We start from the raw sequence: 72,089 nt of genomic DNA, 5'->3' as shown, positions 1-72,089 counted from the left end.
CTGAGCCGAAGTCGGCCGCTTAACCAACTGAGCCACCCAGGCGCCCCTGAATTGTATTTCTTGAAAAATTCTTCAGTGCAAGGCTATTTGGATTGGTGAGTTTCTATCTTATGAGTTCTACTAGCTCCTGAGGGCAATGCCTATTTCCGCATTGTGCAATAATTGATGTCTAGATCACTGAACCACAGTCCGTGAGAAAATGCTAACAAGAAGGGATATTGTCCAAATGGCTATCTAAAATATTATATATCTGCATGTGTCATCATAAATGATAGCTATTATAACATAAAATATACTTTTAAAGTTTTTTTATGTTAAGGGTTTGGTTTTAGTAACTTGGAAATTTTACTTATGTGGTATGTTCCTCATTTACTCATGGTTCCATACAAATAAGATTTTGAGAAATGTTATTTCTATTGGTAGTATAAAAAGAAATGTTTGCTTTAGAAATCTTAATGCCATCATTTAAATTTTATGACGTGTGCTTTTCTTTTTTTTAAAAAAAATTTTTTTTCAACGTTTATTTATTTTTGGGACAGAGAGAGACAGAGCATGAACGGGGGAGGGGCAGAGAGAGAGGGAGACACAGAATCGGAAACAGGCTCCAGGCTCCGAGCCATCAGCCCAGAGCCTGACGCGGGGCTCGAACTCACGGACCGCGAGATCGTGACCTGGCTTAAGTCGGTCGCTTAACCGACTGCGCCACCCAGGCGCCCCTGATGTGTGCTTTTCTTAAATAATAGTTCACATTATCCTGAATCTTATTGTATTACGAAATTGAAAACCAAATGTATTCCAAAACGCTCTATATTAAATACGCTCATTAAAAAAAAAAAAGTTCACTTAGACTAAGCATTACAACGGATACATGTATGTTAGATAAATCCTAGGAAATGAGTGGTGATTCTTCAAGTTGACTATTTTTCCCTCACTCTTATGCTTTTGCCCTCTGATAAACCTTTGTCAGTAATTTCTTCCCAATAATAACACAAATGGCTAACATTTATTTATTAAATACCTGCCATATGCCCAACACCACGGTGTACTTAACATACGTTTCCTTATTTGATCCTTACCACAGACCTACCTCTTGTTAGGTAGGTCCTGAATCCTTACCTACAGACCTCTTGTTAACGCTGGAGAAAACAGAAACTTAGAAATGTTAAATAGCTTGCCTCAAGCCTCACAAATCTGTGGTGCACAAGGATTCAAACCCAGGTCTGTTGGAAGCCAAGACCTCTTAGTAAATTCGTAGGAGGCAGAAATAAATAGGAGATGTAAGGGAAATGCCGTCCAAGTTCTCCTGGGACAAATTCTTACTCCTACACTGATTCCTCCCATCCCCATCTTCCCTACTTGATTTACGTAAGGGAGTATTTCTTCAAGTGAAGAACACTTTCTTCTGACCTATGAAAAAGAAAAAGAATGGAAAGACAACTCATGCTTTCCTTCAGTTTTAGTGAATATTTTCCAATGACTTTTGCCGGGAGCCGATCCATCCAGCCTTCCTGATGGCACAGCCCGGGTGGTTGGCACAAGGGCAAAGCACAGCGACCCTCCAAATGGGAAGCTACTGGTATCCCTCCTGTTACTCATCATGGCCATCCCCATGGTCTAACTGGCACTGATGATTCAAAATAAACCCATGGGGGCAAACTTGGGGATATATTCTGGGGATGAGGGAAAAACCATGAGACTCCGAAGATGAATAATGAAACCTTATATCCAGACGGTGCCACCCCTGCCTGCCCGTCCCCTACCTAAAGGAAGGATAGCCCCATATATTTCCCAGCCAAGGAGGGGGACAAATGGGTTCGAAATCCCCACTCCTGCAACAAAGGAATGTATCTATGGATACAAGTTGCTCCAACTCCTAGGCTCACTTGGCCCCCAGGAGGCATTCCAGATGGTAACTGGACCTGGTGGGTTAGGCTACAGAATGGTTCATTAGTTCCTAGATATACATTGTCTCTCTGGGAACACATAAGGCGTGGGTTCCCAGGGCCCTCTTGGCTCCCTCCGGGCACCCCAGACCAAAGAGAATACTTTTGTTCCTTATGCCACAAACGGTTCAAAGGAACAATTAAGAAGTCATGTCCCTGTAACTGTTCCACTTGAGGTGTTGAGAGCTAGATGACCTTTCATGACAATAGCGAAGCAAACTCTTTATAAACTATAAATAAATGTAGATGCATAATGAAAGTAGTAAGAAGAAATTTATCAACAAACAAAAAGGCAGGAGGGAACGTTACAAAGAAATAACCATGATGTTCCTTAATGGGTGATTACACAAAGGAACATTTTTAGAATTAGGTAATGCGGAGAAACATAGATGACGCCCGCTACAAGGAAATGGCTAACAAATACAATGCCACGTTTGCCACAATAAAGCGGCCAGTCTAACACACTGCTGTTGTCTGTGTCTGTTTGCACTCTCACCCGCGCCGTTCATCCTTCGGGAACCCCTGGACCCGCTGGGGCTGGACCTCGGCAGACTTCTATCAGTAATTGCAACAAATGACGCCACGGTAGTCTGGTCTGATATGTGCTGAACACTCAGATATGTCCATCTGACATGACCACTCAGAGAACGATGTCTACCTTTCTACTCTGGAGTGATTCCTGTTCTGTGTGGGTGCTGGTGTCACACAATTGACATTGTCATTATACAGATGTACTGTGTTTTCCAGAGGCTGATATTAGATGTGGAAATAACGATCTTGAGCTTCATTGAGGCCCCCCACCCCCACTACGAGCACCGCACTGTAATTTTGCCGGTCAAATTTGCAAACGAAGGTGATCTTAACACCGTGTGGCTTGGTTATCACTGGGGGTGGTTATGCACCTCTTATCATACCGATGAGAAGCTTGCTTATCTGCCTCTGCTCACCAAGTCCTCCTGCTGAAGAGGAGACTGGGAAAGGCACTGGAAATTAACGGATGGAACAGTTAAGGAAGAGGACCACAGGATCCAGGGCACTCAGCTTAGAACTGTCTCCACTCCCTTGCTTCTTGAGCAACTTAACCATCGACTTCTCTTAACAGCAAAAACAAGAGTCGTCTTTATCACAGTGCCTTACAGATGACAAAGCACTTTCACAAACATTATCTTATTTCATCTAATAAGCACAATGCCCCATGAGACAGGCTTTATTATTCTCAATTTCTATGCTGGAAAAACGGAGTCCTATTGAGTGGGAGCTATTTAATTCAAGCAAAGTTTTCCAACAGGGAATTCCGTGTAATTTCATCGGGCAGGTCTCCCGTCACCCGCGTGAAAGAATGTGATACAAACAGATACTCGGTGCCTCCAGCATTCCTGTGTTCCTCCCCTACCTCCTGACTTGCTGCTTGTCTAACCTCATCAGCTCTTGCATTCCCTTCTCTTCTTCTGCTTCAGCCACCCGGCTTCTCGCTGTTTCTTCAACACACCAGCCACATGCTGGCCTGGGAACATTGGTGCTGGCTGGAATCCTCCTCCCCAGAGAGTGGGTGGCTCCTTCTCTCACTTGCCTCAGGTCTCTGCGCCAACGGTACCTTACGAGAGAGATGGTTCCTGGGAGCCCTATACGTAATAGCGGGCCTCATTACTCCTTACCTCCTTTAACCATCGTGCGCCCAGGGTGGGGCAGAGTGTGCCCTGGGCACAGACCAACAATAAAACTGCCCTGCGCTCACTCTCTACAGGCCCAGGGAAAATTATCCCAGATCCTGAGGGTGGCGAAATACCAGGCCATTTGCCTTTTTTATCCTTTCCATTACTGCAAGGATGGGATCTCCTCTATAGACCGACAGGCTCAACGATAAATGTTCTAGTCCCTTCTCTTGACAAAATGAGAGTGAGGTACCGTGCGCAGACCCTGTAGAGTACTTGGATCTATATTTCACGTCAAGAAGACTCGGAGAGAATTTTATTCATTCCAATATATGGAAGGCATGTTATAACTGAAGTGCTCCCCTATGGTGGAATGCAGTGATCAAGGGCCTGGCTGAAACCCTATTGCTGGATTCAACTCCCAGTTCTATCACCAACCGGCTGTGCGGTCTGGGGCACAACACTCCACATCGCTCAGCCTCAGTTTCCTCATCTGTAAGATGAGGAGTGTGATAGTCCCCACATCACAGAGATGTCCTGAGGAATAAAAGGTAATTGGTACCTACTTAGTGCCCAGTAAATGGTTGATATCATTACTTTACTATGTAATTTACATACTTTACATAATTACTTTACCATGGTTTTTTTTCTGTAGTTTACAAACTTTTTCAAAGCAAGGATGTGTCTTACTTATTTTCATGCCCTTCTCCCCCATCAAAGAGGAAGGCGGGTGACATAGTAATATAGTAAATCTTTAGCACATGTTGATGTTGGATTGAATAATCTCCTTGATTTTATTGTTTAATAAATTCTTTTTGTTTTGTTTTGTTTTTAACTTTTCTTTTAATAATGAGCTCTATGCCCAACCTGGAGATCGAATTCATTCCCCTGAGATCGAGTCACATGCTCTACCAACTGAGCCAGCCAGGCACCCTGGTTGTCTAAAAAATTCTTGATTAGATTAGAAAGATGGCTGTTGAAAAACACATTTTGGGACAGAGATCATATTTATCTGTTTAGAGTAAGAACATTTTACAAAAATCTATATGTATATGAAAAGAAAGCCATCAAAACGTTAACAGTAGTAGACAACTTTTATAAGTAAGAAACTAGTTAATCTTTTTAAAAAGTCTACTTGGAGAGCAGTGATTACAGTAGAAGAAAAGGCAATGAGATGCATTTTAGTATCATTTCCCAATAATTTTTGTTGTTCACTTTGTCTTCCAAAAAACACAGTGACCTCATAAAATTGAGTTTGAAAGTTCTCAATACATTAATACATTCTGATAAGTCTATAGGAAGGAATGGAGGCACAATCTTTGATCTAGAAAGTACATATCCAATGCTCATCTGAGCCAGAAACACCATTTTTCATGAAGTAAACGAATGCAGCTGTTTCTATCATGCTGACTATAAGAAGATTATCATACTCAGAATGGAAATTCCAGGAACCTGAATTCTAATTAACATGGAAATGAAATCCACAAAATAAATATGTATTCAAAGTTTATGCAGTCCCAGGGTACAATGAAGACAGATGCAGATTGATCTAATCTGGTTGCATTAGGAACATGAGTGTATGTTGGGGAACATCGCGTGGAAAGTTGACATTCAATCCAATTAGGAAGGGCAAAACAAAAATGATGAAAGCAATTTCCTTTGTCCAATTAAATTAGGCATCCAAAAAACAAGCTGCTCTTTGACCTTCCTGGGAAGGGTCAGGATGGCTTCTCATGGTCATTAAGTAAATAGCCAGCCTACTCTTGCAGTTGCTTACTAAATAGGACTTAGGAAAATATATTTAGACTGAGAATCTGCAAAAATTTCTCTAATGTATTCGTATTGTTTCTATTGATCAATTTTTAATTTGGAGAAACAGGACTGGAAAGAGCATCAGACCAAACTGAATATGGGGCCTATGAAACAAAATTAAGAGGTCACTTTCTGCTTCTTGCCAATTTGTGTTGCAACTTCTAAAGAAAGGAGGTTTTTAAAAAATAGTTCGTTTAGGTGCTTCTCCGAGGTCCCGCTTGAAATAGCTGAGGAACATTGTTGGAATTTGTAAAGATACGTGATTTCTTAATTCAATTGGTGACTTAGTGAACTAAAGTTTAAGGACCCTCTTCATTCTGCCCTTCGTTATAATTCCCAACTATTACGTACAGCAATGGACATGCTGCTGTTCCATCCAACAGCCCATACTGCAAGTATGGAAGTTAAATCAAATCTTTTTTCTCACCTGTTAAATTCCAAGTTTCCATGATAAAAGTTGATCATAAACACAGAATTAATGGGATAGGTTTTCAGGCTAATTTCCTCTGATTTACATAGCATTTTTGCTCCCATCTTTTCATTCAGATTCAACAAACATTTGCTAAGCATTTATGTGCTGAGCCCCATGCTGAAGATTTCATAATACTTGCCATTACTTGGCCTTACATATAGTTAAAAGAGGTCTGGAGACATACCCTGAATTAGGTGTTTTGACTCAAAATCATGAATCCTCCAACATGTCAGGAGATTATATTCTGGTGTGTAACTTAAGTAATACATAAAATGTTTGGGACAAGAAGTGCCTGGGTGGTTCAGTCAGTTGAACATCCAACTCTTGGTTTCAGCTCAGGTCATGATTGCAGGGTCATAGGATTGAGCCCTGCATCAGGCTCTGTGTTGAGCATGGAGAAATGATAGTCTCTTTAACAAATGGTGTTAGGAAAACTAGATATTCTCATGTAACAAAATGAAACCAGACCCCTATCTCACACTGCTCACAAGACACCTTGTGCTCACAGACTGCTCACACTGCTCACAAGACAAGGTGCTCACAGACACCTTGAAACTCCTAAAAGAAAACAAACAAAACTCTTTGACATGGGCCTTGGTAGTGAGTTTTTGGAAACCACACCTAAAGCACAAGCAACAAAATCAAAAATAAATTGAGACCGCATCAAAAGCTTCTGCACAGCAAAAGAAACCATCAACAAAGTGAAAAGATAACCTACAGAATGGGGGAAATATTTGCAAACTACCTAAGGGGCTAATGTCCAAAATACACAAAGAACTCATACGACTCAATAGTTAAAAATACAAATAATCCAACTTAAAAAAAATGATCAAAGGACCTGAAGAGGCATTTTTCCATAGAAAAACTACAAAAAGCCAACAGGTACATAAAAAGATGCTCAATATCACTGGTCATTAGGGAAATGCAAATTAAAACCACACTGAGTCATTACCTCATGCCTGCTGGAATGACCATCATCAAAAAGACAAGAGATAGCAAGTGCTGGTGAGGGTGTGGAGAAAAGGGAACCCTTGTGCACTGTTGGTGGAATTGGAAATTGGTGCAACTACTATGGAAACCAGTATGGAGTTTCCTCAAAAAATTAAAAATAGACCTACTGTATGATCCAGCAATTCCACTTCTGGGAATATATCCAAAGGAAATGAAAACACTAACTTGAAACTATATCTGCATCGACATGTTCCTAGCAGCATTATTTGCAATAGCCAAGACTTGGAAATAACCTAAGTGTCCATTGATGGATGAATGGATAAAGAAGAGGTGGCCCACACGCATACGTGTGTGTGTGTGTGTGTGTGTGTGTGTGTGTGTGTGTGTGTGTAAAATGGAAGGTTAGTAAGCCATAAAAAAAGGAAGTCTTATCATCTACAACACACGGATGGACTTTGAAGAAATTATGCTAAGTGAAATAAGTCAGAGATAGACAAATCCTGTATGATCTCACTTATACGTAGACTCTAATGAAAAATTTTAAAAAATCAAACTCGTAAGAAAAGAGATATGGAAAAAGCCTTGTAGCTGCTTGAGGCAAGAGGGAAGGGAGAGGGAATTGGTGGTCAGAAGGTACAAACCTCCAGTAGTAAGATAGATAAGCACTAGGGATGTAATGTACATGATGACTTTAGCTACGCTGCTGGATGATATCTAGGAAAATCGTTAAGACGGTAAATCCTAAGAACACTCGTTGTAAGAATTTTTTTCTTTTTATTGTATCTATATGAGAAGATGGATATTAACTAAACCTATTGTGGTGCTCATTTCGTAACATATGTAAATTAAACTATCATGTGCTACACCTTGAACTTATATAATGATATATGCCAATTATTTCTCAACAAAACTAGGGGTGGGGGGAAGAGGCCTTGCAACTTCCGACGTTTTGTTCTTGGAAAACTGCAGTCACCAGGTGACCATTCTGGGATAGCCTGCTGGAAGATGAGAAACTGCAAAGTAGAGATAAGCCATTTCAACTGAGGCCCTTCAACCAGCGAATCCCCAGCCAGAACTATCTACATGCACTCAGTCCAAATGGCCAAACGGCAGAGCTGTGAGCTAAAAACTGGTTGTTATTTTAAGCCATCAAGGGGCAATGTGTTATGTAGTAAACACTAACTGGTAGAAGTGACCATTGGAACAGTTTCTGGTGTCCTCAGGCTAGCAGGGCACAGGAACACCTAAAACCTATGGAACAATGAAATGCTAATGGGAAGAAGTAGAAATCTTTGCCTAACAGCACCCTGGAGTAGGTACTATTGAATCCACCATCATGAAAGAGATTCAAGGGAAATGAGGGAGCGCAGAGACAGAACAAAGGAAGGAGGGGGGGTTGATCTTATACAAATATATAAATTCAAGCCTGCATCCTTAAGCCTTAATAGTACTTGCTTCTAGGGCACGGTGCCTACCCACCCACGCGTCGGCTGTCAGCATAAGCAGATTCTCGCTGCCTCAGCTTGCCTGCCTGATGGTAATGCTGTGTGGACGGGTCCGTGGTGTGGGAAGAGGCCGAGAGGATTCTCATGATGGTGTGATGGTGTTTGCAGACTGTATCTGCTTCCAGCAGCAGAAGAAGAGGTGTTGTCAACATGTCGGCGTGCCAAGAGCAGGTTGGGGTCGGTCTCCACAGATAACGCTGCTGTCTGAGGTCAGCTGGCCTGGGCTAAGAAAATCCACACTTGCCACTGTCCAGGACAGAGGATGACTGTAGAGATGGCTCCTTAACCAAGAGGAGGCGGATCCAGGCCAGTGCACACTTGTGTCAGATCTGGAAATGGGTCAAAGGGAGAAGAGGTCACATTGAATATTTGATAGAAACTTGTAGCAATATTTTCAACGGGGGCGGGGAATAAGAAGGACTGTCAGAGAAGCAATCAGAGGTAAAACTTAGAAGACAGGTCTTTAGGAGCACGGTATCAGCTCAAGTGGAAGAAAAGCTCTCTGTGAGTAGCGAGATTTATAAGCTACAAACAATGCCACTCTTATAACCAAGGCTGTGTATGTACATTGATTTTCTCTTTCTCTATCTGGAAGTTCTGGGGATCTTCTCTCCATCCCTGGGGATTCGAACTTTCAGTGTCGTAGCTTTACGGTGGACATATTTTTTATTCACTGAGCTAAACAATCAGTCCGACCTTTCAGGCTGGAGACATGCCCTTTATTTGGGGGAACTTTTCTTCTGTTTCTTTAATAAGCTTTCCCCATTATTTTCTCTGTTCTCTCTCTCTCTCTCTCCCTCTGGAACTCTCCTTTTTTCTTCCTCCTCTCTCCACTTTCAACTTCTATCAGCCATAGCATCAATTTGCAGTTTTCGATGATTAGATTAAAACACATTCTGTTCTTTGAACATATTTTGCCTATTGGTTGATTCTGAAAACAGAACACAACACTCGTGATAAATGAATATACGAACTTTTTTCACGGAAGTGTTCACTGAACATTTTTTTCATCGCTTCGCTGAAGTAATATGATTTGATTCATATTAGAAAGGAAATAGAATATTCAGAGGCTCTGCTTTTCCTACATCCCATGGCTGCTCAGAATATTACCACATTTCAGTTTGGTTCGCATTTGAACTGACACTTTCTTAGAAACTTTGTGTTTTTTTAAAAAACATATTTATTTATTTTGAGAGAGACAGAGAGAGAGAGAGAGACAGCAGGGGAGGGGCAGAGGGAGAGGGAGAGAAAGAATCTCAAGCAGGCTCCGTGTTGTCAACACAGAGCCCAACACAGGACCCGAACTCACAAACTGTGAGATCGCGACTTCAGGAAATCAAGAGTCGGACATGACCAACTGAGGCACTTAGGTGCCCCTCTTAGAGTTTCTACAGTTGAGGTTGCTGGAGCATGGAGAGAGAGGGAATGTTTATTAGAACATGGGAATTGAAATATTAGTAACTTTTTAAAACCCTGAGAATAAATAGCCTCAAAGATTTTTCAAGAATTTTCCCTATTTGCCCATCTTGCTTCTCCTTGCAGTTAGATGACTATCTGGGTAGAAATTTGACCTGATATCCTCAACCTAATACCCAAATCTGTATGTAACTCTGGGAAACGTACACTGTCAAGTTCAGATCGCCTTTGAAATTCATGAAGAGTGCTGTGAGGCAGCATGTCTTTCAGAATCAATCTCTTCTTTGATATGAAGCATGCAAAGTATTGAAAACATAAAAGGGACAGTGTTGGGGCACGCTTCACGAATGTATTTTTCCGTGAGCCTCTCTCTTGTACATATATTGTAGACATTACCCTAAGACATTGCCAGTAATGTCGTGACGTCAACTCAGTTGGTGTTCGTCTTTAGAGAAGTCTAACTAGAAGGCTTTCGTTAACACTTCAACTGTCGATGTGATTAAGGAGGAGCGGGGAAACTAGCCTACTCTATACCATACAGTGCCCCGGTGCTTTTACAGATGAATATTAATTGACATAACATATGAGTACATATTATTACTTATATTATCATATTACATTAAGATATTATTTTCTATTGGGGCGCCTGGGTGGCTCAGTCAGTTAAGCATCTGACTTTGGCTCAGGTCATGATCTCACAGTTTGTGAATTCAAGCCCCGCGTGGGGCTCTGTGCTGACAGCTCAGAGCCTGGAGCCTGCTTCGGATTTTGCGTCTCCCTCTCTCCCTGCCCCTCCCCGACTCATGCTGTTTCTCGCTGTCTCTCAAAAATAAACATTGAAAACAAAAAATATATTATTTTATATTTAATATACTAATATATAATATATTCACTTAAGGCCGGAAGAGTTAATCCACCTTGCCTTGGGGGTGAGATTGCCTCTCCTCTGCCTCTTTCTGTTAGTGATCATGGCATCTGACCCTCTTCCTGGCATGAGCCACATTCTGGAACCTTGTTCGCCATCATGTCACCCCACTCCCACTGCGACTAGTATTGATTCTTCCTCCCATCTTCTCAGCTCAGATTTGTACACCCTGAAATCTGCCTCAATTCACCTCTCTCAAAAACCCGTGCTTTTCTCAGATCTGGTAGTATTGAATGTTAGCTTTCCTCTTGAATAAATGAATGTTTTTCTAAGGAGCCCATATTTGCTTGGCTTGAATACGAGAATATCAGAGCCTGGAGGGACCTCAAACTCAGCTAAACCGGGGGTTCCAGGCTGTGGAACCCCAGAGATTTGGACTCCCAAAGGTTCTGGAATTATTACAAGTATTGGAACCAGGGTTTACAGGTTGTTTGTTTGTTTGTTTGTTTTAATTTCTTTCACTGGGCAACAAAATCAACACCATATCACGTGCTATCCATAACTTTTTGATATTAAGAAAAGTTTTCATACTCCAAAAATTTGAGAATCACTGATTAACACAAGCCCCATCATTTTATAAATGAAAAAAGAAAGAAAGAAAGAAAGAAAGAAAGAAAGAAAGAAAGAAAGAAAGAGAGGCCCAGAAAATGACTTGATTTGTATTTAGTATTTTAGTAATACTAAACATAAATTGTATTTACAAATATAAATTTGTAATTTAGTAATCTAATAAATTAGTATTATGTTGGGACCCGGGCATAATCTTTGGGCTCTCAATTATCAACCCATTGCTCTCTCCAGTAGTCCAATCCCCCAAATGCCATAATCCTCTCAATTACATAGCAGCTCCCACAGACTCTACTGCAAGAGAGAATAAAGGGTCCTCGTCTGGCTCAGACTGAATTGTAAGAAACTTCTCCCTGTACAGCGAATATTAAGCCTTATTGAAAGGTATTACCAAAATATAACAAACAAGTATCCTTAGTGGGGCGCCTGGGTGGCTCTGTCGGTTAAGCACCTGACTCTTGATTTCAGCTCAGGTCATGATCTCCTGTTTCGTGAGATCGAGCCCGAAGTCGGGCTCACACTGCGAGTGTTGAGCCTGCTTGGGATTTTCTGCATCCCTCTCTCTCTGCCCCTCCCTCATTGCATGCATGATCTATCTCTCTCTCTCAAAATAAATAAACAAACCTAAAAAAAAAAAAATGTAAGTGTCCTTAGAGAACACACTAGTATTTTAAACAATTTCCCGGGGGCACCTGGGTGGTTCAGTCCAACTGACTTCAGCTCAGGTCATGATCTCACAGTTTGTGAGTTCAAGCCCCACATTGGGTTCGCTGCTGTTAGCACAGAGCCTGCTTCAGATCCTCTGTCCCCCCTCCCTCTCTGCCCTTCCCACACTTGCGTGCTCTCAAAAAAAAATTTTTAAACAATTGCCCCATCTTTTTTCATATAATCTAATCTTGTGCACTGCTTCTGTCTTGAGTCAATGAGAAAGCCCTAAATCCCAGGCAGTCACTGATTAAATCACATCGATAGGCTTTCTCGAAGTTTACAGCAGGGCTCTAAAAGACAGTGCCGAGACTGAATTTCTTCCTCGGGGATTTGGAATCAGAACTCTGAGAGACAGAGTTAGGCTACAGGAGGATGTTGGGCAGGAAGGAGATGATGCAATGTTGGGGCTGGTGGACATTTTGAGGTACAGGTTCACAGTGAAAGAGAATGAAATGACAGGGAGAAGGAGAGAGAGCAAGAGTGAGGCACAGGGAGAGCAGATAGACACATGAGAGACCGCAGGAGAGAGAGAGATCTGGAGACAGCTCCTTGGATTTCCAGCTCCCACTTCCTGTCAGAGGAGGCCCAACTTCCCTAGGATTCCAGAAGCTGTCTAGAACTTAAAATAAGTTCTTTATGCTCAGGCCGAGTGGAGTGGAATTTGCTCTCTGAATCAGCAGCCAGCTCTGGGAGAATAAAATCAAATCTCATGAATAAATACCTCAGAGTCTCGCAGCCTGAGATATGATGGTTACTCAAGACTGCTTCACTGCTGAGGCTGCTTCATCAGAAAAATGAAGGATGAGAGCACTCAGACTTCAACCAACACTGTCCCAACACACTTCAGTATGGATGCCTGGCACTGGTCGGGCAACTGAAATCATCTATTGCAAGACTCTCGGGACACAGCAGACCTCCACGATATACGATTCCACAGGGACCTCATGTTAATCCCAAATATGTCTGACTTCCATTCCTGCTCAGAAGGCATTTCTTTCTAAGTACTTGAGAATAGGAAAGAAGATTCTATATAATCATTCTGGCACCCTTAATTTCAGTAAAAAAATTTCTTAATTGATTTTGAGATTTGTGTTCTATAAGGCATTTGATGTGAAACATTAGTTCTAAGGCAATTTGGAAAAAGAAGAAAGTGTCCTGTGGTGTTGAAATATATTTATCTTTTTTTTTTTTATTATTCTCAAGGACAAGAAATAAAAATAATAATGTGTTTCCAGTGCGATGACAGGAAGAGGCTACCAGCAAAATCCCATGATGGAAATAAAGAAGAAAAGCGTGGCAAAGCAAGATTATAGTTTGAGAAAGATGTGGAGGACAGATATAAAACCGGCAAGGAAAACGAGATTGTTCGTGATCGCCAAGATTCTTCAAAGATGCAGGAGTTCTTACTAATTCATCTAGTAGAGGTAACAGACAAAACCCCCGGGGATGAACAGCATGATGCTATGACTGGAAATCTCAGGGGTACAACCCTGTTAAATTCTACCTTTGGCTGAAACCATCAGAAAAAGAAATGTGAGGGAACGAAAGAGGCAAATTGTGTCAAATGAGTTGTTGACAAGAAAATGAAAGCAAATCCATGAGAAACCTGGAAATATCTTTAAACCGATGCCCCGGTCACATACATTTTAAATTATTAAGAGATTAGTTTAAATGGATTTAGAGAAATCCTGACGGTTACGTTCAGGGAACACTTGGAACACTGTATTTCAGAAAACTGTCAAAGTACGTACATTTCTTCAAGATATCAGAGGGAAAAATAAGGGCAAAGGAGCACATGTGGGCCTAATTTTCTTCTTTTCACTCTCCTTCCTAAGGAAGGCCTCCCCAGAGGGCATTATGCTGAGTGAAATAAGCCACAGACGCATTTTTGTGATGACTGCTTTAAAATTTTTGTCAGATAATCCCAGCATCTCTGTCATCTTGGTGTTGGTATCTATTGCTTGTCTTTTTTCATTTAGTCTGAGCTCTTCCCTGCCCTTGGTATAATGAGCAATTTCTTTTTCTTGGACATTTGGACTAGTTTGTTATGAGACTCTGAATCTTGTTTAAACCTTCATATTGTCTGGCTTCCTCTGACACTACTTTGGCAGGGGAAGATGAGGGGACAAATTCATTACTGCCAGCTGAGGGTGAAGTTCAGGTTTCCCACTTGGCCTTTGTTGATGCCCCAGCTTGCGGGGCATGAGAGGATCGCGGGGGACTGGGCCTCCACTGATATCGCCCCAGCCGGGCAGAAGAGGGGGTGCCTCATTACCGCTCCTCTCATGGTCTCCACTGACATCATGGCGGGCATGTTCGGGAGGGGGGTGGGGCTCACTACCGCTGGGCAGTGCTGAAAGTCCTGATTCTGCATGAGGCCTTCTCTGACACCATCCCAGTCGGGATGGGGAGAGGCGCCTCAGCACTTCCGGATGGAGACGGAAGTCCAGGGTGCCCAACTGGTCTCCATTGACACGACTACACAGAGGGGGCCTCGTTACCTTCGGGGGATGAAAGCCCCGGCAGAGAGGTTTGGGCTCCTTGTTGAAGCCTCACAAGGGTAGAAGTCCAGGCTTCCCTCTGGGCCTCACTGGCATGGGTGAGAGCGGGCTCCCAGATTCCTGTGCAGGGTTTGGCTGCAGGAGAACAGCTATTGTCGATAAAGGTCTCCGTCTTGTTAGGCTGCTCCCTTGGCTCCCAAGAGCAGGCTTCCATTGGGGCTTTCGGGGGGCTACACTCGTTGGCCTTTCCAGGCTGCCAGCTTCTTCAGCCCCAGCTCTGGGATAGATGAGGCAAAACAGAAAACTCAGGTAACCCAAAGCATCCTGCTCCTCTGATTCCAAGGTCCCCAGTTGATCTGCCTTCTCATCTCCACCTTTCAAAGTCTTCTTGTGTTTGTTTTATATACACTGCACAGGATTTCAGTTGTACTCAGCGGGAAGAATAGGGAAGGCTTCATCTACTCTCCCTTCCTAAATGTGGAAGTTTTTACAAATCATTTTCCGACAGTTAGTAACGCCCCCCGCCTCATAGATACCTCAAAGGGCTATTGTGAGGATTAAATGAATTAACTGGACCTTTGGTACAGTATCGGACAAGTAGTGAGCCTTGAATTAAGTGTTCTCTTGTATTGTTATTAGATAAACAGTATAATGTGCTTGTTAAGGGAATAGATTTTGGAACCAGACTCCCCAGGGTTTAACTCCCAGCGCTTACCCTGAATGAATGCGGTAATCTTTGGGAAATTACTTAATCTCTCTGTGCCTAAGCTTCCCCAGTGCACAAGTAATCATAATAGTTTCTTCTTCACAAGGTTATTGTGAGAATTAAAATACTTAGTATATCTAAAGCCCTTAGACGATTGCCTGGCACCAAGTAAGCTCTATTTAAGTATTAGAAACTATTCTCTTAAGCTCAAGAACGTCATTTGCTCCTCACCACGCCCTCTAAAGTAAGTAGTAAAGCATCACCATGTCCATGCATAAAGAAACAGAAGTTCAGAGGCATCCAGTAACCTGCCCAAGGTCACAGAGCCAGCAAGTGACAGACCTAGTCTCGGCCACCGGTCTTCTGATGTCACATCTGGGGCTCATGCCATCATATGAGCACTCCGTGAGGCTTGGTTAGGAGTGCAAGGTGAAAAACCAGCGTTCATGCTTAGAGAACATGGCAGGCCGAAAAGCACTGAAATCACACCCTGCCAGTAGGGGGTGGGAGGATAGGAACAAGGTGGAGAGAGAGACAGGGAAGAGAGTGGTTGTTGGGCTAGGTCTATGCCAAGAAATGGGTGTTGAAGAAACCACCAAGAGGATGTCTTTTTTTTTTTTTTTTAATGTTTATTTTTTTATTTTTGAGAGAGAGCACAACCATACACAAATGGAGGGGGGGGGGCAGAGAGAGAGGGAGAGAGAGAATCCTAAGCAGGCCCCACACTGTCAGCACAGAGCCGGACGTGAGGCTCTAACTCACGAAACCGTGAGATCATGACCTGAGCCAAACTCTTAACCGACTGGGCCACCCAGATGCCCCCGACCAAGATATTTCTGATGAGAGACTTATACCCCAAAAGGAGTTCTATCAATATCTCCTGTTCACAGTGTTTTCCTAATAGCTCACCACCCCACTCCAGGCCAGTCAAATGCTCTTCAGGGCCAGGGGCCATGCCTTCCTCGGTTCAGAATGTCTTCAAGTCTGAACCCTGAAGTGGGGCTCCCTCCTCAAGGGGTTCCCACTGCTGCCGCTGCCCAACCTGTCGCCTGTATCTTTCTGAGGCCTTCTACACCCAGCCTAGGCCTAGGGCCTGTGGCTGAACCCCAAGCATTAACCATTTCTGCCGTGTTTTGAGATTTAATAAGTGCCATCTAATGTCTGGTCTTCTAGTTCCCTTGATCCGCTTCATGTGTTTAATTGTGTGTAGCCAGAAAGACCATGGCTCTTGAGGGCAGTGGTTGCATCCTACAGGTTTTGATAAGGTGTGGCCTCACAGCATTTGTCATAGAACACGGTACAATGCAGTGAGTCAATTAATACTTATTCACTCTGAAAGAAAAGGTCACAACTAAGCAGAGCTGCCCCATGTGTGGAATATGGCACCCAGGGAAAATTTTTTTGCAAGGCCCTGTCTAACTAAGGACTTTGATTAAATAGTTTTACAAAATGTGTAGGCCCCTGGAAAGTATAGGAATTTATCAATAAAGATGCAGAATAATGGGAAGGAGTGGAAGAGATACTTTGGGGGTGTATTTACTATTCAGTCTGGCCAATGTCCAGGGACCATCTTTTTCTGCAAAGGTCCAGGAATCATCACTCACGTTCTTTATTGTTGGATGTGCCACTTCTGGATAATTTTTTATTTTCCACTACAGGAAAAGGTTGCAATGTTGTTATTACTCACAACGTTACGATCCTTTGGAACTTGTTTATATTGAAACCATACGAATCTCACCTCTGCACTTATTCAATGCCTTGTTATATCACTTACGCATGGTCCTGGAACATGCATCCTGTGACCTGTGATTACTGGTTTCCAATGATTGTCACAAAGTCATCATTTTACTTCACTGATAATGGCCACAAATGCAAGTCTCACATAGGGAGAATAGGGAATTCCAGAACATGTGAACAGTATTCCATTTGGGGGTCATATAAAATTCACAGTTTGGAATTTGATAGCATAAAGAGGGAACAGCATGTCTTCCAGATCACTCTGTCTTCTCTTGAACTCTAGGCTGAAATCACCACAATCTCGGAAAGTGACCCCTGTCCCTACTGATCACACGCCTGACTTTCACACATCCCCACCAGCCAGGATAGGCAAGGGGTCTGTGGGCCGAGTGAGTAAAGCTGTCACATTCTGTAAGAAGTGTTGGTCCCTTGCTCCAGGAGAGCAAGGGCCACCGTAGGCATAGGAGGCAAAGCAGGACACTGATCAGAAGGGCCCATCAGCCTTATTCATTCTCAAGCCATGGTCTGGAAAGCCTTTGGAGGAGCTAGGCTTGGCCACCTCCAAGGACAGTTTGACTCGAGGGCCAAGGAACCCAGGGAGAAGTGGAAGACGTGAGCCTTGCATCCCAGAGTACACAGGGTGAAGGATGGCCACAGCCTTCCTACTGCCCTTGGATATTGCCGAGCGGAAGAGGTCACAGTTGGAAAAGAACAGGCAAAGGCTAATCCACTGCATGAAGTCAAACTGTTATTACTAAATTCAATTAGAAAATAACTTTGATTTCAAAATGATTTTTACATTTTCAAAGTTATCTCTTCTCTTTACCTACAGTTGAGCTCCAACCTCTAACCTGCTATGACATCGTAATGAGATTGATAACCAAGGTTCCAAGGAATGATATAATGAATTTTTCATATTATCATAGAGATTCTCCATCATAACTAAGAAAAATATGTAAAATGAGTGTCATTTTTTTTATAAGAAACATAACCCTTAAAAAATCTCTAAGGAAAAGACCTATAATTGAATTAATTTATTATTGTCACTAAACCTTATTGAATATGTTATTATTGGCTGTCTAAAAGACGATACTTCCATTCAGTGGTTAAACATAGACACAAAACCAAGAAACTTCATGAAAAATTGCTTAATCTTTTTTTTTAATTTTTTTAATGTTTATTTTATTTATTTTTGAGAGACAGAGAGACAGCATGAGTGGGAGAGGGCAGAGAGAGAGAGAGAGGGAGACCCAGAATATGAAGCAGGCTCCAGGCTCTGAGCTGTCAGCACAGAGCCCGACGTGGGGCTTGAACTCACAAGCCATGAGATCATGACCTGAGCCAAGGTCGGACGCTCAACCGACTGAGCCACCCAGGTGCCCCCAAAATTGCTTAATCTTGATTAACACTTTAGAAGAGTTAGCATATACTTTGGTCACAGAAAATTCTAATAACTTATTGAAGTGAAATCAGCCCGCCCCTAACCTGCACAATTCTAGTCTCAGAGATGACAGAATATGGAAGCTGGAAAGAGACTCATTATCTCCTAATTGAATATTGATCTAGCACTGCCATCAGTTGTTAGATTCTGAACACCTGGAAACTCATCCTGGCCTCTTTCCATCACTTGCGTCTAGATTCTTTTGTTTTTATGCAAAGTCACTAAGAAATACAACAAAGAAATTAACACCAAAGATTTCATCCAAATCCTTTAAATTAAGTACAGTAACACATTGCATAAACGTCATATTCTGTGTTGGCTTTGCATGTCCCAGTATGTACAGTGACATAAAAAATTAATAAATGTCACTAGGCTTCTTTGGTTTGATAGTCTCTTGGGCATATAGGTAGAAGTAACTTTTATGATGGTGCCTTCTAACACTGTAGTCCAGAGGTGGGCAAACTATAGTCCTCTCCCTGGCCTCCCACTTTGTAAATAAAGTTTTATTGGAGCACAGCCATTTTCATTCTTTTCCCTATTGTCTGAGGTACTTTCACGCTACAGTGGTAACGTTGAATAGGTGCAACAGAGAGGCATGTGATCTGCAAAGCCTAAATGTTTACTCCCTGCTCCTCTACAGAAATAGCCAACCTGTGCTGCAGTTAGTGAGGATACTTTGGAAATAAACGTAACAAGAAAAAATGTAACCTCCTTTCTTAAAATATCTACCAAAGAGATCATTTGTCTTCAATAAAATAGATTCCTAGCACAGTAACACATTAGCCTTACGGTTGGTTTCCCACTAACTGCAGATTGCAAATGTTCACCAGCCCTTCCAAATACTTAGTATCATTACAGTGACATGTCCCCCAGCCATGGGCAATGTTCTACTCTAAGCCAGAAGTTGTCCTCAGTTTTACGTTATTCTTGCTTGATTTAAAGAATCAGACGTAATTTTATTAAGGTTAATGAAGTCCCAGAATCTCATCAGTGGCGAAATAACCTCTCTCTGGGAGCCACATAAATATTTCAGAAGTTCACTGCAAGCACCTAAGAGCCCGTTTTATTTTATTAGAACGTGACATCGACTCGTGTTTATAAATGGATTTCTATTTCTTTAACAAATGCATTTTCGAGTACTATCCTTGAGGTACAATTCCTGTGACTTTTCCAGAAAAAAAAAAGTGACATAAACCAGGTGTATCCGAGTGGGAAGAGGACGCCCTTTGGGCTCAGAGGGACTCGGTTCAGCTCTCAGACTTTCCTCTTCTACCGATGAAGCAGTGTGGGGTGGGCTGAGGGCTCAGTGCAAGCTGCCGCACCCCTCCTCCCCAGGTGGGATAGGTGTGATATTCCCCAGGCACCCCTGGCTCCTCAAGGACAAAGGAAAGAAAACAAATGGCCAGCCGATAGAGATCACAGTCATACAGGACATGGGTCTCCATCAGTTTACAAATAACTTAGTAAGCTACAAGAAAAAGGTGATCTTGTCAGTAGCCTGATCTCCAGAAGCCTATACACTCGAACATCACCCCTCAATAATGATATGGGAAACAAAAGCAAGAGGAAAATGGCAGGTAAAGTTGAATTTCCTCATGGCCTGCAGCCCATCGGCAGACACTTGGGGCAAATGCAGAGTATAGAGTTCCCCCGGGAACCCCCTACCTTCCTACTGTTGACGCTTTACTGGCTTGACAATAACAAGGCGTCAGGTATCTTAGGAGTCCTCCTTGGCATATCAAAGTCCCTCTGGAGGCCTCCATTTTGACTTTGCCTCCCTAACTCCATAGTGTAGAACCAGCCATTCCTCACAACCCCAGTGCATCTCTTTCTGCCCACAAGTCCTGTCCCCGTGCTTTAATAAAAATCACCTTTTTGCACCAAAGACGTTTTCAAGAATTCTTTCTTGGCCATCGGCTCTGGACCCGCCCCCCCATCACCCCCAAACCTCACCACTACTAGCATGTGATAACCCTCTGAATCTGTTTCTTATCCTTAAAGGACAGGTAATCCTTACATCACACCTACACAGGAGAGTGGTAAGGATTTTATTTGAATTTATTAAATTTTTTTTAATGTTTATTTTTGAGAGAGAGAGAGAGTGGGGGAGAGGCAGATCGCGAGAGAGACACAGGCTCCGAGCTGTTAGCATAGAGACCAAGGCGGGACTCAAACTCACAACCTGCAAGATCATGACCTGAGCCCAAATTGGTCGCTCAACTGACTGAGTCACCCAGGGGCCCCTAGAAGTGTGGTTAAGGACTTTAAGCAATGCATATAAAAGGCAGAGTCAGAGCCAGGCACAAAGCAGGTCTACAAGGGGCAGTTTAGTGAATGACAGTTAAGTGGATGCTAGGTTTGCGTATGTCTGAACGTTTGTGTCCCCTCCATCTCCCCAAATTCATATGCTGAAATTCTAACATCTTATGTGATGGTCTGGGAGGTGAGGCCTTTGGGCGGTGCTCAGATCATGAGGCTGGACCCCTCATGAATGGGATTAATGCTCTTATAAAACAGACCTCACAGAGTTCTGTAGCCCCTGCCACCATGCAAGGACACAGGAGAAGTCCATGACCCAGAAGAGGGCCCTCATCTGTCCACGCTGGCACCCTGATCTCAGATTCCAGCCTCCAAAATGGTGAGAAGTACATTTTTGTTGTTTATAAGCTACCCGGTCAGTGGTATTTTTCATAGCAGCCCCAATGAATGAAGACAGTGGGCATGGCTATTTTTCCTTTCAAATTTCCTTTTGACTTAATTAAATTTTCCTAGAGGTGAACTAGGTGCTACTTTCAGTAGTGATGCTTGAATTTATTCAGGCAAACTTTAATAAATTTAGGAAGCAATACCTTTAGTGTAAACAGTAGTCTCCAAACACAGTTTCTAGTTCCAACTAGGAAGAGGATATGGAACCAAGGGAACCCAGCAGGCTCGAGCCTGCCCAGGCATGTCCCTGATGTCAAGGACACGTCTTAACCCCATTCCCGACTCCTGCAATGCTTCACCAAAGCTTGCCATGGGTCACACAGTGGCTGGAGAACCAGGGTTTGGATGATTCCCTGCAAAACTTCCATCTCAACAGCAAAGACAATAATCACCCTTACAGAGATGCCACCTAGCTGCATATTGCTCCATCCTTTATGGGGACTGGCGTGGAGTAGAGCACTGACAGCAAGCTGACTTGTACACCCACCTCGACAACTTCAGGTGTGTGACCTCAGACAAGGCGCTCAGTGATCTGAATCCCAGCCACTGTCACAGAGATAAAGGAGATCTCGGTGGTCTTGCCAGATCTCAAAAGCCCTCTCCATCTGTGAAATGTTACATATGCATGGACTTTAATGGACCAGGGGACTCTATGCTCATCTAGAATGTCTGCTTTCGGATTTGGAACAAGTTTCTCAGACCCTTGTACCCTGAGATGGCCCATATTTTCCATTTTCGGAATTGCTAAGATTTGGCCCTCGCAATTCTCTGGTTTCCAGAGGTATCAAACACAATAAAATAACAGTCCCCACAATCACTTAGTCACCTATTCTAGAATCTTGCTAGAGGTTGGTGCCATTCTAATTGGTTTACTCTTGACAGAAATCACTGTTAGCCCCTCTTTGAAAATTAGGACAATAGTCACTGATGTGGGAAACGAAGGCAAAAGAAAAAATTAAATTTCCTTACTACTTACAGCCCGAGGACAAGTCCTTGATATAGGCGGAGTGACCTTCCTCTAGGAACTCAGCTACCTCGGTGTTAATACTTTGCTAAGGGCAAAAGGCAATGTTAGCTTAACATTATCCCCATCTCCAGGACGCTGTAAGTCTTCTTTAACATATAGAAATTCCTTTGGGAACTTCCTTTATCTCTACCTCCAAGATATATATTAGCAATCACCTCCCAGCATATGGCCCACTGATACACATCTGAAGGGTCTCATGACGGAGGTTTTACTAAACAGTAATAAATGACCTTTTCCAAACAATAGCTAACTCCCTCAAGGCCCTGGAAACCTTGCTTCCAAAATTCCTCAGAGACGTACGCTGTCCCTAACCCCCTCCCAACTTGAAGGTATGTAATCAGTCACCTGTCACAACCCCAGGGCAGCTCTATCTGCCCACGGGTCCTGTCCCTGCACTTTAATAAAACCACCGTTTTGCACTGACGATGTCTCAAGAATTCTTTCCTAGCAGCCGTTTGCTCTGAACCCCAACATTTTCACATCAGTCACCAGCCTCTAAGCTTTGGTGACCTTTGCCCCTGTGCCCTTAGCTCAATCGCTCCTCTGTGCACTGCTCTGGACAGTTAGGGGCTGAGGTCCTGCCGGCCATGCTTTCCTGGGCCCTTGTCCCCTGCTTCCTGTTGGATGCAGGCTCCAAGAGACCCTGGAAGTTACAAAGAGTAGAGAACTGACTCTCTTCCCATCTTGGCGGTCAGTTTCGGTGGAAGGGGCAGCAGCAAGAGTGGCAGCAGCTACAGCAGCCGGGCCAGCTCCTGGTGGGGGACAGGGGCGTCCCACGGCTGCAGCTGTGGTCTGGCAGCTCCCAGCAAGGCCTGCTCTGGGGTGTCCGCTCCTGACTCCTGAGTCACAGCGGCCCCGGCTCGGGGAGGAACTGCTTTCCTGGGGTTGCTCTTTTCAGTAACCTGATTTTTTTTTTTTTTCCCTCTTGCTCCTCCAGCCTTTCCCCCGCCCTTGGAACCAATTTTTATATTAAGTTCCCTCTGTTTGAAATATCTAAACGGTTTCTCTTTCCCTAAGTATATCCTAACAAATACTATATATAATTTGTCCGAGCTTGAATCCTTAAACTCACTGAAAGCTTCTCTATGATCTTTAATTTTGAAACCTGGAACTTTAAAAGTCTGTATCAAACAGCTGCTCATTTCACAGAATCAACCAACAGAATGTAAAAAAAAAAAAAAAGAAAGAAAGAAAGAAAAAAAAGGTGTTCTTGTCAGACTCCAGTAAACTTCAAAAACAGGCCCAAATTATTTAATGCATTGAAAAGTGTTCATCAGTTCATCACAGTGCCTCATCATTTGCGATTTGACAATATACTGGCCATGGGAATGTTTTACTGTGACAATACTCGCTATGATGAAATTCATTCTACAAACAACTTTCTTTGGAGTATTTTTTTTTTAATCTCAGGATTATACAAAACCAACTGACAAAAATAGGCACAATAATTCCTGGGCTTTTAGTTTCGAAGTCTGTTTTACCATCTGTTAACCAAAGTCTAGGTCTCTACAGCCAAAGTAAAATGGAGGACTGTGTAATTATCCTTTGACTCAGAGACAAATAAGAATATCAGAGTAAGGAAGGGACATCTGTGCTCATTTGACTCAACACCTGTTCAGATGTAAGATTCCCTTGAAACATCTAATAACCATGGAGTGGATATCTATGTTCTGTTTGGGTATCCTCAATGATGGGGCACCCATTACCTTGCCAGACGGCTCATTCATTTGTTGGACAGCTTGAATTTCCAGGGATGTATCCCTTTTATTAAGTCCAAGGAATGAATAGGCATGACTGGAGCTTCTACTCGTGGGTCCTGGTTATTCCATTTAGATTTATAAAGACTAACCAGATACCCTATTCTGCTTGAAAGCTGTGTGGACCCATGTAGAGATAGGCATGATGTTTCTTTAAGGAAAAAATTCCAGTATCAACGGAGGCATGTCAGTGAGATGGAGAAGTTCTCGGTGTCAGGACGATCCCCTGATTACAAATTGAAGGCTTACCTCTTCCCTGGAAATGAAGAAATTGAGAACACGACTGGTCTTCCTTTCACAGTTTTGATCAGGCTCCTTCAGAGAGCATAGCTCTCCACCTTCCACAAAGAGGCAGACTTTCAGAAAGGTTTTAGCCGGGAGTGAGGTCATTGTAAGCCCCATTGTCTCTAAGGACCCTTCCTTTTATCCAGAAACTTGAGGGTCAACCAAGAAACCAAGAAAAACATGCTGTTTTGAGAATGTGACCCAGAAATATTTATTGGAAATATTTCTGGCACGTCATTGTGCTCGTGTGAATGGTGGTGGCGGAGCAAGATGGAGACAAAAGGAGACTTAGTGAGAGACACGCTCTAGAATTTAGATGGGGGCTGAATTTTAATTGGCTTTGCACGCCATACGTAGCAGCTTGACTGTTACCTTACAGCAAAGGGGAGCCGCTGGGGAATGTTAAGCATGAGTGCAGTTGTACCGTAGAAAGATTTTCCTTACGGCATGGCAAAGCATGAATTTGGTGGAGACAAGATTCGTGATAGGCCAGCTAGTCAGGGGCAATAATTCAGGAAAGAAATGAGAAACAAGTGAATCATGTGCTGTCGGTGGGGCTGTACAGGAATGGAATCAAGTCAAAAGGACAGAATCAGCAGGATTTAGTGACCGAATGCAGAGGATAAGGGAGAGGAAGAAACGGAACACGATTCTCAGGCTTCTAGCTTGGGCAACTGGGCAGACGGTGGAGTCACTCACATCACAAAAGAAAGCGCAAGAGGAAGAGCACGATGAGGTTACTGGGGTTGATGAGTTCTATTCGGGGTATGCTAATCTGAGTGCCTCTAGATCATGACAACACAGATGTCCCACAGGAAGTTGGATGAGTGGATCTGGCCCTCAAGAGAGAGAAGGCAGGAAGTCTGGGTTTTGGAGTCGTGGGCATGTGGGTAGTAGCTCAATCCATTGACAGCATGAAATGCATTTTATCCTTGATTCATGTACCCATTAATCTAGCCATGCCACAAATATTTATTGTTTACTTTATACCAGCAACATGGTATGGGTAGCTGAATGTTTACGCAGCAGTGAACAGAAGACGAAGGTTCTGGCATCATGGAACTTACATTCGAGTGGGAAGGAGACCCACAATAAGAAATACAATAGCATGCAATGCCAGACATATCAGTGCTCTCAAGAAAAGTACAGGACATTAAGGGAACAGAGAGTGGTAAGGGATCACAGAAGGCCTCTCTGAAGAGGTTACATCCAAGCAGAAACCTAAAGGAAGAGAGAGCACCCCATGAGAAGACAGAGGGGAGGAGTGTCCTGGATGGGCAAAGGCTATCAGACTTGTTTGAGAAACGCCAGGGATCTTCAAGGAGAGTGTGCAGCATAAGAACAAAAGAGGACCAAGACCAAAGACAGAACTATGCAGCTTATCAACCTTCAAAGTGGGAACAAAGAAGGGAGACTGAGGAGGGCTGATCAGAATTATAGAAAGAAGGGGCTGAATTTTGTATTCTGTCGATTTAACACCATAGCTTGATGATTCTCTTCGTAAATATCCACCACCCCTATTTATAATGGTGTTTATGTGTATAGCAGTAGAATAAACCAAGAACTTACCTCTCCTTCACTTATTCTTTAGCCACAGAGGTCTTCCTATAGTTTTGTGAATGTCTGCCTCTGAGCCTTTGGTGTTCTGTTGCCTCTTGCCAGAAGTTCCGGGGAAGGGCTGAGGTGGGGACCAACTCCTCCTTCACCTTTGGCATTCCACTGGATCCTCCGGGAGGTTTCATCTGAAGCTTGGAGACAAAGATTGGCTCTTCAGTTATTCACTACTGAAGTCATTTGTTCTCCTTTGGGACTAAGTACTTGTTTGTTTAATGGTCATCTCACTGGACAGTGAACTCAAGGAGGGTGGAATGCATTTCTGTGTTGTTCACCCCATATCCCTAAAGCCTTTGTGGCACCAGATACAAAGTGCACGTAGAGATCGCTCTGTGTGTTCTAGCCTACGGACAGACTGTACCACTTCCTCTGATGACCAGTTACACTCACAGCACGACCCAGAAACCCTTCATCTATCTCTGCGAATGTGGAAAACCCTGCTTCAGTCTCACAGATCCTCAGAGCAAAAATTCAAAAGGACTATGAGTTTGGTTTAGATTCAATCCAGATGATATTTGAATGTTTCCCTTTGGTCCACTACTTCTTAAGCAAAGTAAGTTCAAAAGGACTTACTGTTATTTTTCAATGTTTTATTTATGCGTGTGTGCGCTCTCTCTCTCAAAAAAAACCCTTAAAAATAATTATTAGCCACAGATATTCTACCAGCCATATGTGTTTGGGGTTTTCATTCTGGCCATTACTTTATGTCGACTGACGGTATTTGCATCACAGCAGCCTGGCACACGGCACACACTTTCTCTTTTTTCTCGTTCTTTCTTTTTTTTTTTTTTTTTTTATTGTTTTGCAAAAAATGGCTAAAGCGATATTCAAGTGGCAGAACTTTTGTGAACAGTCAGTTTGATATTAATGCTGCTGAAACGTATCTACCCAAAAGCATTTGTTTTTTTCTTCTAACCCCCGTATTTTCCAGGGGATCTTCTCGGTATAAGAATGTGAAGCTTATCTACTTAATAATGTTATGCCTACATCAAAACGTATTCTCAGAAGGACCTGGAAGTTATACAAATCAATGTCAATGGTGCAGTAGTAATTATAGATATTTTCAGTTCTCTTCTGATTGTTTAACTATAGTTTCTAAGATTTCAAAAATAAAAAGTATTACTTATGTAAGAAAAATAAAATTACATTTGCAAAAATAAATAGAAGTTACCTTTGAAATATGTTTTGTACTAGATTTTATTTATTTTTTTTAATTTTTTTTAACGTTTATTTATTTTTGAGACAGAGAGAGACAGAGCATGAGCAGGGGAGGGTTAGAGAGAGAGGGAGACACAGAATCTGAAACGGGCTCCAGGCTCTGAGCTGTCAGCACAGAGCCCGACACGGGGCTCGAACTCACGGACCGTGAGATCATGACCTGAGCTGAAGTCGGCCGCTTAACCAACTGAGCCACCCAGGCACCCCATGTACTAGATTTTAGAATGTATCCCAACTGAGCACTTAGAATTATATAGTCAACAAAGACCTATATACATATTTTAGCCAAGAAGATTTGATAATTAAGTACACTTATAGGATCTGTGGGATTTTATGAACTATTAAGTCCATAACCTTGGGGCTGGATTACCTTTCTGGACAGCTGGGTACTTGTCCTAACTTCACTGAATACATTCTCTGGTTTATTGGGAGGGATGGACAGGATGTTGTTATAACATTGAATTCTGCCCAGTGGAGAGCAAGGAAGTGAACACCATCTATCACACTTTGGTACCAACATGGGCAGTAGCTGCACAAGTGATCTTCTAGCAAAGTACCAATGATCCGTGATGAAAAAGGAATTTCCATGTTACCTCCTAATTAAGACAGGATTATTATTATTTTTTTAATGTTTATTTATTTTTGAGAGAGAGGAGGGAGTAGAGAGGGGCAGTGAGAGAGAGGGACAGAGGATCAGAAGCAGGCTCTGCGCTGACAGCAGAGAACCTGTCGCAGGGCTCAAACTCGCAAACCTCGAGATCATGATCTGCACCGAAGTCAGACGCTTAATGGGCTGAGCGACCCAGGGGCCCCTAGGACAGGATTATTTTTAAAGAACCAAGAAACAAGATGCTCTGTGCTCCTCTAAGAGGTCATCTTAAGGAGCCAACAAGATCATGTGTCAGAACGCCACCCTCTAGCTGCTCAGGACAGCGTCCTGGCCCGTGGGAAATGGACGTGCACCAACATTTGAGTTGTTTCCCTGGGTTTGCCTGAACAGAACTCCTTTTTCCCACCAGTGCCAATGCAAAATGGGCTCAGCTTCTAAACTGTTAAGTTCGTCAATTTACTCACTCATCACTTATTTGGACAAGTAATTTTTGAGCACCAACTATGAGCTAGACAATGTTCTAGGTGCTGGGGACACTGGAGTGAAACAGAAGTCTAAGATCCTGCTCTCATGAAGCGTACATTTTAGTGGAGAACAGAGAAAATAAAAAAATAGGTACACAACAATGTAAGGCCAGGTATTGTTCAAGATCATAAGAAAAAGAAAAATTAAGCAGAACAAAGGGATAGAGAATGACAGAGTTTCCTCCATCCTGTAAGGTATCCAGGGACAGTCTGTCTGGGGAGGCGACAGTTGAATGGCCTGAGGGGAAAGCCTTGTGAGTCAAACATTGTAGGCAGTGGGAATAGTAAGTGGGAAAGCCCTGAAATAGAAACGTGTCAGAGGTACTTCAAGGTTGTAGTGTGGGTGATGTGTGGTGAACAAGGGTGAAAAAGGTGCCCAGGGGACAGATCAGGGAGGGTCTTGCACATCAGGGTAAGGATTTGGGATTTTACAATGTGATTAAAACTTGCTGGAGAGTTAAAACACTAAATACTGATCTAACCATAAAAATTGCTTGACTCCGTTGAGAGCTAGGGGCAGGAAGTGTTCACGCGTTGCTGAGCAGTGTCATAGGGGAGAGGTATAACCAGGCTAGATCCATACGTTTCATAAAGAAATCACAGCAATGCCCAGACCTTGGAAAACAATTGAGAAGCAGTACAAGAAAATTATTTAGAATCAGAGACACAAACATTCTTTAAAAAGCTAAATGAGTTGAATGTAGTTACTTGGAGAGTAGAAAATGGGGAAAGGAATGAAGAAACAAATTGTAAGGCTTTCTGGCTCTCAAAACTATGAACATGGATAAAGCTGACCTTAAAAACTTTTTTTAAAAATGCAAGAAAGAGAAATGTAATATGAAATGAAGACAGATAGTGTAGAGCCGCAGTCTCTAACAGCACTTTCTTCGATGATGGAAATTATATCCAATATGGAAGTTACTTGAAATGTGACTAGTGTGACTGAGAAATAAATTTAACATGTCATTACGTCCTTTTTAAAAATTTTTTGAAAGTCTATTTTTGAGAGAGAGAGCGAGAGGGAGTGTGAGTGGGAGAGGGGCAGAGAGAGAGGGAGACACAGAATCTGCAACAGACTCCAGGCTCTGAGCTGTCAGCACAGAGCCCGATGCGGGGCTCGAACTCATGGACTGCGAGATCATGACCTGAGCCGAAGTCGGATGCTTAACCAACTGAGCCACCCAGTGCCCCTCATTATGTTCGAATTAATGTAAATTTAAATAGTCACGGGTCGCCACCAGCTGCCGTATGAGACAGTGCCGCCATAGGCAATGACCTGCTCCTGCCTAGGATCTATTTTGTTTCTATAATTGACTCTGCTTTCTCCTGCTTCATCCATTTTTCTATCTCTGCTAGATTATTTCCATCAGCTTGGCTAAAATATTATTTATCCATCTTTTAAAAAATGCAGCTCTGACCCCATCCCTCTGTGACTATCCATCCCATTCACTTCTTTGTTCGCTTCATGGCAGAACTCGAGAGTTCTCTATCCCCGTGCTGTTCTACACAGCAGCTGCTAGCCACATATGGCTATTTAAATTTAAATTAATTGCAATCAAATAAAAGGTACAGTTCAGTTCCTAGGTTGCACCAGCCATATTTCAAGTTCTCCATGGCCACACGTGGCAAGGGACTGGTGTATTGAACAGAGACAGTACGGGACATCTCTATCATCAAGGACAGCTCTCTTGGACAGTGCTGATAAGCGCTGGAGGGAGGGCAGAGACCACGGGTGCAGTTGATGGCAGTCTGGCAGATTTGGTCTGGAAGGATAAGAATGTCATCTTCTGGCTATTTCTTTTTCTTCCTCAGTGGAATAAGAAGTAAGTCATCAAGTGACAGTGAGGAAGGAAGGGGAGGGAGATGTTGCAAGATGGGATGAAAGGAGATGGTAGGAAATTAACTTTCTAGAGGACAGGAAAGCAAATGCGTACGGGAAATAAAGAAGAGAGTTTCCTCCAAGGAAAATTGGAATCATTATGCTTTATTTTTAGTTTTCTCAATGTTGTTACTAAGAGGCCATCGTTAAAATTGGCCAGTGTAGGTGGGGATGGAAGCATGAGCCAATATTCCAGCTTCCCCCATACTGACTTTGAAATCAGACCAGTCTGAGAAATCTCATGGGCATGGCTGTGACCACAACCTATGCAGCAGGAAGGAAGGGGTGGTCCCTTCCTGGAGATGTTTTGCAGTGATAGGGTATGGGAACTTCCTCTGTTACGTTTGTTTTTTTTTTTTAATTTTAAGAACTAGAAACTGACTCAATCAAACTTAAACAAGAAAAGGAGATGGACTATAATGATATAGGGGTGTCTCCTGGAACCCATGGGAATATAGCTGGGGACTTGAACTAGGGGTAGCCGGGGGAGTAGAAAGCTCCCAAGGACCCACATCATATTTCTCTATCTCTTTCTCTCCTCCCCTTATAAATATGGTTTCTTATCTCTTCTTCTGTACAAAAAGCTTTTTTTTTTCTTTTCTCTAAAGAAAAAATCAGCTTTCTCTACAGAATTCTCAGCACGCTTGATGGATGAGAGATGGCCAGCCCCCACAATAGCCTTAGTTCTTATTACCTCAAAACAAGAAAGCCTCTCAGATTAACGGGACCTCTCAGATAACGGTCCCAGTCTCAAAATTTCTGATAGAATCAGATTAGGTAAATGCAGGACAACTGCCCTACACTGGTTCAAACAGCACACCATGGGTACAAACACAACCTTCCTGGTCCATTCCTGGGCTGTGGGGCAGTTCTCGGAGCTCCTTGGTGCCACATCTGGGAAGTCCTTCCTATTCGATTACCTTCCCTGGTGAAACCGGAAGTGGGCATGGGGTGGGGGCTGGAGGAGTCCCTCCATAGGGCCACACAGCTCTCGTAGCCCGTTTCCTGCCAGGAATTGAGGTTGGGACCTCTGGCTTTTAAGAACAAGCTCACGGTTTCTTTGGCAGTCCACTACAACTCTGTCAAAAATGCAGTAGGCTCTGTCTATCTGTGTCCAGACATCTCCGTGAACAAGGAACCACAATCAATATTCTCTTTGAGGGACTTCTTAAATGAGCTTTATTCCTTTGCTTTTTTGCCCCAACCCTCTCCAACTCGTTCTGTTTCTCTTAGTCTCTCTCTCTCTCTCTCTTTCAATTCTTTTCCAAACATAACCAGTAGCAACCTCATAAGTTCTAAGGTTCTGTTTCCTGACATTTCCCCCACTGAACTATGAGTTTGGTAAATGAACCACCTTCAGGATAATCAAAAGCAACACCTTTACCGAATGTTTTGCCTTCTTCCCAGCCTCTGATATCAGTTTTCCCATTGCTACCAACTGATTGCTAAGTCAATATTTTAAGTGTATTTTTCAGCACTGTATCACTTTTGGTACTAATTTTTGTATTGGTCAAGATAGGTTTCATTTTGTGTGTGTGTGTGTATATATATATATATATACACACACATATACATATATTACATACACACACATATGTTTATGTTTATGTGTACATACATGGGTATATATGAGTGCATATATATGTATATGTGTGTATACATACATATATGTATATGTGTATATATGTGCATATAGGTGTGTATATATACATATACATACACACTTATGGCAAGAATTTCAGTGACTTTGATACAATAAGGGTTATTTCATATGCATACTAGGTTTGATTATGAGCCAGGTAATTCTCCAGGGCAACTGCCTTCCATGAAGTGACTCAGTTATTGAGGAGGGGTCTATCTGTCTTTGGCCAAATCATCTCAGCTGATGGTCTCAGCAACTGTCCAACAAGGGAAAAGATCACAGGAGAAATTTACATCTGTTTTTCTAAGTTTTGACCAAGAAGTGACACACATCACTTTAGCTCAAAACCCATTGGCCAGAATTAGTCTTATGTCCCCACCTAAGTACTCTGGGGCTAGAAATTTAAAGGAGCACATGGATAGTCATCGAACAGTAAATGTCTCTTCCACAGTCCATGGAGGCCTCGTGTTGAGAAAGCAAAGCTATAAGATTAAGTTGGCCTTGGGGCATCTGGGTGGCTCAGCCTGTTAAGCACCTGACTCTTGATTTCGGCTCGGGTCATGATCTCCCACAGTTTGTGAGTTCGAGCCTCGCGTCAGGCCCTGTGCTGACAGTACAGAGCCTGCTTGGGATTCTCTTTCCCTTTCTTTCTGTCCCTCCCCCACTCACACACGTGTTTGCTTGCTCTCTCTCAAAAAGAAAAAAAAAAAAGATCAAATTACTACAGAAATGGACTCCTATCCTGGAGAGCTGCTGAGCTACATTGGAATTTGTATGCGTGAGAAACAAAATTTTGTTGAATTAATCTGCTGAGATTTAAAGCTTTAATTATTCTTGCAGCATAGCCCATCCTATCCCGATTAGTTTGGGAACATAAAAGAAGACAGGAGTGAATGGAACAACACAGCTTCCTCTCTCTGGAACAACCGTAATTCCAATGCAAATGTCAGTAGGATTTCTTTGAGAATCTGATAAAATGATACAAAGCTCATGTGGAATAATAATGGAATGAAAATAGCCAGTATGAGAACAAACAGAATAATGAAGGACAACTAACTATACCCAACATTAAGACATGTGACAGGTAGAGAAATTACAGGAAACACAGAAAGACATTACACAGAAAGTACAGGAAATAACAAAGATGTTAGTGGAGAACAGAGATCCCAGAAATAGACCCAAATACATTTGAATATAAACAAAATGGTATTTTAAGCCAATGGAAGAATATGAATAATTTAGAAATGTTGTGACAGACAAGGCACGGGGCGGGGTGGGGGGGGGATGCTAAAGTACCTCCCTTCTTCGGTTCGAATAATTTCTAAATGGATCAATAGCTTAAACATAAAACACAAAATTATAACAACTCTAGAAAAATCACAGGTAATTTTTTTTCCCAGATTTTGAACTGGAGAAGGTCAGGAGACAGATAATACAAGACTGACAAAATTACATAAAAATTAACACTTCTGCAAAACAGAGAATACCATACACAAAGTTAAGAAACAAACCACAGGATAGAAAAAAAAAAATGCTTGCGATTTATATAACAGGAAGGAGATTAATTTCTTTAATACAAAAACAGATCTAACACTCAGCAAAAAGAAAAAGGAAAAACTCAAGAAAAAAATAGGCAAATGATAGTTTGTGGCAAAAAAAAAAAAGCAAATAATAAACATATGAAAAGATTTTTTCAGCTTTTTAAATAGTCAAAGAAAAGACAAAGATAAAACAGGATATCACTTTTTACTTAGAATCTTTGTAAAAATTTAATTTTGCTCATACTTAAGGGTATGGGAAACATATGAATTCTCACATATTGTTAATGGAATGCAAATTGCTACAACATCTTTGGGAAGCAATTTGGCAATAACTATTAACATTTTAAAAGCACATTTTCTTTAACTCAGCAATTTCCCTTCTAGGAATTTTGCCCACAGAAACACTTGCACAAGGAGGCAAATATATACTGTACCGGGGCAGCATGTATTGCAAATAATTATATTATTTGTAATATATTACATTTGTAATATAATTATTCTATAATATTACAAATAATATTATTTGTAAGAGTTAAAAACTAGACAAAATTTAAATGCCCATCAAGAGAGGATTAAATGAACTACAATAACTTGTAAAATAGAATACTATATAGCTGTTCAGAAGAATCAATAGATTTATCCATATTGATGTGAAAAATTATCCAAACTAAATTATTTAAGGTGAAAAAATAAGGCAGAATACAGTATTATTATAAATGAAACTCCAAGGGCCACATTTTTATACATATATTTATATACATGTACTTACACACATAGAAATTTCTGGGAAAAAAGAAATAATAGCTATGATTATGTTCAGCTGCAATTACATTATGTATGAGGATGTAGGTAAAGAGGTTGGCTTTTACATTTCATATTTTATCCATTTGTATTGTTAGAATTTTTAAAACTTGTGCATGCATTATTTTATGCTAAAAAACAAAAATTCAAGCCATTAATCCTTCCATGGAAATACCAATTCTGCATTTTTACCTGTCAATCTGGATCTAAAAAGATGTTAGCAAATAGAAAGAGGAGGGAGGGGGAGGGGAAGGAGAAGGAAAAGAAGATGAAGGAGAAAGAGGAGGAGGAGGAAGAGGAGAAAAGTGACCAAAGTTAGACATTCACAATATGGTACGGACGAGTAAACTGAATCATAATGAAAGAGGAGAGCCCCAAACTTTAGGAACTGTCAAGTCCTGTTTCCACTGCAAGGAAAAAAATCCCCAGGTATAAATAGTAGTCTTTCTGTATCAATATTTCCAAAAATTTTTTAAAAAAAATGTTTAATGTTTATTTATTTTTGAGAGAGTGAGAGAGAGCAAGGGAGGGGCAGAGAGAGGGAGACACGGAATCTGAAGCAGGCTCCAGGCTCTGAGCTGTCAGCACAGAGCCCCACGCGGGGCTCAAACCCACAAACCATGAGATCATGACCTGAGCCGAAGTCAGACGCTTAACCTACTGAGCCACCCAGGCGCCCCTCCAGAAAAATTTTTAATAATAACAGTAGTAGCTCATATTTATTGAACAGGGACTAATATGGATTCAGTGCTAAGCACTTTTATATGAACGCCCTCGTTAAATTCTCACAAATTTGCTCTCACAAATTCCGCGTGGTAGGAGCACTGCTATCAGCCCCATTTTATCAGTGAGAAAACTAAGCTCTAGAGAGAGAAATTAAGAAACGTCATAAGAGACCCAGGGCTTATGTCTCAAAGCATTTGCAGTATGCTTCCATGGGCTTCCATGCTGACTCCACAACGCTGTGTGTCCTCAGGAAAGTAACTTAACATTTCCCACCAGTAAATTGAGGATAGTGATAGAACCTAGCTCACAGGGCTGTCGTGGGGATTAAATGGGACACACGCGTGATGCGCTTAACTCTGTGTCTCGCACATAGTGTGCTCTTGGTCAATGTTAGCTGCGGTGGCTGTTGTTACAAGGCCTTTTATGATATGGTCTCTTCCTACTGGTCCCGTCTCTTACCTTTCCGTGCCCTCCTCCTGTCCTCCTTGAACTCAGTCTCCAGTCCTCCTAACCTCCTTGCGTGTCTCCCATGGCTTCCCGAGGCTTGTGAGCCTCCCTTGTTCCCTCTGCTACAGTGTTCACTCCCACCTTCCATCCCTTCTCCACCTGGCTGACTTGTACCGTTGACCTCACCTTCCTGTGTTCGATGCTCCTCCTTGAGTTTCCAGTATCGCCCTGTGCTTCCCCCTTTCCTGGTATTTGCCATACTACGGCACTCAAACTTTCTCATGCTTCGCCTCTCGCCACCCACTTGTCTGTGAGGGCTTGAAGTCAGGTTCTAGAAGTTCTCTACCTGGCTTCCTCCAGGTCCAAGCACACAGCCTGGTGATAGTTGCTACATGGGTTAAGTGGTGACTGAAAAAAGAGTGAGCTACTTGTCCTGCAACCTCGGTTGACCATTCCCAGGAAAGTCAGATGTAAGTGGGGCAAACGGAGTTCTTCATTCACTAAACTATTATTATTATTGGCTCCTACTGTTGTTCTAGGTGCTGAGACCACATAGAAAGTAAGATCAAGCATCCTGTTCCCTGGTGGGTGTAGTCTAATACGAAGGGGAAGGAGATGGAGAACAAATAAATAAGTGAAAAGATCATTTAAATGGTGGTACATTCTAGAACAAAAACAGAACAAGGTTAAGGGTAAAGAGTGATGGGGAGTGAGAGGCTAATTTAGACTCTGTGGCCAGGGAAGGTCTCTGTGGAAGTCACTTTTAAGCTGAGGTCTGGGTGACAGGAAAGATCCAGTCATGTAAGTCAGGGAGCAGAGCAAGTTGAAAGGCCCTGCATGAGAACGAGTCTGGCTGGAAGAGGGTCCAGGTGCCCAGAGCCCAGTTTCACCAGAAAAGGGCAGAGAGGGGTCATGACTGGGTCCATTAGGGCCTCACAGGCCATGATAAGGTATCTAGATTTTGTTCTGCCCACAACAGGAAGCCATTGGAGGGTTTACACTGGGGAGTGAGATGATCTGATCTAATATTTTTAGCTCACTCTGGCCCCTGTGCGGAAGGCGAGAACAGGCAGGTTATCACAGTGGTTCAGGGAGGTGGCTGTGGCTTGGCGCTGGGGCTGGAAAAAAGCAGGTGGATTTAGGCTTTTCCTAGGGAGGGGATGACAGGACTTGATGAATATATGAAGAGAGGAGCAGGAGACAGACTGTGGTGTCATTCACTGAGGTTGTGAAGGTGAGGAGAAACACGTTTGAAGACCACTGGGGGAGGGGAGGAACCAGAAGTTCCACGCGGGGCACAGCAGGTTGGAGATGCTGTCAGACGACGCCGGGAGCTGGTAGGCTCCGTAGGCCTGAAGCTTGGTGGGTAGCTCAGCGTTGGAACTCTGAATCTGCCCATCACCTGCCGGTGAATGGCATTTAAACAGGGGAGCAGAGCATATAAATTGGGGCGAATGAGTGTGGGAGTTAAGAGGTGGAAAGAGGGAAGAGAGAGGAAGGACAAGAGGGAAGAGAGAGGAAGGACAAGAGGGGAGAGGAAGGAAGGAGAAAAGAAGGCCCCACATCAAACTTGGAATGCTCAGAGGGGAGAGTGAGACACAAGAAGTGATTTAGGAAACACACTGAGGAAATCTTCCCAGGAGAGCATGTGCTGTCGAAGCTGAGAGAAGACAGAGACAGGCTGAGGAAAGCGCTGGGGATCCCGTCTGACAAATGTAGCAAGCGGCCGGCTCTGGTAAAATCCTGGTCACTCCTGACTGTGCCTAGAACAGTTCAGTGGCATGGGGGAGGGGTGGTGAGAGGGTCAAAGGCAGTGAGTTGAGAGGGGGAGGATCGAGACAGTGGAGTCAAGTGACTCCACACCACATTTTAAAGACGTTCTGTTGTGGGAAGAGTGGGAAAGACTGTCAAGGAAGAGTGGTTTTGCTTTGTTTTTAAGATGCAAGCTCCCGCAGGCTCTGTATGCTGACAGGGTTGGGGGGGGGATGCTATTTGCCAGAGCGAGGTCCTGAGGAGGTGAGTGGGGAGGGAGAGGATCCTGGCGCAAGTGGAGGGTGAGGGCGGGCCTGAGCCAGGAGCCAGGCCATCTACAGTCCCACACAGAAGGCCGCATGGCAGAGATGGTCACGGAACAGTCTGGCAGCTTCTGTTTTCTCAGTGGATCTGACAGAAAGGCGTCAGCCAGAGCATGTGAGAAGAGAAGAAAACAGGTGTTGGAGTGGATGGGGACAGAAGCTGTGAGGTGTTTCCTTGCAGGAGCAAGGAACGTGTGGGTGGGTCGCCTGGCACTGTGGAGAGCCCATCCCTATTTGTGGTCATGAATTAAAGTGAGACTAGTTTCCATACTTTGACGTTGCCACTTTGAGCTGCTATAGCTAAAAGTGGGTGATTCCATGGTAGAACTTCTGACCAGGACCAAAGAGGCTTCAGGAATGTACATTTCTGGTATCTGAGGGAACAGAGCTGGCCTCCAGCCATACTGTGAACTAGGGAAAGCCTATTGTAGGAGTCACTACGTCTTTCCCAGCATCCCGTCCTCCCTTCCTTTTCCAAAATAGAATCCAGTTTGCTCAAGGGTTCACCCAGCTCATGAGAGTCACAGGAATAGGAAACTGAGCTCGTCTCCAGCTCCAAGAATGGATGCTGATATATTTTTTTAATTTTTAAAAATTTAAATCCAAGTTAGTTAACATATAACATAGTACTGGTTTCGGGAGTAGAATTTAGTGATTCATCACTTACATATAACACCCAGTGCTCATCCCACCAAGTGCCCATCAGCCATTTAGTCCATCCCCCCCACCCAGCACCCCTCCAGGAACATGCAGTTTGTTCTCTGTCTTTCAGAGTCTCTTATGGTTTGTCGCCCTCTCTGTTTTTATCTTACTTTTGTTTCCTTTCCCCTAGGTTCATCTGTTTTGCTTCTTAAATTCCACATGAGTGAAATCATATGGTACTTGTCTTTCTTGGACTGACTCATTTCACTTCACGTAATTCACTCTAGTTCCATCCACGTAGTTGCAAATGGCAAGATTTCATTCTTTTTGATTGCCGAGTAATACTCCATTGTATATATATACCACATCTGCTTTATCCATTCACCAGTTGATGGACATTTGGGCTCTTTCCATAATTTAGCTATTGTCGATAGCACTGCTATAAGCATTGTGGTGCACGTGCTCCTTCGAATCAGCATTTCTGTATCCTTTGGATAAATACCTAGTAGTGCAATGGCTGAGTCGTAGGGTAGTTCTATTTTTATTTTTTTGAGGAACCTCCATAGTGTTTTCCAGAGTGGCCGCACCAGTTTGCATTCCTACTAGCAGTGCGAAAGGGTCCCCCTTTCTCCACATCCTCGCCAACATCTGTTGTTTCCTGAGTTGTTCGTGTTAGCCGTTCTGACAGGTGTGAGGTCATATCTGATATTCGAAACCAATCCACACACGCCATTTCTCTGATGATGGTTAGTAAGTCCAGGGATGGGGCATGGGGCCCAAGTTGGGCCAATCAGATAGAAGGGAAGGACTTGATCCCATTGGTGGACGCCCATTGTTTCTCTCTCCCATTTAACCAGAAGAAGGAAACCTAACGCTCCAGTATTGGCCTCAGTTGCAAAACGAAGCTGATGCTATCAACAGCAGTGGAGAGAGATGGAAATAATCTGGGACCCCAATGACATTGTTAAATCCTTGAATCAGCCAGCCTCAAAGCGCCTCTTACTTCTAAACTTCCTGTCACTTGAGACAATAAATCTCCTTATTTTTTTAAAAAATCATCTTAAGTCAGGATTTCTGCTACTTGCAGCAAAAGCATCTTCATGGACACAATTGTTTTCCTGTATTTACACCGTATTAGAAATCTTCAAACAGGCGGCCAGTGCTCGCCTTGTGCTCAGTTAAACATACGGTCTAACGACAGCATGAACGTGTGTGTCCAGGAAGCAGGACTCGGGGTCACCGTGGCACTTCTGCCCCTACAGTTTGGGATCACCAAGAGACACGTATGTTTGTTTACACGCTGGTTTTGCCAACTGAACTTGTTTTTGTTATTCTGTGAACCAATGAAAGATGTGTGAGGAAAAGAATAATTGTATAAAAGCCACACTGAATGCGTTTACTAAACAGTAGAGGGAAAGTAGCTTGACTACTGGCACGGGTGAGACAAGTATACAATAATTGGGAAATTTTGTTTAATCTAGAAGATTCTGAACTCAGATGGTTTCCTGACTATCTTTGAGTCGTCTCTCTACTTTTTAAAGCAGTTGGGACCAGGGGGCCCCTGGGTGGCTCAATTGGTTAAGTGCCAGACTTCAGCTTATGTCATGATCTCCGGGTTTGGCTTGTCAGTTTGACCCCCGCATTGGGCTCTGTGCTGTCAGCGCAGAGCCTGTTTTGGATCCTCTGTCGCCCTCTCTCTACCCTTCCCCTGCTGTCTTTCTCTTTTTCAAAAATAAATAAAGATTAAAAGGAAAAAAAAAGATGCTGGGGTGCCTGGGTGGCTCAGACGGTTAAGCCTCTGACTTTGGCTCAGGCCATGATCCCGTGGCTCATGAGTTGGAGCCCTGTGCTGGGCTCTGGGCTGACAGTGTGGACCCTGGAGCCTGCTTCGAATTCTGTGTCTCCTTCTGTCTCTGCCCCTCCCCTGTTCACACTCTGTCATTCTCTCTCTCAAATAAATAAATAAATATAAATAAATATTTTAAAAAGTGGTTTGTTTGTTTGTTTGTTTTTTCTAAAAAAGAGCTGTTAGGACCAGAAACTTTTAGTTTTTTAAAGGTCTGTACAGGGGCACCTGAGTGGCTTAGTCAGTTCAGCTCATGTCATGCTCTCACAGTTCATAGGTTTGAGCCTCGCATCAGGCCCTGTGGTGACAGCTTGGAACCTGGATTCGGTTCTGTGTCTCCCTCTCTCTCTGCCCCTCCCCTCCTCAGGCTCTGTCTTTCTCCCTCTCAAAAATAAATAAACATTAAAAAAAAATTTTTTTTAACTCTGTACAAAACTTCAGTCAGCTGTCACACACTTGTAGAAGGGGCTTTGTCCTTTCAAAATATTGTTACATGAAGGTATATTTAGATGTTTGACTTCAATAAAATAGTCACGTTGTTTTTTCCTTTTTACTGTCTCCCTGCTTTTACTGAATATCTACTATAACTGATTACCTGACTAGTTGCCGGTCTGGGATCTTCTGAGGACACGTGTCCACGGCTCCCCCGCAGCCTCGTCTCCCATAGGGCCACCTGCTGCCCTCTCACGCTCTCCTCCTCTACCTCATCAGCACCCGTTGTTTAAAATTACAAGACAAGGGTACGTTTCATTTCCATAGGAAGTCAGGAAGGAGCTACGTACCCTAAAATGTTACCTGCTATTTCTGCACGAAGAGATTATAGATTTTTTTCCTCCTGTGTGTGAATAATAATGATGTGAACTAGTATTGATTTGGTAATAAGAAAGCAAAAATAAAAGATCTGCCCCCACCCCAGGACAAGGAATGCCTTGCCTTTTGATGAGAATTTACTCTTTATGGAGAACTTTTAGATCCATCATATCAGGGGCACTTCATACCGACCTGCTGGAGCAACCATTCACTCCCGCGTACAGAAAGGAAACCAAGATGGAGAGGAGGGAGCTGTCTGGCCCCGGATGCCAGCGCTCATAAGTCGACCCTGTTTAGATGCCTAGGTCCATGATGCCTGCTTCTACTGGTTTTTGCAGTCCTCTACATTACTAAAGGTTTCGTGAAAATAGACTGATCGCGGCAAAATATGCTTCCGGTGCCAGAATCGAGAGTTACATTCATATTGCCAAAACGTAGCAATCTATATAAATATAGTTCAAAATGTTGGAAGCCCAAGTCCCAAACGGAGACTGGAGGAGAAGGAAGGCCTACCCAGCACAGGTGGCAGCTCCACACAAGGTCAATGTCACCTGGGAGATGGTAGTAACCTTTCTCGTCCAACGCCCGCTGAAGGCTTCAAGATAAACTCCATTGGTCTGCACCAGACAACTGAGGCCCATTGTTTAACCCCTTTGGGCTTTGGCTTTGTGTTCTATAAACTGGGAGCGCTAATACCGAAACACCTAAATCCTCTTATTAGGATTCAAATGGTAACATACGTAAAGCCCTGAAAACAGCCGCTGGTGGAGTCTGTCGTCATCATCTTCACTATCACCATCATCACCATCATCACCATTATCATCAATATCATCACCATTACCAGTACCACTGACACAAGTACCACACTACAAGTGGTACCCTTACCGGTACTATTAGAAGGAATCGCGGTACTACTGTTCTCATAAAAACTGAAAGACTTCACTGGTGCCGCCTGGTTGATGGCCATTAGAGCCAGAATATGATCAATCGGAACAGCATTCTTCTGTAAGGATTTGTCGGAGCTGTTGGGCGTCTTCTCTGCTTCACTCAGATCTCTTCATTCTCTTGCTGAGAATTTGGCCTCTCCCGGTTGACTGGGCAACCTCTCATCACCTCCAGGAACATATCGCCTCCACTTTGGCCCCCCTCAGCCCTCTGAGAATGGGAAAACGAGTTCTCTGTCGAGGAATGACCGAGAAGCGTTTCCTCGGTTCTTTTCCATCTTGGTAGTTCGTTTTGACTTCCCATGGCTCTAGAGGTTCCAGGAGGCTGCCCACATATGCAGAGCCACAGAGAGACTGGCAGGGGTGGGGGGAGATGAGGTTCATTCACCACTGGCCTGAACAGCCTGAGCGTGGGTCCTGAGGCTCAGCAGCCCCATGACCTGGTGTCCGTCCCGCCTGACCACGGTCCTTCCACCCAACCGGCGAAATCCTCCGCATGATGACGTGACTACTGTTGGCAAAGTGTTTCCCATAGTAAGTTATTTGTGCCACAACCTCGTAAGGAGTTATAACTGCTCCGTCTTACAGTTGAAGCAACCAAATAGTCTTTGAAAGCTGACGCTGAAGAAAACCTTAGAAGTTAACCCAACCCAATCCCTTCCTTTTTCAGATGAGGATGTTGGCCTGAAAGGTCAAGTGGCTTTGTGGCAGTGATGACAACGAGGGTGGCTTGACCAGATATGGCACTAAGCCCTTTATATCTATCATCTCGTTTTGTGTTCCCAACAATCCTACAAGATAGGACACATCAGATGGCTAGGAGTCACAGGCAGGTTTTCTGATGCGAATGCAGTGCTGGCTCCCTGCCCCCGCAGGGCTACCCAAGGGGTGTCCCTCTACTCCTGAAGCCAGGGCCATCCAGACAAGGTCCCTGCACCACGGGGAGAGAAATGGACAAAGACTGCCTCCAGGTGGGCAGGGCCCAGACCTTGGAAAAGCAGGTGAGACACAAGGAAGCTTGGCTAAGGATGAGACTGGAACTGGATAGCAGCAAAGGTGGCAAAGCCATCATGCAGCCTCCTACTCTGACCCCCCAGGATCCCTTTAGCAGCCACACAGCAGGAACAGCCCAAGGAACAGGCCAGAGGTTTGTGCAGGATTTTCTTTTTTGGACATAAACCTCTCAGACTCTAGTAAACTATGAACAGGTAGGACAAAGGTCCAAAGGAGAAGTCCGCTGAATGAATATGAATTTTCACCGAAAGTAAATCACTCGTTCCCAACCCGGGATGACTGTGCCCCCCAAGGGACATTCATCAATATCTGGGGACATTTTTATTGTCACATGAGTGGGACCAGGGTGCTACTGGCAAAGAGAGGAGAGAGGCCAAAGGTGCTACTAAGCTTTCTACAATACAGAGGGCAGCCCCCCTCCACAAAGAATTATCTGGCCCCCACTATCCATAGCGTCGAAGCTGAGAAACCCCGGGGGTAAATGGGGCAGGCTTAGATGTAAACATGACGTCAATAACACCGAGCACCTCAGGTTCAGAGAAATAGTGAAGCCGGGCAAAGGGTACTGGGTGGAGGTTGCAAGAGCTGACTTCAAGCCCTGACTTGATACAACTGGTTTGGAGCTTGAGGAAAGTCGTTCACCATCTCTGGGTCTCTTTTTCTTCCTTAGAACGAGAGCAGCCATGTGATGAGGCCCGATCCTTCCTGGGGGTTGGCCTGGTGACACACAGGAAACACCAGCAGAACGTTGTTAAGTTGTAATCACTCAAGCATGTCAGAGGTTTGTGCACCATGGTTTGTTCTAGAAGAGGATCGGTACTTTCTGCCTCCACTTACAAAGGTAATCCATCGTCATTACAGAAATCTAAGAAAATCTACAATAACACAAAGGGAAAAGAAAGAGGTATATTATGATCCCACCCCTTTCAAAGGAGTTCTGTTCTAGAACTCTCCAGATACTGAACTCCACTACTTTGAAAATGAAAAGGAAGAGGAGAGGGTGGGGTCACTGCACTCCCCTTTGGTTGGTTTTTTTGTTTTTTTTTTTTCTTTTTCACTTCCCTGTAGTGCAGCGAAGCTTTACAGACATTGAGTCATAGGTAGAGTTCAAATAATTTTAACTCTGGCTATTTGACTTTGCAGCGGTGTCTTAACTTCTTTTTTTAATTTCTCTGTTAAATTGTGGTAAAACACACGTCATGCAAAATTTACTCTTTACCATTTTGAAGTATGCAGTTTAGTAATGTTAAGTATATTCACCCTGCTGTACAACCAATCTCCAGAACATTTTCAGCTTGCAAAAATTAAAACTCTTTTTTATCTCTGCTAAATGACACCTCCCTGTTTACACCTCCCTACCTGCGGCCCCTGGCAACCACCATCTACTTTCTGTTTTATGAACTGGGCTATTCTAGATGCCTCGGAGACATGGAATCATACAACATGCGTCCTTTCGTGATTGGTTTAGTTCGCTTAGCTTAAGGTCTCCGAGGTTCGTCCAATGCTGTAGAAAGTGTTAGAATTCCTTTCCTTTTGAATAATATTCTAGTGTATGTATGTGTCACGTCTCATTTACCAATTCATCTGTTGATGGTCACTTAGGGCACTTTTATCGTTTGGCTATTGTGAACAAGGCTGCAGTGAACATGGGCGTACAGGTATCTCTTAGGGCCACCTGCCTTGTATCTCAGTGTCTTAACAATTTCTCTACTGTGCATCTCAAAGCTTTGGAAAGTTCCTCTTTCCGAGTAGAGGGTTATAAAGTTCTACTTCGGGAGGCTAAATCCAGCCCTGATGGGCCAGAGAGACGTGTCTCCAAGGTGCCCTAGTTCCTTCCAGCCCTTGACTGACTCCTAGGAGACTTGGGTCTGTAATTCCCCAACTCTACTTTCATAGGCCTGTGACCTCCCTACTCACTGGGACATTAACACAACAATAGTATCTTCCATGTGGAAGCATGTGACAGTTTACAAACCGTGTTTATCTGGACTGCCCCTCTCTGATTTTCACGGTCATACAAGGTGGGCACATGGGGATCAGTGTGTCTATTCCACACGAAGAAGGAGGAGCTCAGAAACACAGCCAGGTTGGAGAAGAGCCAAAACCTAATCATGTGATCTGTCTCCTGCTTCTGTGACCCTTACACTCCACCATGTCTAGAAGTGATAGGGTGATGAGCTGGGGGTCGTATTGGGGAACTCCCCAGTCAAATAGATAGAGGGGATCGGAATGTCTCAGTCTTTTTAGTCACTCATGATAAAACATACAGGCACAGAGACAAATACTCGTGTGTGCATTTGCATGCATGAGAAGAGAAAGAAGCACGCATCTAAAAGGTGGGAAAAAAGATAAATAATGCCTGATCAATTACAGACCAGTACCATCAAGTAAATCCTGGAGTTAATTAAATTCGTAGGCGTCCCTACTTAAAAGGATCTCTTACAGATTTATAACCTAGACTTTGTCAACAAGCTTAAACTATTAGCAAAAGAGAAATCGTTTTCTGTTACAAATGATGCATTGGCCTGTTGGGAAAAAATTCGCCACCTGAATAGAGCTTGCAGCATAGCCATGAAGAAGAGTTGGCGCTGGACAGAACGTAAATTATGGTAGCTCTGGAGATGGGACCTCTTAGAATCCCTCTGGAATTACAGGCTGCAAAAGGGATTTGGCCGCATCACTGCCATGCCTGCTGCTGTTCGTTTCTGTTCTTCCGCTCCATTCACTGCAACTAGCCACTCACACGTAAATAAATAGCAACTTAATCAAAGCCTTTGTGCTAGTTTATTAAAATACTTGCATAATACTCCACTCTCTCTTCAGATCCTTCCCCCACAGCTTTTACGCTGAAGCAGTGACTTGTCTGTGTTTTCACATGAGCCCAGAAGCATCACTTCCCTTCTTGAATTGCTCCTGTACAATGGCAAGACTAACACCTTTTCAAAACGGTGACATCTGCAGATTCCTTGGTCTTCAGACAAAACGCTGTCCAAATTTCAGGAGTTTTCCCTGAGCATGACTCAGGGTTTTTCTATCTTATCTCAATCTCCAGTTGATTAGAGAACTTTTCCGGTCCTACAGCATGATTTGCGAGGGGTCCCTGTTGAGACGAAGTTGAATGTTCCAGATTAAGTATATTGTTCTGCATGAGAAATCACCAGGGCCTGCAGAATGCCTGTGAAATCAGCCGTGGATCTGCCTCGGATGTCTGACAGCAACGTCTGCCTCAAGGCCAGAGAAAGTCTAGACCGGTTGCCCCACGGGGCTATTTGGTAGTGTTTGGGGACACTTGGGGTTGTGGCAACTGGGGGAAAGAGGTGCCACTACATCTAGCCGGTCGAGGCCAGGGATGTTGCTAACCATCCTACAACGCACGGGACAGCCCCTCAATAAAGATGAATCCGATCGACACATGTTTGCGGGGACTGAAAGAACCAAGTACCACAGCATGAGCACCTTGAACAACAAAAATGTGTTGTCTCGCAGTTCTGGAGTCTGCGTCAGTGCCTCTTAAGGGTGTGAGGGAAGCATCTGTTCCAGGCCTCTCTCCAGGGCTCGCAGATGTCCGTCTTCCTGTGTCTCTTCACGTTGTCTTCCCCGTGTGCATCTCTGTGTTTAAATTTCCCCTTTTTTGTAAGCCACCAGTCATATCAGATTGGTTGGCCCTAATGACCTAATTTTAGCTTGATAACCTCTGTAAAGTCCCTATCTCTAAATAAGGTTGCCTTCTGAGGTACTAAGGGTTAGAAGAACTTCGATGTATGACTTGGGGGGAGGGGACGCAAGTCAACCCATAACGCAGCCTAAAATGTCAACAGCACTGAGTTTGAGACACTCGTGTGTAAATGGTTACTTACCTTCCCTGCCTGCTTTTTCTCCTCTCTGTCCTTAATTCGGCTGACTCTTTGGAATAACATACCTAGACAAAAGATAAGAATTCTCATTTATCATCAGGATATAATCACCAGGCATTTAGGGATGGATACGTACAGACATCACAATGGTTAGGTAAAAACTCCACTTCCGTGCCCCATCTAGCACCAAATAGACCCCTTTATTTTGCCACCTATGTTCCTTTTTTCTCTGGGTTCTTCCCCTTCGACTGGCTTTGGTTTTGAGGCCACTGGTCAGATGCCCATGGAATGCAGCCATCCGTGTCCTATATAAAAAGAATGCTAGTAGAAGAAGCCTTCTGAAACAGTTTCAAGTTATGGGTAACTGAAATGCCTTTGCAGTACGGAGTAATGTTAAAATATGAGCCTCCAGTGAATCAGATGGGGGCTCGCATCCCACTGGGTCATTGTGGCTGTGTAACCTTTGGAAAGCTAATTAACCTCTCTAAATCTCCAACAGTTTCCTTCCTGGTAAAGGGGGGAGATAATAAGAATATCTGCACCACAGATAGAGCTGCAGTAGCGATTAAAGGAAATAATGCATCCAGTGAGATTAGCTTAATGCCCGGCACAGAGAATGTAGCCACTGAACATCAGCTGCAGAGGTCTGGTCCTTTCCTGCCAGTAAACGTCTCCTTCCATGGTACCCGGGCCATCACCGGTATTATTGGTATTATTATTTTTAATACATTGGAATTATTATTTTTAAAAGACATGAAAATGTCTCTGTGAATTCATTCCTTCACGCCGTGATGCCCGTGGCGCACTTTCCGTGCGCGGGGCACTGGGCATGCAAATGTGGGTAAGATCCATGCAATCTAGCAAAGGAGGAAAACAAGTAAATAATAACAGCTGTGCATGAAGTGCCATTATAGAACTATACAAAACACTTTATGGGAACTTGAAGAAAGATTCATGGAAAAGGCCTTTGGGAAAATACAAAGGCCTTTGCAGAAAATATTTATAGAAACCTGAAGTCATCATGTTGATTCATCCAAATGCAACTCGGGATTTACACCAGCAGCTTTTTTAGAATCTATTATGACAAAATCATGCCCCTTTCACACTACAAGGGTTTTTCAAATATTAAATGAAAAATGTAGAAGAGAAGAGAGAGAACATTTTTAACATTAACGGTTTGTTTCCGTGAACAGAGAAATGAGAAAACATCTCGTTTGATGATGATGAATTATTTCCAATATTCATGGGTGAGCTAAGCAATTAAAAATTTGTAGTGTGTTCATTTCAGCCATAAAAAAATGAAAGATTAATCTGGGAAATCCCACTCATGTTACAAAGACAGTAGGAGTGGAAAATATAGGGACAGCTATTTCTAACAAAGTTGCTTTTAGTAAGAAAATATTTAGAACAAAAGAAATTGCTGAATATAATATTTATGAAAGAGAGTATCTGTTTTATTCACAACTGTTGTTACTGCTTAGGACTGTAGCACAAAGCAGATTCAGAAGAAGCTATTGAGTAAGTTGGTTGCTTATCAGTCAAAAGATAATAAATAATAAGGTGAGTGGGAAAAAGTCAGCTTTCAAGATGTCTACATTAAAAAAGAGTTTGGAATGTCGTGTTGGAAATACCACGCACAGAGAATTTCCTTCTGACCTTTGGAGGCTCGCTTCAGATCATTAAATAATTAGTTTAGACTGACGTGTGTTGAGGGCCCACTGCTGCTGAGTCAGGGGAGGCACCCGTGAGAGAAAGGCTGCCCTGCTTTTATTTGTTTGCTTGTTTTTAAAGTTTATTTATTTAAAGAGAGAGAGAGTGCGCGTTCAGGCAGAGGGAGAGGGAGAGAGAAAGAATCCCAAGCAGGTTCCACACCATCAGTGCAGAGCTCTAGGAGGGACTCGATCTCACACACTGTGCAATCATGACCTGAGCTGAAATCAAGAGTCAGATGCTTAACTGACTGAGTCACCCAGGCGCCCGTATTTGTTTATAGAAAGTATAGTTGGGGGCACGTGGGCGGCTCAGTCGGTTAAGCGTCTGACTTCTGCTCAGGTCATGATCTCACAGTCCGTGAGTTCAAGCCCTGCATCAGGCTCTGTGCTGACGGCTCAGAGCCTGGAGACTGCTTTTCAGATCTGTGTCTCCCTCTCTCTCTGCCCCTCCCTTGCTCACACTCTGTCTCTCTCTCTCTGTCTCTCAAAAATAAATTGACATTAAAAAAAAAAAGTATAGTTGAAAAGGGTTGCCCTGCTTTCGTGAGGAGGAGGTGGACAGGAACGTGGAATCCTGCTGCGAGGAGTTAGGAATTGACTCCTGGAGAACTAACACATTTATTAAAATAAAAAGTCTTTCCCCCATATATCCATTCATTCAATAATCACTCTTTAAGCACTTACAATATGCTAGGCACAAGGTTTGGGACCAGAAAGGAAACGTTGGATGAGATATAACCATAGCCCAAGAGCTTCAAGGTCTGGTTGAAGGTCACAGACATGTAAATAACAAGAATAATCAAGTGTTAGAGATGTGATAGAAGCATGTGATTGTCCGGGTACCATGGAGGGAGACATTTACTGGCAGGAGAGGACCAGACCTCGGAAGTGGAAAAGCCCCCAGTCAACTCAGGCACCAGAAGCAAGACCCAGGAAGTGAGAAGAGAGAATTCAGAGCAGTTCTGGCCTCCCCTACTGGACACCACCCCCCCCCCCCCACCTAGAAACCCCACTCACCAAGGGAAACAGGGTGGGTTACTCAAATTACTGGAAGCTTAGTCTGCCAAAAAATAATTTGTAAAATCATCAGTTCATCAAATGTACCTTTCTACAAAACAAAAACAAAAACAAAACTTGCTTCTCTTAATTATTGATAAACCGTCGTAGGAAATTAATTTGTCTCCAATGGAACAGTTTTAGTAGTTTAGGAGGATTTCTGTAGTTTTTATTGACAAGGTTTCATTCTGTCATCATAGAGGCATTTAAAGAAATCGTCAAGTGTTTTTGAACTGTATTTCAAATTCAGAAATCATCCCATAACCGAAATATCAGTGCTTGCTTCCTGCAAGAATTTTTCAGTTTGTACTGATTTCTTTCATGCCATTTTGGTTTTGCAAACATTTGAGCAGTTTTGTGATGATTCTGCCAATTTCTCAAGTATGTTGTCAACCCAACTTCTCCAACAATTTAATAATTCAAGTCTACCGTGTGATGTGATTGTTCCTGTAGCTTGCAGTTTATTTCTCACCTTACCAATCTCTCCAGCGTTTTAGGATTTTGTATTTTGTGTTTACAGTCAGTGAATATCAAAGTTGAGGCACTGGTCATAGAAATCATTAAGATACAATCTTCTGGGCTGCCTCACTTCCTTCCTGCTGCCTTGGTTTGTTTTGTCTCAATTGATTCTTCTTAGAAATTTAAAATGCCATCATTTTTTTGTAGGGTAGTTTGGACTACCGCTCATTTTTTTGCTCTCAAATTTAAATTTAAATACAACTGTATCTGCAGTTTCTTCCCGAAAATCCCCAGCTAAAACTTCATCCCTTTATCTTAAGCCTTTACAGTTTTAATCTAATTTGATTTAATGTAACATAATTACGTTTTAATTGCTGGAAGTTCAAAATTAACATTCACGTGCTATTTGAGGAATTGACAAAGAATACTAAGCATTGAAGAATAGAAAAATGACATTCAAATCATTAAAAAAGACAATCTTTTGGGGGCATGTGGGTGGCTCAGTGGGCTGGGCATTCAACTCCTGATCTTGGCTCAGGTCATGATTTCACAGTTCATGAGATCGAGCCCCTGTGTTGGGCTCTGTACTGACAGCACAGAGCCTGCTTGGGATTCTCTTTCTCGGTCTCTGCCCCTCTTCGGCTTATGCTCATGTTCAATCTCTCTCTCTCTCTCTCTCAAAATAAATAAATAAACTTAAAAAAAATAAAAAAGACAATCTTTTGAATAGCAATAAAATTTAAAAGTTAGATAAATTGGTCATTGGGAAATTGAAATGCAGTGAATTGGTCTTAAGCCAATTTAGCGTAAAATGTCTTGGGGACTCCATTCTGTTCTTAATCCATAGTCAGCTTTTTCTCTCACTCTTCTACTAATGATTAAAGAGGGGGTGGGTAGGCAGAATAACAGAAGATAATCCCAAATATGTCCACATCCTAATCCCTAGAAGCTGTGAATCTTGCCTTCCTTGGCAAATGGGACTTCACAGATGTGATTAAATTCCGAACCCTGAGATAGGGAGATTATCCTGGATTATCTGAATGGGTTAGATGTCATCACAATATCCTTATAAGGGGGAGGCAGGAGGGGGGAGTCAAAGGAAAAGCCAATGAGATGAGGAAGCAGAGATTGGAGCCATGCACTTTGAAGATGAAGGAAGGAGCCACAGGCCAAGGAATCCAGGCGGCCACCACAAACTGGACGGGCAAGGAAACAGATTCTCCCCTCGGCGCCTCCAGATTCTCCCCTCATGCCTTGACTTTGGCCCAGTGAAACCAGCTTAGGACTTCTGACCTCCAGAACTGTAAGAGGACAAATTTATGTTGTTGTAAGTCACGGAATTTGTTGTAATTTGTTACAGCAGCAATGGGAAAGTAACACAGGGTGCTGTTGACTCCCCCTCTCATTAGTTCTTCATCCTGTTCCCACACGGGGTTTTACAGCCAGGCATTTGGCCCACCAGGGCCATCTCTAGGGAGAAGACCAGCAGCGCCCTGGCTGGACCTTTGTGAGACCATTTTCCCCCAACCGCTTTCCTGGCCCCTGTATATCCGCCCGGAACCAAGGTGCAGAGCCATTGATGTTGTTTTCGTGTTGTCCTAAGAAGTCACCAAAACACATTATGAAATTGTCTCCATTAATCTGACCCAAAGGACACACTGTGCCCTAGCCTTCCCATCCTATTTTCCATCTCCAGCCACGCCTAGCTACATTTTCCCGTAAATCTTACCAGCCAGTATGTGGCCCAGCTATAAGAGCTAAATGATTCAGATACAATATGTTCAGCATTACAAAAAGCTCCCGATTTGCACACACACCCCTATAAAGCTTAGCTCTACAGATTTCCCCATTTTTCCCGAAATAGCTCTTTATCTTCCCAGCAGTCCCATTAAGCAGGTGGACAGCGTGTAGCCCCAGCAGATCCATGAGGTTAAATGACACCCCCGAGGCCTGATAGTTAGGGACAGACCAGGGGCTCAGACTCAAGTCTCATGACTAGCTCTGGCTTAGTTAGCATCTGTGACTTCTGGAGCAGGCACCAACACGCAGGTGGCAATAGGTAAAATTCAGTGGCGCCGCTACCAGAAGAAATACAACCCCACCTGCTGGTTCCAGCTTGAAATGCCTCCGTTAGAACTTGATCCCTTCTCAAAGTGCAAATGGCATGGAGGGGAGCTTTGCAGGGCACCCGGGCTCACTCCAGTCCCAGAGCCCGCAGGTTATTTTAGGACTCAGGTAAATTGCTGCACCTGATCCCCCAGGCTTCGGGGAAAGTCCAGGATTTCCAGTAATAGCCACCATTCGCTCTGCCAGGCTACAGCAGGCTCTTGTTCTGGGAATTCTGGGACCTGGCCACTGCAGTGAACATGAATTGTGTGGGGATCCCTTAAAGTTTGAGGATGTGAGAGGAAGGGTTGTATCTTGAGAGGCTGGATTCCGAGATTCCCCGGCCTCTTCAACTTTCAGAGAAGCTGTGATTTCTAAATTGCAAGAACCCAGAGTCCTGTTTTCTCACAAAGCTAAGAGGGAGTTCCTAAGACTGAGGGAACTGAGACTCCCTAAGACTGACAGAGCTAGCATTTTCTGTCTGCTGAGTGGGCCGACGACACTGAGACCAAGGGGTTGTCGGCTTCAGAATGTGTGCAGAGGTGATGTGCACCCTCTGGAGGATCCCTCGAAGACAGGGGCTGCTCTAAAAGACGGCAGAGGGGGAAGAGAAGGAAAACCCCACCAGAGAAAGAGTCTGTAAAAAAAAACGTTATTAGAGAAAAATCCCAGCATTTTGAAAGAAGGATCCTATAAAACTCTTGTACTCTTTGTTTAAATTGTGGTAAACTACATATAATAAAATTTACCACCTTAACTATTTAAAAAAAAATTTCTTTACTGTTTATTTATTTTTGAGAGAGAGGCAGAGTGTGAGCAGGGAGGGACAGAGAGAGAGAGGGAGACACAGAATCCGAAGCAGGCTCCACGCTCTGAGCCGTCAGCACAGAACCCGACGTGGGGCTCGAACTCACGAACTGTGAGATCATGACCTGAGCGGAAGGCGGACGCTTAACCGGCTGAGCCACCCAGGCGCCCCCACCATTTTCAAGCGTACAGCTCAGTGGCATTAAGTATATTCACCTTGGTGAACAATTGTCGTGACTATCCATCTCCGGAACTTTTGAATCATCCCAGGCTGAACTTCTGTTCCCGTTGAACAATAACTCCCCATTCCTCCCACCTTCCAGCCCCTGCCAACCACCATTCCTCTTTCTGTCTCTACGAGTTTGACTGTGGTAGGAAGCTCACGTTAGTGGAATCATCCAGTATTTGTCCTTTGGTGTGTGGCTCATTTAGCTTAACATGATATCTTCAAGGTTCGACCCCGTTGTAGCACGTGTCAGAATTTCCTTCCTTTTTAGGGCTGAGGTACATACCACATTTTGCTCATCCATTCATCCATCAATGCGCATTAGGGTTGTTTCCACCTTTTGGCGATTGCGAATAACACTGCTATTTCAAAATTTGGAAAAGCGAGGAAATCTTACTTACGCAGTGAGTGTGGAAAGTCATGCCAGAAAAATCCCATCGTAAAATGCATGTGAAAATACATACCTCTGTGTGTCACGAGTGCCGGAAAGTTTGTACACGAACTCAGTCCTTACTCAACATCAAAAAACAAAAGCTGGGGAGACGCCCTTTAAATGTAATCACTGTGGAAAACCCTTTAGGCAGAACCTGTACCTTATTGGAAATCAGAGAAATCTCAGGACAGGGAATCCATTTAAAAGCGTGAATGAGGGAAATGGTCACTTACAAGCCACACCCTCAACACGAGGGACTAGATGGCAGAGCAATAGCTTATTTCTTGAAGAGGATGGCAACGCCAGTAACCATAGGGCAGATCATCACACACACGCAGTAAATGTGAGGAAGGCTTTGATCACGCAGACGGATCTACGCGTGACCCAGGCAACAAAACCACTCCCTCGCACACATTGCAATAGATACCACAAAATCCACAACAAAGAGAAACCTTTAGAAATGCAGCAGTTATGGGAAATCCCTTATTTGGAGATTCAAATTTTATTGCCTACCAGAGTATATGGAAGCGATGGTCTGTGTGAGAAAGCAAGGGTTCTTCCATGTGGCTTACATAGTAGTGGATCTTATAATGGAGAAAATGTGCAGGAAAGAAAGAGAAAGAGGGAGAGACGGAGGGAGGGAGGGAGGGAAGGAAGAAAGAAAAAAGGAAGGAAGGAAGGAAGGAAGGAAGGAAGGAAGGAGAGGAAAAGAAAAGGAAAAAAGGAAAAAGAAAGGGAGAAAATGGACCTTTGAACAGGACATAGCACAAAGCTATTCTCTGCTCTGTAGTGCAAAGGTGTTGCAGGCAGATTCACAGGGGCCAGCATCAGAGATCACGAACACTGGAGCCCCAAGGGAGAGAGAAGGATGGGCAAAGGGGATGCGGGGGCCCCCTCCTCCCACATTTGAGGGTCTGACAGAGAGGTAGCTGCGGATCAGTTAAGATCAGACCAGAGCTGAGCCGGTGACGGGTCCCTCTGCTGGGGTCTTTGCTGATGTGCAGCTCCTCCTTTGGGCTGTCCTTACACACCCACACCCTGGCGGACGGTGCTCCCCAGCAACAGTGAAGGAGGTCAGCCTCTGTTCTAGGCAGACTGAGGACTGAAACCACAGAAGGCTGAAGGGCTATGGCTTTCCCCAGGTCTAAGAGGACCCCTGTACAATGCCTGTCACCTTGACTGAAAGAAGGATGCCTATTCCAGCAAAAGTATACCATTTTTCTTTCCTCCTCACTCTCATCTATGTGCAGGGAGGTCCTGGGTACATCGTGGTGACCCAGGACGTGAATCTGGCCTTCCGTTCCTCCTCCCTCCCTGCCTGCCATGATTGCCCTTCTATTTCCCATCCAGCCTCTCGCACCTTCTGAGGGTGTGGTCCTCTAATAAAGCTAGTCTGATGAACAAGTCAGGGCTCCCTGGCAACCATACATCCGTGTCCTCAACAAATAGCTAAAACTGCCAGCTCCCGGCTGGGTTAGAAGGCAAGGAGGGTCCAGAGGCATGAGTCAGAACTCCTGGCCCCACCACATGGAAGAGGCCTGACTTAGACAAGTTCTTTCTGAACCTCAGTTGCCTGATCTGTGAAATGGGCATCGGTTAAACCGTGCCCCCTTTCTAGGGTGGTTCTGAGAACCAGGGAAGACAGGGCACACCATTCTTTAGCTCAGTGAGGGCCACATAAGGAAGGCCCTTCATAAGCAGCAATGAACCGTGTGTACAAATGCAAAGCTTCACAATATATTCACAACAGGAGGATTCACAACACTGATCAAGTGTAAAGCATTACCAATATTGTTCTCAAGTAGAAATTTTAGTCACAGAGCAAGTGGGAGACATGTTTTGGGGTATGTGACTCCTAGAGCTCATTAGACCTCTCATTCTGTGGAGCATCACTTGGTCCCCATCTGAGTAAACTTATCTTATATCCACCTATCCTATGTCTTTGGGTCCCCACAGAGTCTCAAAGGTTAAAAACATGCATGCGTTGGGGCGCCTGGGTGATTTAGTCGGTTGAGCGTCCGACTTCAGCTCAGGTCATGATCTCGTGGTTCGTGGGTTCGAGCCCCGTGTTGGGGTCTGTGCTGACAGCTCAGCCTGGAGCCCGCTTCAGATTCTATGTGTGTGTCTCTCTCTCTGCCCCTTCTCTGCTCATGCTCTCTGTCTCTCGATAATAAATTAGTGTTAAAAAAAATGTTAAAAAAGAAAACAAAACATGCATGTGTATTCTCTGAAAGGAAGGTACTGTCCATGACTTCATTTTTACGAATCAACTTGCTTGGGCCCTCATCGACTTGTCAATTTCTGATTTTGCTAGCACAATATAGAATTTCTTTTTTTATTTTTTTTTTAAATTTTTGTTTTCAACGTTTTTTATTTATTTTTGGGACAGAGAGAGACAGAGCATGAACGGGGGAGGGGCAGAGAGAGAGAGAGACACAGAATCGGAAACAGGCTCCAGGCTCCGAGCCATCAGCCCAGAGCCTGACGCGGGGCTCGAACCCACGGACCGCGAGATCGTGACCTGGCTGAAGTCGGACGCTTAACCGACTGCGCCACCCAGGCGCCCCTAGAATTTCTTTTTTTAATGTGATCTTATTTCTCAGTCTGTCCTGAGGAAATGTGAAAATACTAGTTATACAAGAGAAAGAGAAATAACCATCAGGGCAGAGATGACAAAGAGCCCAGGGACTCAAGTCAGGGCTTCGCGTGGAGACCCAAAGAGGAGGGAGGCTGGTGGTAGTCAGAGAAGCAGCAGACTGGCGGCTGGCCAAGGTGCGGACTCCCAGGGAGTCTGTCAATCCCCCCATTGTGCCATTTCCTCAGCATTTCTGTGTCTTCTTAAGGCAAGGATGCATATTTCATCTCATCTTTTATTTTCTTTATGGTTTAATTATGAGAAGAAGAGAAATCTAGGCATGAAGAAGGGTTCTGTTTTCCCCCCAAGTGCTACATCCGTTAGAGGTTGCATGTAAATGGATGCCAACACTTAAACAATGAAGAGGAAGTCTAATCTGAAAGGATTCTTTTTCTATTCCCAAATACCACTGCTTACACAATGTAGGAGTCTACTTATGATTCCTTAAGTTACACACACACACACACACACACACACACACACGCACACACGTACACATTGGCCCAGGAAATATTTACCTCACTACAGTTGAACTGGTAAGTATTGGAATAAATATATAAATAAGCAATTTAGTCCTTTTGGCAAGGAGAAAATTTATCCAATAAATATATTTTGTTAAACTATTTGGTTTACACCATAGTAAAATTGTCTTGGAACACAGGGAGGAACAACTTTTAAGAAAATTCCGGGAACAACTCGTGCATATGAATCACCATAATAAAAACATGGTTAATATAATATAAAAATATTAGTATGGAGTTGGTATGTGTACTAAGGCTTTCTTCCTCCTTCTAGTCAAAAAAAGTTTTCCAATAGCCACACCTACCACCCTCCTCCCTCCCCTCCCACCCTCCCCCTTTCTCAAGAAAATTTCCTCTTCCTCATTTGTTTGGACTTGTGTGATACCAAACATAGGAAGGGGTGGGGGAGGAGAGGAACTGAAGGGGCAGGAGGTCAAGGGGAGGTTTTGGGCCTGGGGATTGAGTGGATGCACTTTGCAAGGCAAGCACAGTATACGGAGAAGGCTGATGGGAAAGAACAGCAACAGGATTTCATCCTGAGGCACCATGTTGCTGTTCACTCCATTCTTCTGTCTCTCCCCAGGTGATATCAACACTGCCCCCTGACCGCCCATAGAGTTAAAAATCATCCTCATTCTGATCCCTAAATTTGCAACTCAGACTTTGACTGCTCCCCCCGCTCCCACCCAGCTCCAGACCCACTTAGATTTTAAGAAGTATCTCAAAACCTATCTTAGCCAAAACAAGACAGCTGATTAACATTCCCCCCAAATTTGTGTCTCCCCCAGCTCAGTAATTAGCAGCAACCCGGTTTTCAAGTGGGACCTAAAGGATCATCCTTGATGTCTCCCCGTGCCTGTCCACACTTGTAATCACTCCTTCAGGGAGTCCTCTCAGGTGTCCCTTCAAATATAATCAAAATGGCACTGGAGAAGTCGGTGGCATCGGAGGAGTAGAATGGGGATAACGTTCATGCAAATCCGGGTTCTCCTTTCATTGTTTGTTTCTGCCCAAGGCCACCGTCTGCCTGATCCCAGGTCTACCAGCCTTTAGACCAGACTGCCTGCCCTTTCTTCTCCTCTACTCGCCTCGCTATCAGGTCCAGAACCTTGTCTTTACAAATAAATTGTTGAGCAAGAGTCCAGGTACAAAAGAATGCATACCGTATGCCTGTATTCCTCTAGCAATTCTCAAGCAGGCAAACTACCATCATGGTAGTGATCCATGATGGGGGGCGGGGGGACAGAGGCGGATGGTGACTGGAAGGAATTTCCAGGGGGCTTTCAGTGAGCTGGTCTTTTTGTTTCTTGGTCCAGACACCGTAACACGACTGTGTTCACTTCAGGAAAATTCTTTGCATTTGTGTTCCTCTCTGAATGAGCAGAGATATACTTCAGTAAAAAGTTGACTTCAACAAAAATGTTATTGAGACATTTGGAGAAGATTAAACAACTACTTCTGAACCAAAGATGTTCGTCAAACGTCAAGGCGTCTGCCTACTGAAGATATATGACTTAATCCTTGGTGCCCAAAGAGATTCCAAAATGCATCCTCGTTCGCCGACAAATGAACTTTTCCTCCCATAATACAAAATCACTCATGTTCTTAATTCGACTAAAAGAAAAAAAAATAGGAATCAATCACTGCTAAACTTCAAAGACTTATTAGAACATCTGAAATGTGAGCAATATTACAAAAACTTGGGTAGGGACCGTCTGGGACAGATAACGTGACGCATGTAACAGAAGCCAGTGCTCCGCTGAGCCTGTCAAAATTATCCTGAGACTCCCACTGAATCAGACTGTCCTCTTTCTTTAAAGACCCTAGCAGAGCAACTGTGTCTTACCATATGTCTACCTTCCTTTTTTTTTTTTTTTCTTTCCTGATTGTCTAAAATGGGAAGGATGGAACCCAGAGGAACTCTGGCCAGATGTTCACTGCCCTCCTTGCAGACAGCTCCTGCTGACATCCCTAGGCTCCTCTGCCAAAGGTGGGAACCTGTCTGGGTTGCCAGTGACAACAATGGAACCCCTGCTGGTGCCATTTGAAAAGGCCAGGACAACGCCCCGCATAAATAGCCCCCCACCAGCCTGCCTCAGGTACTGAGATCCCATCATCAGTACTTCCTGGCCTCTGCAGCCCCTCTCCACTCCACCCTCTGCCAGCACTCGCTAGATCTTTCACTCCGGGCTCAGAAGGGCCCGGCTATCAGTTCTCAGGACATATTGTGACCTGAGGCAGTGCCAAGTTGCTCAACTTGTAACCTAAACTATTCTCAAAGCATCTGCAAGGCAGAGGAGAAACAAATGGGGAGTTTTATGGTTGATTCATTCACTCAGTAAGTACTTAAGGAGCACCACTTCGTCAGGCACTGTTCTCGGCCCTAGAAGCACAGCAGTGAGTTTATACCATTAAATTTTAGTGACAGACAATAAACAAAACAGATAAACACATTATATAGTATATTAGAAAGTGATGAAGTGAGGGGCGCCTGGGTGGCTCAGTCGGTGAAGCGTCCGACTTCGGCTCAGGTCACGATCTCGCGGTCCTTAGGCTCGAGCCCCGCGTCGGGCTCTGTGCTGACAGCTCGGAGCCTGGAGTCTGTTTCAGATTCTGTGTCTCCTTCTCTCTCCGTCCCTCCCCCACTCACACTCTGTGTCTCTCTCTGTTTCAAAAATAAACATTAAAACAATTTTTTTTTTAAAAAAGAAAGTGATGAAATGTAATGAGGAAGAGGATGAAGAGAGCAGAGTAGGAAGAAGCCAGAAACTGGAGAATGGTTACAAATAATGCTGATTTTTTTCTTAAAAAGTACTGATGTGGTCATCATAAGGAAAATCAGAATTTCGTCAGACCTCCACACACTTATGATCAGGTTCAGTATTGTTGTATTTTGAATTCCATGTAGGGGTGGAAAAAGTGAGCATTTGGAGTCCCTAACCTGTCCCTGACCTGAGGCAGGGGTATTAAGTGTGCTCACTAGCCTCAGTCTGAGCTCAGTGTGGTCACCGCTGTCCGCCTAGGGCCTTGCGTCCCAGTTCTGATCATTGGCGTCCACCTGATGGTGGACAGACCACAGCCCTCCACTACGGCCCTGTGACTCGTCTGGATCTTCAAACGCCCTGACTCTGAACACCTGTTCTGATGGTCTTTCTGAGTCCCATCCTCCCCCGATGCTCCAATGCTTATGGCCTGTTTTCTCCCTCTTCTTCAGCTAGTCTGGTTTTGGAAACCTGGAGGCAGGGTTGTGCCCTTGTCCTTGACAGTAGCCATCCCCAAAGTCTAAAAACTCCTCTGGAGTCCAGTCCAGAATGAGGCACCTTGGGGTTGCACAGCCCAGTCCCTCAGCCTGCCTGACTATCCTTTCACGGACATCCACTGATCGCTGCCCATGTTAGGACAAACCTTTTGTTCCGCGGTCCTTCAGGTATGGGAGCAGAGTTTGTCACACCCTGAGAGACTAACTGCTCCTTGAAGCACTCCTTAGCTGGCCTAGACTCTGGCTTCCTTCCACCTTCACACCTGTGAGAAAATCTAATTTAAGACCCAGGCCTCCTCTCCAACAGCTGGCCCTTTCAAGTGCACATGTACACTATCATTCATTTCCTTGAGTCACCCCCTCCCCCGCCAGTGGTTTTTTTTTTTTTTTTACAGCTTTATTTAAGAATAATTGACATTTACTGATTTTTTTAGTAAATTAAGAGTTGTGCACCCATCACTACATTCCAGCATTAGAATATTCCCAGCCCCCTCAAAAAGATCCCTCATTTGCAATCTATCCCCACCCCCAGCCCCAGGCAACCACTAACCTACTTTCTGTCTCTACAGATTTGCCTTTTCTGGACGTTTTATGTAGATAGAATCATATCATCTGTGGTCATTTGCACCTCGCCTCTGTCCCTTAGCGGACTGTTTCTGAGGTTTATCCATGTCGTGGATGTTTCAGGGGTTCAGTCCTTTTTATGGCACAGATACGCCGTGTTTTACTTCTCCGCTCACCCGTCGATGGACATTTGCACTGTCTCGAGATCTGAATAATACGGCTCCATGAACGTTCACGACCAGTCTTTGCATGCACACGTTTTCGTTTCTCTTCAGATTTTTTTTGTGTGAAAATCCTCTTCCAAATATAAATAGAAGTAGTCCATGACGGGTTGGCTTCAATTCCTACAGCTTAAGAACTGGGGGGGGGGGACGTCAGGGAGGAGAAAAGGGTAGATGGGAAAAGAGAGAGAGCAGTGGATTTGTCTCCCTAGGAGGAAAAGAGGGAAGGCAGAGGCAATCACGCTCCCACTCGTATGTTTTGCTCAGTAGTTTGGACGGAAGTAAAATAAAGTGGCCTCTGGGGGATTGTAGCTCCAGGCAATCACAACATTTCGTGAAAAAGCCAATCCATTGCTGAGATGTCTTCAAATACATGGACCGTCCGCCTGTGTTGATTGCAGACCTGGGTGTCATCCTTGACTTCTCTTTCAAGAGAAGTCCTTGAAAGACTTCTCGTTCTTTCTCCAACAGGTTCAATCTCTCTCAAATGTCCTCCATTCCATGCCTTCACTCTAGTTCAGGCCCTTATCCTTTCTTGTTTTGTTTGTTCTTATCTCCTTGTTTCCTCACTGAATCCTGTCCATACCATTCTCTGCACACTTCCGGAATAGACTGTCACTCTCCTGACCAAACTGATCAAGATCTCAACACCCCGGCTTGTGTCTCAGCTTCACCTCTCACCACCCCCCCCACCTTCCTTCCCCTAAATCCACACTTTACACTCAGCCTTTTCTCAAATACTTTGTCTCCCAAATATCCTGCTTCTCCTTGCAGTCTTTTGAAACTGCCTCTGCCTGACGCTTTTTCCTCCTTGACCTGCCCGGCTACTGCCCTTCCTCAAGTCTCATCCAAGGCACCACTCGTCTCTGGAGGCCCCCTATGGCCCGCACAGAATTGGGGCAGGCACCCAGAAGTCATCTTGCCTCGTTGTAACATCTGTCACCTGGTGCACCAGCCCATTTATATGTCCTTCCTCCCCTCTAGATCAGAAGTCTCCTGAAGACCAAGGCAATGACCTCTTCACCACGCAGCCATCCTGGGCTCCGGTATGGTACATATTTATTGAAAAATGTCACCAAATGTCAAAAAGAGAGAGAGATGTCCAGAAGAAAGCACTGGAAGGAAAGCATGGAACCGTCCACTTTTTTTGTGTCTTTATTAATCCAAAAATGTTATTCACACACATAGGAAGAATGGCAACGACTTCAAGATGGCAGCTATTGGATCAGCTGTGAGAGTATCTCACACGCTGCTGTTCATGGAGCAGCATGTGAGTATCTAGGGCTGGTTCCACCGCTCAAGAGCCGGGGCACTTGGTGCAATTTACTCTGCCTCTCTCCATCTGTCCAAAGAGCTGCTTATCTCACAGGACTATTGGGTGAACCTGGTAGGCGAATGCGGATTGTGGCGTTTTCAAATTACAGGATAATTTATAAATATAAGCAATTACTACGTACTTCTGTTCCTCTACTTTTTCAAAATAAACCTTTGCTGTCTTAGAAATTGCACTTACAATAATTTTATTACTGAGATGAAATTATAAAATAATTCCTTGCATTAGCCTCGTATTTCGACTCTTCCAAGTACTTTCACGTCCATTATCTCATTTGATCTTCATAAATGAGATGGGGAAAGTAGCAATTAGCATCTTCATTTTATAATTAGTGAAACTGAAACCCGGAGATGAGGCGACTTACCCGACAGAAGCTATTGTAAGCTTCTGAGAAGGGACCCTGTCTTCCGCTTCCTCATTAGGTTCTGCAGCTGCCATATCAGACTTCTGAGGGTTTCAACTCTGAAATGTTTCCTCTCCCACAACCCCAAACAACACACACACCCACACGTACACACGTGCACACACACTCCAACCCCTAGGCAATCGCTGTCAGCTTCACACAAAATTTCATCCAAGAAAATCCAGGGAGGTTGAGACAGAAACACATCTCAGACTCCCCGGCAGTCGGGCAAAGCACAACACTTGTTTCTATATAAAACGAAACCTCTCATTTCAGGAGCCATTGGGGGGGGGGGGGGATCTACCGAACTTCTGCATGGAGATAATAAAAATATCTCCTGTTATTCCCTCAAGACAGAGTGTAGATGTGCTACCTGTTAATTTACTGTCGATTTCTTCATTTTTATGTAATCTCCTCTAGTCAAGGTAGATTTAATTCCATTTTCATCTTATGTACTTCCTTTCAAAGCTCGGTGATTTCTTTTCTATTTTTATTCATTCCTTTTGCTTCCTATCAATTTTTATATCGAGTTCCATTTGGCAAGGGGTAGTAATAAAAATATTCCTCATGCTCTAATGTTTAAATTTGCCATCGCACTTTAAGGGGGTTCTCTTTAAGGGAGAACGTCACCCCTTCACCCGGCGCAGCTCCCGGGCTTACAGAGGGCAGGAGCGCCGCGTCCCGAACGGTTCTGCACTGTGGTCCGAAATTCTCTTCTTCTGGCATTTTCTTTTCTTTTTTTTTTTATTTATTTTTGAGACAGAGCATGAACGGGGGAGGGTCAGAAAGAGGGGGACACAGAATCCGAAACAGGCTCCAGGCTCTGAGCTGTCAGCACAGAGCCCGACGCAGGGTTCGAACTCACGGACCGAGAGATCATGACCTGAGCCGAAGTCGGCCGCTTAACCGACTGAGCCACCCAGGCGCCCCTGGCGTTTTCTATTTACTAAGCACCTACCGTGTGCGGGGCACTCTGCGTGCGGGGTAATCCGAGTCAGATGGGAGGTGAAAGAAGACAGCAACAGACTAACAGCTGTTTGTGATGGCAGCACAGATGTCATGAGGAAGGCGCCCCCCTGCCGTGCGGAGGAGGTGGCAGCCGGCGACAGACACCAGCCGTTGCAAACCGTGTGCTTTTCTGCCCACCTAGATGCAAATGCGGGGTGTGGCACACTGGGACCGTTCTGCAGCGGCTGGCCATGGGACGTAGCAAATACTCTACAGACAAGCGTCTCTGGTGTGCTTGTCCAGGAGCCTGGCCCTGCAGTGGGTCCTGGAGATGTTAAGGGGAGGGTGGTGCTAATACCATTGGAGACCACAGACACGGGTTACAGACTTTCCATCTTCCCAACTTGTCAGCCCACCTCTCGTTCCCCGGGGGTCTGAAGAGAGCACTGTGGCTCAGAGTAAGGCTCTGGAGCCAGGATGCTCTGGTTCAAATCCCAGCTCTGGGCCACTGGGTGAGTTACTTGACCCCTGTAATTGAGTTCCCTCAGCTGCACAGTAAAGGGGGATCCTTATGAGGACTTACCAAGTGAGTCGCTACAAGCAATGCTTAGAACCGCACCTGGCACAGCGAGTATCCGTTATCACGATGCGTGTTTGGTATCCTGAGGATCCCCAGTTTTGGTTTTTCAAGAAGCAGAACCCACAGGTTCTGTGGCCCCGGTTCACCCTTTCCAGGATGCCCCGGTGGACCTGGTGCGGTGGCTGAAGGCAGCAGGTGTGATGCAGCTGGGACCCAATTTTAGCCGTGCTGACATAACTGCCCCACCCGGCGGCTGCCCCCCACCTCTAACTGCCTTACAACTTCTCCGTCCCCACCCAAGCCCCTTCCTCCCATTGGGAAGGGAAGCGGCACTTGTCTGAGTAAGTTTCCAGTTCGTGTGGTTACTAAGCACAGAACAGGGTAACTGCCTCATAGAAAACACCCGTGACAGAGTGATGAGGTCAGGGTGGTGGTGACTTTAGAGCAATTGACTCAAAACCCTACAGCCGGCAAGAGCCAGAGGAGAAATTGGACGCCACACCTGTCCTGTTTCCAGTGTCTGCTCTCTCCATGCTTCATCATAGTTCAAGTGTTGTGAGAAGGCACACACGTAGGTCCCTGCACCCCGGGAATAGACTTAAGATTCGCTGTGATCCTACTGCACCTGTATATGATGCAGGAGTGGTGAGGGGTGTTCAGGGAATCATTGCCCCCAGGTACAACTAGGAAAGGGTCACAAAATAACATCATTTCCTACTTTATCACCCACCCGTATACCACAAACGCTCCTCTCAAGTTTAGTTATCTAGTCACTCTTTCATTCGACAAGCAAGTGTTAGCACCTACTATGTGCCAGGCACTATTTTAGACACTGGGCTGAGTAGCAGTGAACAAAAGAGGCAAACTAATCACAGTTGGGCTTTACATTTTATTAGTGTACAGGTAGAGGAGACGGACGCTAAACAAGTAAATACATAAGCAGGCGAGTTAATTTAAGATTGTGGTGTATGCGGGGCGCCTGGGTGGCTCAGTCGGTCTAGCATTCGACGTCGGTTCAGGTCATGATCTCATGGTTCGTGAGTTCGAGCCCCGCGTCGGGCTCTGTGCTGACAGCTCAGAGCCTGGAGCCTGCTTCAGAGTCTGTGTCTCCCTCTCTCTCTGCCCCTCCCCCACTCACGCTCTGTCTTTCTCTCTCTCAAAAATACATAAACATTAAAAAAATTTTTTTTAAAGATTGTGATGTATGCTGTAAAAAAGATAAAATAGGGCATTGACATAGAGAGAGTCATTCATCACTCGGCAGCCAAAGTGAGCTTTTAAAAATGGGTATCGGCTCATTTCACACCCCGGCTGTCAATTGCGTTGTACTTGAAATAAAATCCAAACTCCTTTTCATGTCTTTCAAGGCCCTACATGATCTGGCCTCCCTCCAACCTTATTTCTACCATTCTGTCCCTCCTTCAGTAATCTCCAGTTGTTCTGGCCTTCTTTCTGTCCTTCAAAAATATAAAGCTCCATTTCTATTCCAGGCTTTGGATTCGTGGCTTCCCCTTTCTGGAACATTCCGCCCCCACCAAGTCCCCTTCCACGTCCCCAGCTCTTTGAACTCATTTTTTATCTTTCAACTAAAGAACACCTCCTCAGAGAGTCCTCCCTGATTACTCTACAACCATATCATGCTAATGATCTTTCCCTTACTGGGTTTTTTTTTTTCTTCATATCTGAAAGTATGTGATTTTTCCTTGTTGTCTCCCTCTCCTATTCATGAGGGCAGGGACTCTCATTCACAGCTGCATCCCCAGTGCTGAGAACAGTATCTGTCACATAGGAGGTGCTCGTTCAATTGATCGAATAAATGAAAGCATTTCTGCACACGACGGCCAGGAGGGAATCCTGACAATCAGAAAATGAGACATGCTTTGAAAGATGGCCCTTCAGACACCACAAAATCTTCTATTTAATAAGCCTACATAACCAAAATATTGGGAAGGAGAGACTGTGTGAGAATACAAAACACAAATAGCATAGTCTTCGGATTCCAAAGGCTCTGAAACTGGTGATAATTCGGAAAGTAACTATTTGGAAAGTGCAAGCCCTGTTACAGGGCTTGTAAAGGGACGTTTGCAAACTGCTTTTCCGTCCTGGAGACCAGAAGCTGGGTCAGCACCCACCTAGCCCTTGCTATAGATGTCATAATAAACACAAAACAACATCAAAAGCCGGGGGCTGCTTTTCTAATGTGGTTTCTTTCCATATTTTTTTCTCTTTCCCTGAAAGAAAAGCAACAGGAAATTATATAACCGATTATTCAAAGTAGTCTGTGGATTTTGAGAAGGGCCACAGAATTCCAGAGATGAGAGGAATTTTTTAAAAAACGATGGATTTGGGTAGCAGGACCTTTTGTTCAAACAAAGTATTAAGCGGAAAGAACATGTTCGTACACAGGAGAGAGATGAAAGCAGTGGAGGGCTGCTTGAAGTCAGGTTGGCCCCTCAACCCCCTGGACGCCTCCCTGGTACCCAGACAGGAGCGCAGGGGGAAAGCTCCCGAGCTGGCCTCCCCTCTCACTTCCCAGGCCGTGACAAGGAAAACGCCAGCCCGTATCACGAGGGCAAATAAGGCAATCTCGTTGCGGACACCCAAATCTAGGTTCCTGAGACTGGTTCATCCTTTCAACTAAAGCAACCTTTCAAAAGGATTGAATAATATATTCAAAGAGAATTCCCCGGGCCAGGCTCAACGGGCTTCTTCCAAGTACCACCCTGTCTTGTAAGAAACACCTCATCCTTCGCTAGTCATCGCGTTGCGTCCGCTGCCGTGTGCCTGGCGGCCCCGGCCAGCCTCATTCTGGGCCGGTGTTAGAATTCATTTCTCAACTGGTCTTTTGAAATATTGCTAAGCTCGGGATGCCATAGCTTGCAGGATTCGATTGTCTCCGGAAAGCACTGAGGAGAGATACAACGCAGAGATTTGTAAAGCTGTGACAAAAGCAGACAGAACTTAGCGGAAGGCACACCTTTCTGTATGTGTTGCCACCTCACAGCGAGCACCGGAAGGATGCAGGGTAGAAACTAGAGACATTAGAGACCACGAGCTGGTTTCATGTCTTCATCTTTAGTTCTCCCAGCAAGGACTGGAGTATGTGACTCTACGTGTTCATCCCTTCATTCATTCAACCGATGGGTGTTTATCACTGACCAGGTACTATGCTAGGCTCTGAGGATATTTAAACAAGACTGTAACCCATGGCACTTAGAGTCTGGGAAGAAACTAGCAATTACAGCGCTGACCAATGCCCCTGGAGGCTGAGCAGAGAGCCATTGTGGTAGACCTATACTTTGGCCATTCCTCCCGTATTTATACTCTTGTATAGACCCCACCCACACAGACTTCATCCACTGAGAGAGTAGTAAGTATGATGTAAGCAGAAGACTGGCAAGCTTTTGCACATGGAAGCCTTTCCATCATGTAAAGAAGCCCAAGCAAGCCACACAGAGAAAGCCACATGAAGAGAAAGAAAGACAGAGAGGTTCCAGCCTTCTAGCTGTCCTCATCAATCCCATGAATTGGTGAAACATAGAAACTCCATGTTTCCAGACACGTGAGTGTAGCCATCTTGAATGTTTTGGCCCCATTTACCATCTGACTGCAACGGCATGAAGAACCCCAAGTGAGACAACAGAAGAGCCACCCAGCCGAGACCCAACCAACCCACAGAATCACGAACAAATAAAATGGTACTGTTTTGAGTCATCAAGTTGGGGTGGTTTGCTTGTTACATAGCAATGAAAACATAGCTGCCATGTACACCTTTAAAAAAAGATATCCTTGGGGCGCCTGGGTGGCTTGGTCGGTTAAGCATCCAACTTCGGCTCAGGTCACGATCTCGCGGTCCGTGAATTCGAGCCCCGCGTCGGGCTCTGTGCCGACAGCTCAGAGCCTGGAGCCTGTTTCAGATTCTGTGTCTCCCTCTCTCTGTGACCCTCCCCCGTTCATGCTCTGTCTCTCTCTGTCTCAAAAATAAAAAACATAAAAAAAAAAAATTAAAAAAAAAAAGATATCCTCTTTCGTTAAAATTGATAGCAGGTTTAAATTTCAATTGATTGCTTTTTCCACTGCAATTCCTCTTTTAAAATTGTGTTTTCCAAGTGATTATTGATATGGCATAATAGTTTGTTGTAAGCATGCAAATTTACTCATAAGGGCAAGAACAATAGATCAACTATTGTCTTGGAAGGAAGGCAAAAATTCCAGAATTTATAGGAGAAAGAGGAGAGGGAATCTTATTTACATTTCCTAGTAAACTGATTAGCTCGTGTCTAGCAAAGGAGTCTGTCTGGACAGTCTGTCCCGAAGAGGCTGCTGAGGGTTATCAAAGGAAACAATTTAACTGCTTATGGATTCTTCCCTGAACCAAGAGCGTTTATCAGGGAGCTCAGAGGACAGGCTGTCCCCGGGCAATGGCTCATGGTATCCCTCCAGTAGACTTCATCCTGGTTACGCCAGGTCTGTCCTATTTTCCTCATCACAATCTGGCATGTTGGTTTTAATGTATTCAGCTACTGTGTTCTAACCTTTTAATTAATTCTTTTAGATTTTCTCAGGGAAAATTAGATCATCTGCACAGAATCATTTTGTCTCTTCCTTTTATTAATATATAGTCACAGGCAGACCATAGCTCATGGAGATAAAAACAGTAACTGTGGGGGCGTCTGGGTGGCTCAGTCAGTTAAGCGTCTGACTTCGGCTCAGGTCATGATCTCGCGGTCCGTGGGTTCGAGCCCCACGTCGGGCTCTGTGCTGACAGCTCAGAGCCCGGAGCCTGTTTCAGATTCTGTGTCTCCCTCTCTCTGACCCTCCCCCGTTCATGCTCTGTCTCTCTCTGTCTCAAAAATAAATAAATGTTAAAAAAAAAAACAAAAAAAACAGTAACTGTGACGCACTCAGGGTCCACATCCAGTTGGTGGACCATTTGGACCAGGGAGTGTGGGCAGATGGGCCATTCAGAGTTAATTCTCACCATAAAAATTCTTCTGAAATCATCTGACCCCACAGGAAGCTCTGACTTAGAATCTGGGCAGTAACGATCCTTGCTTAGCCATTCAGCAGATGGTTAATTCCTATCACAGTATCACTCCACAACCACCCACCACTACGGGATGCTGGGTTTATTTCCTGTAAAATCCAAGTGAGACAAGCCCTATTTGGCTGAAAATGGTTGTAATAATATACAACAAAATAGAATGCGGGGTGGGGGTGGGGGGTTGAAGCCAAATTTTGTAGGTAAATATTCCACTGTCTCACTCTCCTTTTCATTGCAGATGGATGCACGCACACACACACACACACACACACACACACACACTCACTCAGATTCACCATTTCCATCACTCAGCAATAGCACCCACCCTACATAATACACCAAGCAGTCTTTGTATGGGAATCAGGTCTCTACCGTATATTCACCCAAGTTTCTACCACGTAGTTGTAAAAATTATATATTCAGTCTAGGAAATTTGATGTGGTGCCAGGCTCAGAGGTGGAGTTTGTTGTGGAAAAGACTTAAAGCTGCTCCCTCTATTTGAGGAAAGTTGAATTTGGGGAGCCTGGAGGGCTCAGTCAGTTGGGCTTCCGACTTCGACTCAGGTCATGATCTGGCGATGCGTGGCGCGGGTTCGAGGGCCGCGTCGGGCTCTGTGCTGACAGCTCAGAGCCTGGACCCTGCTTCAGATTCTGTGTCTCCCTCTCTCTCTCTGCCCCTCCCCTGCTCATGCTCCCTCTCTCTCTCTCTCTCACTCTCAAAAATAAATAAACATTAAAAAAAGTTCTGAAGAAAGTTGAAATTTATTCCACAGGTCAGTGGCTAAATCTCTAGGGAAAGCCCTTTTCTTCCCCCCAACCCTCAACACGTATTTCTGAGGAGAGTCTGGATCTTCTTCCATTCAGCTAATCCTGTGGCAAGCTATTTGGGCCCACAGAGCAGGCACCCACCTGCCTGGGTGGTACAATCTCCAATGCCAAGAGACCCCGACCTTTCCTGAATACCCGAATAATTGTGACTTTCCATTTGCAAAAAGACAGAAATGTCCTATGTTGAAGATTCTTCTGTGATTCTGAAACAAACCTTCGGGACCCAGGATCAACTACTGTCACCATTAAAAGAAACTCCTTATCTCTGAACTTTGTTTCCTTTCCTCCAACTCATTTGAAAGGGTGTCTATGCCATTAGCCTCGGATTAAATTTTATTATGAATTGTGTAGAAAGGATTCAGTCTGCTTTGGCAGGGACGGTCAAGTCTAGCCCTTGCCTTCACTAAGGGATTGCAAAGCTAAGAGCAGAAATACCAAATAGTCGGGGGGTGGGGGGAGAAAAGATGTAAGACTGATGTATTTTGAATGGGAGGTAGGAGCAGAGGTTAAAGGCTGGGTGGGGGGCACCTAAGGGACTTTGGGCACCCGGGGGTAAAAATCTAGACACATTGGGGTACAGAGAGAAAGAGGAAGTCATGCAAGCACGGGGGGGGGGGGAGTGATGACAAGAAAAGGCAAACTTTGCCCCACTTTCCTTTTTTCTGTGTCCCAAGCCTTATTGTAGCCGCCGCCTCTTACCAGGCACTGGTACCGCAGGCTCGTGGAGCTCTTTGCAGGCATCACGTCATCCGATCTTTACGTTTCCCAGTAGGTTCAACACTGGTTTGGAGGGAAAGCGCAGTTGGAAAAATATCCTGTTTTACCGCGTTATAGGACAACGTGAGATAAAGAAGTGCTTTCGCAAGCTCTAAAGCATCACGGAGTAGGTCAGGTGGTACTTAGTTCTACCATTTTCCATCATTTCACTTGCAGGGACTGTTTCCAATGTCTGTGTGGGAGAAGGAGGTCTTCTGTTCCTATAATTCCCACTCTCCATTGGGCAGACTGCACTCGGTAAAAGAGCCAAGGGACAGATGAAAGTGATTAGTGCCACGAATATAATTGATCACATGCCATTAAAAATAAAATAGGCTACCATCAATGCCCAGGATGAGCTTAACACACAAAAGATGGATAATCAATACTTGTTAATTGACTCAACGTCAGATTGAGTTATTTTGTGTGCCTGTAGAACGGAGAGATTTCAGGCTGGCTCACACAAGACCTGCTCCAACCCTCTTCCAGGAGACCTTCCTATACCATGAGTAGTTATTATAGTTTCTTTTTCATTTGAAACCTCCGTTCTTCTCCCTGAATGTTCATTCTTTCTTTTGGGCCCACACACCCCACCTCGCCCCTGTTGGCGGGTGCCTTCAAATGTGCAGGAGGTCCTTGCTTGGCTTATGGGGCAGTCTGTCTAGATGCCCCTTTGTGAACAATGCAAATTATGGCTTCCTCCGTCCATTTCACACCCCCCATTGACTTCACATCCTTCAGACTTCTGTTCAAATAACTCTTCTACTGAGGCTGCCTTCCATTCGCTTCGCCATTGGAGCTGCAACATTTGGTGTTTCTTCCTTGTATCTCTCCAGTGGACCTTCGGAAGGAAGATGAGCATGTGTGTTCGGTCTTTGATCAGAAAACCATCCTTACTCCAGAAACCTCTAAATGTACGTCTAGACTTGTGTGGCTCCTGGAAGATCATCTGCTCTTGCATGTCTCAGGGGGAGGAGGGCAGAGGAGGAGCTTCTCATTGAAGAACTGGGAGCGTGCTCAGGTGGATTTTCTTGCCCTGGACTGGAAGCAAGGAGCCGTCTTGGGCTGAGAACCCTCATTCCACAGCTTTCTCACTATGGGAGGGTGAGTCGCGTGGGAGCCTGCTAGGAACCAGGCACAGACCCTGAGGTTTTATTCAGGGCCCGGAGGCCCCAAGATCCAACATTCCCCAACGTTCCGGAAAGGTGGTTGACATCCCTGTCTGGACCTACTCTGCTTGGGAACATGGAGACTGTGGACTCTATCGACACTTGGAATGACAATGGGACAGAAAACAGTCTTGCGGAGTAATATCAGAGAAGGTGTGAGAAGCCCAGGGGAACACCAGAGAATATGTTCCTGGTTACTCAGGGAGGGAACCCTAGGAGAAAAATTGATCCTGTCACTCAGAGTATTTTCTCATTGTTGTATTGCAATATTAAAACACATCTTATCTTAAATTGTGCCTCAAACTGTGGCTACGAAACATATTTGTTGGCAATATTTAAATCTGTTTTTACTTTGTTACAGGCAATCATTGTTTACCTCAGTGCTCTAGTTTGCATTTAGCTTGAAGGACGTTCTCGAGCCACTTTTCGATGAGAATTTCAGAGCTAAAAGGGAAAAGGGTAATTGTTTAGCTGTTTGAATTTGCTTTGCCCTCCTCGGGTGACATCCGGGGGTGTTGATCAGTGTCACCCAGGGCATGTGGCGCTGTGGGGAGGGCGAGAAAGCTGTGATGCCACGAGTCCCTGACTTCTGCGTTAGGCTGGCTGCAAATGAAAACTGGTGGGGTGGGGGAGCTATGGAAACCATGAAGGAGATGTTTTTTTCTTTTCTTTTCTTTCTTTTTTTTTTTTCCTTTAATGCACAGGAATTAGAACAAAATGACCGGCTTCCAT

The 72,089-nt window shown here is 44.2% G+C and overlaps 1 long non-coding RNA gene across 4 annotated transcripts; it reads right to left on the bottom strand.

Annotated features, from left to right (window-relative positions):
• Positions 1-23,298: 23,298 nt before the first annotated feature.
• Positions 23,299-63,141, bottom strand: LOC147579202 (uncharacterized). 4 transcript variants are annotated; one of them, XR_015253658.1, is made up of 5 exons: positions 62,992-63,141; positions 49,028-49,070; positions 46,302-46,363; positions 25,681-25,859; positions 23,299-24,082 (listed from the first exon to the last, which is right to left on the bottom strand). It is a non-coding gene; the product is annotated as an uncharacterized LOC147579202 (long non-coding RNA). The 4 variants fall into 4 exon arrangements; XR_015253657.1 differs by lacking the exon at positions 49,028-49,070; XR_015253656.1 differs by lacking the exons at positions 46,302-46,363; positions 49,028-49,070; positions 62,992-63,141 and having other exon boundaries at positions 23,299-24,164; positions 25,681-27,138.
• Positions 63,142-72,089: the final 8,948 nt, after the last annotated feature.

Source organism: Puma concolor, chromosome B4 (assembly GCF_028749965.1).
Source record: "Puma concolor isolate L17-30 chromosome B4, mPumCon1.1.hap2, whole genome shotgun sequence".
Lineage (NCBI taxonomy): Eukaryota > Metazoa > Chordata > Mammalia > Carnivora > Felidae > Puma > Puma concolor.
This window is presented reverse-complemented; position numbering and strand designations above follow the sequence as displayed.